Source organism: Phyllobates terribilis, unplaced genomic scaffold (assembly GCF_046119375.1).
Source record: "Phyllobates terribilis strain yellow unplaced genomic scaffold, ASM4611937v1 Scaffold_3__8_contigs__length_932513732, whole genome shotgun sequence".
NCBI classification, from domain to species: Eukaryota; Metazoa; Chordata; class Amphibia; order Anura; family Dendrobatidae; genus Phyllobates; species Phyllobates terribilis.
In genome coordinates, this window is record NW_027362763.1 from 590,980,636 (window position 1) to 591,052,724 (window position 72,089).

The window sequence follows — 72,089 nt, forward strand, 5'->3', positions numbered from 1 at the left end:
CACACTCAAACTGCTTTTTTTTTAGATACCAAAGGCCCAAAACTGGATAGTACAGCGATATGACCCATGGAACTGTGAAACCACACTGGGATGTCGGGCCTGCACAAGACTATTTTCAACAGATATATTTTTGTGTCACAACAGTCAGGAGACACTACTGTTTTTCTTTACGGAAAAAACTATCAAAAGCTGAATAATAGAGATTTTTTACCATGGGATGGCAAAACCACAGTTATTGTTTACTGGGGTATACCACACTTTTTTAAATAGAGATATTTGAGGCTGAACAGTAAGCAACACACTCAAACTGCTTTTTTTTTAGATACCAAAGGCCCAAAACTGGATAGTACAGCGATTTGACTCGTGGAACTGCGAAACCACACTGGGATGTCGGGCCTACACAAGACTATTTTCAACAGATATATTTTTGTGTCACAACAGTCAGGAGACACTACTGTTTTTCTTTACGGAAAATATACCAAAACCTGAATAATAGAGATTTTTTACCGTGGGATGGCAAAACCACAGTTATTGTTTACTGGGGTATACCACACTTTTTGAAATAGAGATATTTGCGGCTGAACAGTGAGCGACACACTCAAACTGCTTTTTTTTTAGATACCAAAGGCCCAAAACTGGATAGTACAGCGATTTGACCCATGGAACTGCGAAACCACACTGGGATGTCGGGCCTACACAAGACTATTTTCAACAGATATATTTTTGTGTCACAACAGTCAGGAGACACTACTGTTTTTCTTTACGGAAAAAACTACCAAAAGCTGAATAATAGAGATTTTTTACTGTGGGATGGCAAAACCTCAGTTGTTGTTTACTGGGGTATACCACACTTTTTTAAATAGAGATATTTGAGGCTGAACAGTGAGAAACACACTCAAACTGTTTTTTCTTTAGATACCAAAGGCCCAAAACTGGATAGTACAGCGATTTGAGCCGTGGAACTGCGAAACCACACTGGGATGTCGGGCCTACACAAGACTATTTTCAACAGATATATTTTTGTGTCACAACAGTCAGGAGACACTACTGTTTTTCTTTACGGAAAAAAATACCAAAAGCTGAATAATAGAGATTTTTTATAGTGGGATGGCAAAACCACAGTTAATGTTTACTGGGGTATACCACACTTTTTCAAATAGAGATATTTATGGCTGTACAGTGAGCGACACACTCAAACTGCTTTTTTTTTAGATACCAAAGGCCCAAAACAGGATAGTGCAGCGATTTGACCCGTTGAGCTGCGAAACCACACTAGGATGTCGGGCCTAAACAAGACTATTTTCAACAGATATATTTTTGTGTCACAACAGTCAGGAGACACTACTGTTTTTCTTTATGGAAAATATACCAAAACCTGAATAATAGAGATTTTTTACCGAGGGATGGCAAAACCACAGTTATTGTTTACTGGGGTATACCACAGTTTTTTAAATAGAGATATTTGCGGCTGAACAGTGAGCGACACACTCAAACTGCTTTTTTTTTAGATACCAAAGGCCCAAAACTGGATAGTACAGCGATTTGACCCGTGGAACTGTGAAACCACACTGGGATGTCGGGCCTACACAAGACTTTTTTCAACAGATATTTTTTTGTGTCACAACAGTCAGGAGACACTACTGTTTTTCTTTAAGGAAAAAACTACCAAAAGCTGAATAATAGAGATTTTTTACAGTGGGATGGCAAAACCACAGTTATTGTTTACTGGGGTATACCACACTTTTTTAAATAGAGATATTTGAGGCTGAACAGTAAGCAACACACTCAAACTGCTTTTTTTTTAGATACCAAAGGCCCAAAACTGGATAGTACAGCGATTTGACCCATGGAACTGTGAAACCACACTGGGATGTCGGGCCTACACAAGACTATTTTCAACAGATATAGTTTTGTGTCACAACAGTCAGGAGACACTACTGTTTTTCTTTACGGAAAAAACTACCAAAAGCTGAATAATAGAGATTTTTTACCATGGGATGGCAAAACCACAGTTATTGTTTACTGGGGTATACCACACTTTTTTAAATAGAGATATTTGAGGCTGAACAGTAAGCAACACACTCAAACTGCTTTTTTTTTAGATACCAAAGGCCCAAAACTGGATAGTTCAGCGATTTGACTCGTGGAACTGCGAAACCACACTGGGATGTCGGGCCTACACAAGACTATTTTCAACAGATATATTTTTGTGTCACAACAGTCAGGAGACACTACTGTTTTTCTTTACGGAAAATATACCAAAACCTGAATAATAGAGATTTTTTACCGTGGGATGGCAAAACCCCAGTTATTGTTTACTGGGGTATACCACACTTTTTTAAATAGAGATAGTTGCGGCTGAACAGTGAGCGACACACTCAAACTGCTTTTTTTTTAGATACCAAAGGCCCAACACTGGATAGTACAGCGATTTGACCCGTGGAACTGCGAAACCACAGTGGAATGTCGGGCCTACACAAGACTATTTTCAACAGATATATTTTTGTGTCACAACAGTCAGGAGACACTACTGTTTTTCTTTACGGAAAATATACCAAAACCTGAATAAAAGAGATTTTTTACCGTGGGATGGCAAAACCACAGTTATTGTTTACTGGGGTATACCACACTTTTTTAAATAGAGATATTTGCGGCTGAACAGTGAGCGACACACTCAAACTGCTTTTTTTTTAGATACCAAAGGCCCAAAACTGGATAGTACAGCGATTTGACCCATGGAACTGCGAAACCACACTGGGATGTCGGGCCTACACAAGACTATTTTCAACAGATATATTTTTGTGTCACAACAGTCAGGAGACACTACTGTTTTTCTTTATGGAAAAAACTACCAAAAGCTGAATAATAGAGATTTTTTACCGTGGGATGGCAAAACCACAGTTATTGTTTACTGGGGTATACCACACTTTTTTAAATAGAGATATTTGAGGCTGAACAGTAAGCAACACACTCAAACTGCTTTTTTTTTAGATACCAAAGGCCCAAAACTGGATAGTACAGCGATATGACCCATGGAACTGTGAAACCACACTGGGATGTCGGGCCTACACAAGACTATTTTCAACTGATATATTTTTGTGTCACAACAGTCAGGAGACACTACTGTTTTTCTTTACGGAAAATATACCAAAACCTGAATAATAGAGATTTTTTACCGTGGGATGGAAAAACCTCAGTTATTGTTTACTGGGGTATACCACACTTTTTTAAATAGAGATATTTGCAGCTGAACAGTGAGCGACACACTTAAACTGCTTTTTTTTTAGATACCAAAGGCCCAAAACTGGATAGTACAGCGATTTGACCCATGGAACTGCGAAACCACACTGGGATGTCGGGCCTACACAAGACTATTTTCAACAGATATATTTTTGTGTCACAACAGTCAGGAGACACTACTGTTTTTCTTTACGGAAAAAACTACCAAAAGCTGAATAATAGAGATTTTTTACTGTGGGATGGCAAAACCTCAGTTGTTGTTTACTGGGGTATACCACACTTTTTTAAATAGAGATATTTGAGGCTGAACAGTGAGAAACACACTCAAACTCTTTTTTCTTTAGATACCAAAGGCCCAAAACTGGATAGTACAGCGATTTGACCCATGGAACTGCGAAACCAAACTGGGATGTCGGGCCTACACAAGACTATTTTCAACAGATATATTTTTGTGTCACAACAGTCAGGAGACACTACTGTTTTTCTTTACGGAAAATATACCAAAACCTGAATAATAGAGATTTTTTACCGTGGGATGGCAAAACCACAGTTATTGTTTACTGGGGTATACCACAGTTTTTTAAATAGAGATATTTGCGGCTGAACAGTGAGCGACACACTCAAACTGCTTTTTTTTTAGATACCAAAGGCCCAAAACTGGATAGTACAGCGATTTGACCCGTGAAACTGTGAAACCACACTGGGATGTCGGGCCTACACAAGACTATTTTCAACAGATATATTTTTGTGTCACAACAGTCAGGAGACACTACTGTTTTTCTTTAAGGAAAAAACTACCAAAAGCTGAATAATAGAGATTTTTTACAGTGGGATGGCAAAACCACAGTTATTGTTTACTGGGGTATACCACACTTTTTTAAATAGAGATATTTGAGGCTGAACAGTAAGCAACACACTCAAACTGCATTTTTTTTAGATAACAAAGGCCCAAAACTGGATAGTACAGCGATTTGACCCATGGAACTGTGAAACCACACTGGGATGTTGGGCCTACACAAGACTATTTTCAACAGATATATTTTTGTGTCACAACAGTCAGGAGACACTACTGTTTTTCTTTACGGAAAAAACTACCAAAAGCTGAATAATAGAGATTTTTTACCATGGGATGGCAAAACCACAGTTATTGTTTACTGGGGTATACCACACTTTTTTAAATAGAGATATTTGAGGCTGAACAGTAAGCAACACACTCAAACTGCTTTTTTTTTAGATACCAAAGGCCCAAAACTGGATAGTTCAGCGATTTGACTCGTGGAACTGCGAAACCACACTGGGATGTCGGGCCTACACAAGACTATTTTCAACAGATATATTTTTGTGTCACAACAGTCAGGAGACACTACTGTTTTTATTTACGGAAAAAACTACCAAAAGATGAATAATAGAGATTTTTTACCGTGGGATGGCAAAACCACAGTTATTGTTTACTGGGGTATACCACACTTTTTTAAATAGAGATATTTGCGGCTGAACAGTGAGCGACACACTCAAACTGCTTTTTTTTTAGATACCAAAGGCCCAAAACTGGATAGTACAGTGATTTGACCCGTGGAACTGCGAAACCACACTGGGATGTCGGGCCTACACAAGACTATTTTCAACAGATATATTTTTGTCTCACAACAGTCAGGAGACACTACTGTTTTTCTTTACGGAAAAAACTACAAAAAGAAGAATAATAGAGATTTTTACCGTGGGATGGCAAAACCACATGTATTGTTTACTGGGGTATACCACACTTTTTTAAATAAAGATATTTGCGGCTGAACAGTGAGCGACACACTCAAACTGCTTTTTTTTTAGATACCAAAGGCCCAAAACTGGATAGTACAGCGATTTGACCCGTGGAACTGCGAAACCACACTGGGATGTCGGGCCTACACAAGACTATATTCAACAGATATATTTTTGTGTCACAACAGTCAGGAGACACTACTGTTTTTCTTTACGGAAAATATACCAAAACCTGAATAATAGAGATTTTTTACAGTGGGATGGCAAAACCACAGTTATTGTTCACTGGGGCATACCACACTTTTTTAAATAGATATATTTGCGGCTGAACAGTGAGCGACACACTCAAACCGCTTTTTTTTTAGATACCAAAGGCCCAAAACTGGATAGTACAGTGATTTGACCCATGGAACTGCGAAACCACACTGGGATGTTGGGCCTACACAAGACTATTTTCAACAGATATATTTTTGCGTCACAACAGTCAGGAGACACTTTTGTTTTTCTTTACGGAAAAAACTACCAAAAGCTGAATAATAGAGATTTTTTACCGTGGGATGGCAAAACTACAGTTATTGTTTACTGGGGTATACCACACTTTTTTAAATAGAGATATTTGCGGCTGAACAGTGAGCGGCACACTCAAACTCCTTTTTTTTTAGATATCAAAGGCCCAAAACTGGATAGTACAGCGATTTGACCCGTGGAACTGCGAAACCACACTAGGATGTCGGGCCTACACAAGACTATTTTCAACAGATATATTTTTGTGTCACAACAGTCAGGAGACACTACTGTTTTTCTTTACGGAAAAAAATACCAAAAGCTGAATAATAGAGATTTTTTACAGTGGGATGGCAAAACCACAGTTATTGTTTACTGGTGTATACCACACTTTTTTAAATAGAGATATTTGTGGCTGAACAGTGAGCGACACACTCAAACTGCTTTTTTTTTAGATACCAAATGCCCAAAACTGGATAGTACAGCGATTTGACCCATTGAGCTGCGAAACCACACTCGGATGTCGGGCCTAAACAAGACTATTTTCAACAGATATATTTTTGTGTCACAACAGTCAGGAGACACTACTGTTTTTCTTTACGGAAAATATACCAAAACCTGAATAATAGAGATTTTTTACCGTGGGATGGCAAAACCACAGTTATTGTTAATTGGGGTATACCACACTTTTTAAAATAGAGATATTTGCGGCTGAACAGTGAGCGAGACACTCAAACTGCTTTTTTTTAGATACCAAAGGCCCAAAACTGGATAGTACAGCGATTTGACCCGTGGAACTGCGAAACCACACTGGGATGTCGGGCATACACAAGACTATTTTCAACAGATATATTTTTGTGTCACAACAGTCAGGAGACACTACTGTTTTTCTTTAAGGAAAAAAATACCAAAAGCTGAATAATAGAGATTTTTTACAGTGGGATGGCAAAACCACAGTTATTGTTTACTGGGGTATACCACACTTTTTTAAATAGAGATATTTGACGCTGAACAGTAAGCAACACACTCAAACTGCTTTTTTTTTAGATACCAAAGGCCCAAAACTGGATAGTACAGCGATTTGACCCATGGAACTGTGAAACCACACTGGGATGTCGGGCCTACACAAGACTATTTTCAACAGATATATTTTTGTGTCACAACAGTCAGGAGACACTACTGTTTTTCTTTACGGAAAAAACTACCAAAAGCTGAATAATAGAGATTTTTTACCATGGGATGGCAAAACCACAGTTATTGTTTACTGGGGTATACCACACTTTTTTAAATAGAGATATTTGAGGCTGAACAGTAAGCAACACACTCAAACTGCTTTTTTTTTAGATACCAAAGCCCAAAACTGGATAGTACAGCGATTTGACCCGTGGAACTGCGAAACCACACTGGGATGTCGGGCCTACACAAGACTATTTTCAACAGATATATTTTTGTGTCACAACAGTCTGGAGACACTACTGTTTTTCTTTACGGAAAATATACCAGAACCTGAATAATAGAGATTTTTTACCGTGGGATGGCAAAACCACAGTTATTGTTTACTGGGGTATACCACACTTTTTTAAATAGAGATATTTGCGGCTGAACAGTGAGCGACACACTCAAACTGCTTTTTTTTTAGATACCAAAGGCCCAAAACTGGATAGTACAGCGATTTGACCAATGGAACTGCGAAACCACACTGGGATGTCGGGCCTACACAAGACTATTTTCAACTGATATATTTTTGTGTCACAACAGTCAGGAGACACTACTGTTTTTCTTTACGGAAAATATACCAAAACCTGAATAATAGAGATTTTTTACCGTGGGATGGAAAAACCACAGTTATTGTTTACTGGGGTATACCACACTTTTTTAAATAGAGATATTTGCAGCTGAACAGTGAGCGACACACTCAAACTGCTTTTTTTTTAGATACCAAAGGCCCAAAACTGGATAGTACAGCGATTTGACCCGTGGAACTGCAAAACCACACTGGGATGTCGGGCCTACACAAGACTATTTTCAACAGATATATTTTTGTGTCACAACAGTCAGGAGACACTACTGTTTTTCTTTACGGAAAAAAATACCAAAAGCTGAATAATAGAGATTTTTTACAGTGGGATGGCAAAACCACAGTTATTGTTTACTGGGGTATACCACACTTTTTCAAATAGAGATATTTATGGCTGAACAGTGAGCGACACACTCAAACTGCTTTTTTTTTAGATACCAAAGGCCCAAAACTGGATAGTGCAGCGATTTGACCCGTTGAGCTGCAAAACCACACTAGGATGTCGGGCCTAAACAAGACTATTTTCAACAGATATATTTTTGTGTCACAACAGTCAGGAGACACTACTGTTTTTCTTTACGGAAAATATACCAAAACCTGAATAATAGAGATTTTTTACCGTGGGATGGCAAAACCACAGTTATTGTTTACTGGGGTATACCACACTTTTTTAAATAGAGATATTTGCGGCTGAACAGTGAGCGACACACTCAAACTGCTTTTTTTTTAGATACCAAAGGCCCAAAACTGGATAGTACAGCGATTTGACCCGTGGAACTGCGAAACCACACTGGGATGTCGGGCCTACACAAGACTATTTTCAACAGATATATTTTTGTGTCACAACAGTCAGGAGACACTACTGTTTTTCTTTACGGAAAAAACTACCAAAAGCTGAATAATAGAGATTTTTTACCATGGGATGGCAAAACCACAGTTATTGTTTACTGGGGTATACCACACTTTTTTAAATAGAGATATTTGAGGCTGAACAGTAAGCAACACACTCAAACTGCTTTTTTTTTAGATACCAAGGGCCCAAAACTGGATAGTACAGCGATTTGACCCGTGGAACTGCGAAACCACACTGGGATGTCGGGCCTACACAAGACTATTTTCAACAGATATATTTTTGTGTCACAACAGTCAGGAGACACTACTGTTTTTCTTTACGGAAAATATACCAAAACCTGAATAATAGAGATTTTTTACCGTGGGATGGCAAAACCCCAGTTATTGTTTACTGGGGTATACCACACTTTTTTAAATAGAGATATTTGCGGCTGAACAGTGAGCGACACACTCAAACTGCTTTTTTTTTAGATACCAAAGGCCCAACACTGGATAGCACAGCGATTTGACCCGTGGAACTGCGAAACCACAGTGGGATGTCGGGCCTACACAAGACTATTTTCAACAGATATATTTTTGTGTCACAACAGTCAGGAGACACTACTGTTTTTCTTTACGGAAAATATACCAAAACCTGAATAAAAGAGATTTTTTACCGTGGGATGGCAAAACCACAGTTATTGTTTACTGGGGTATACCACACTTTTTTAAATAGAGATATTTGCAGCTGAACAGTGAGCGACACACTCAAACTGCTTTTTTTTTAGATACCAATGGCCCAAAACTGGATAGTACAGCGATTTGACCCATGGAACTGCGAAACCACACTGGGATGTCGGGCCTACACAAGACTATTTTCAACAGATATATTTTTGTGTCACAACAGTCAGGAGACACTACTGTTTTTCTTTATGGAAAAAACTACCAAAAGCTGAATAATAGAGATTTTTTACCGTGGGATGGCAAAACCACAGTTATTGTTTACTGGGGTATACCACACTTTTTTAAATAGAGATATTTGAGGCTGAACAGTAAGCAACACACTCAAACTGCTTTTTTTTTAGATACCAAAGGCCCAAAACTGGATAGTACAGCGATATGACCCATGGAACTGTGAAACCACACTGGGATGTCGGGCCTGCACAAGACTATTTTCAACAGATATATTTTTGTGTCACAACAGTCAGGAGACACTACTGTTTTTCTTTACGGAAAAAACTATCAAAAGCTGAATAATAGAGATTTTTTACCATGGGATGGCAAAACCACAGTTATTGTTTACTGGGGTATACCACACTTTTTTAAATAGAGATATTTGAGGCTGAACAGTAAGCAACACACTCAAACTGCTTTTTTTTTAGATACCAAAGGCCCAAAACTGGATAGTACAGCGATTTGACTCGTGGAACTGCGAAACCACACTGGGATGTCGGGCCTACACAAGACTATTTTCAACAGATATATTTTTGTGTCACAACAGTCAGGAGACACTACTGTTTTTCTTTACGGAAAATATACCAAAACCTGAATAATAGAGATTTTTTACCGTGGGATGGCAAAACCACAGTTATTGTTTACTGGGGTATACCACACTTTTTGAAATAGAGATATTTGCGGCTGAACAGTGAGCGACACACTCAAACTGCTTTTTTTTTAGATACCAAAGGCCCAAAACTGGATAGTACAGCGATTTGACCCATGGAACTGCGAAACCACACTGGGATGTCGGGCCTACACAAGACTATTTTCAACAGATATATTTTTGTGTCACAACAGTCAGGAGACACTACTGTTTTTCTTTACGGAAAAAAATACCAAAAGCTGAATAATAGAGATTTTTTATAGTGGGATCGCAAAACCACAGTTAATGTTTACTGGGGTATACCACACTTTTTCAAATAGAGATATTTATGGCTGTACAGTGAGCGACACACTCAAACTGCTTTTTTTTTAGATACCAAAGGCCCAAAACAGGATAGTGCAGCGATTTGACCCGTTGAGCTGCGAAACCACACTAGGATGTCGGGCCTAAACAAGACTATTTTCAACAGATATATTTTTGTGTCACAACAGTCAGGAGACACTACTGTTTTTCTTTACGGAAAATATACCAAAACCTGAATAATAGAGATTTTTTACCGAGGGATGGCAAAACCACAGTTATTGTTTACTGGGGTATACCACAGTTTTTTAAATAGAGATATTTGCGGCTGAACAGTGAGCGACACACTCAAACTGCTTTTTTTTTAGATACCAAAGGCCCAAAACTGGATAGTACAGCGATTTGACCCGTGGAACTGTGAAACCACACTGGGATGTCGGGCCTACACAAGACTATTTTCAACAGATATTTTTTTGTGTCACAACAGTCAGGAGACACTACTGTTTTTCTTTAAGGAAAAAACTACCAAAAGCTGAATAATAGAGATTTTTTACAGTGGGATGGCAAAAAGAAAGTTATTGTTTACTGGGGTATACCACACTTTTTTAAATAGAGATATTTGCGGCTGAACAGTAAGCAACACACTCAAACTGCTTTTTTTTTAGATACCAAAGGCCCAAAACTGGATAGTACAGCGATTTGACCCATGGAACTGTGAAACCACACTGGGATGTCGGGCCTACACAAGACTATTTTCAACAGATATAGTTTTGTGTCACAACAGTCAGGAGACACTACTGTTTTTCTTTACGGAAAAAACTACCAAAAGCTGAATAATAGAGATTTTTTACCATGGGATGGCAAAACCACAGTTATTGTTTACTGGGGTATACCACACTTTTTTAAATAGAGATATTTGAGGCTGAACAGTAAGCAACACACTCAAACTGCTTTTTTTTTAGATACCAAAGGCCCAAAACTGGATAGTTCAGCGATTTGACTCGTGGAACTGCGAAACCACACTGGGATGTCGGGCCTACACAAGACTATTTTCAACAGATATATTTTTGTGTCACAACAGTCAGGAGACACTACTGTTTTTCTTTACGGAAAATATACCAAAACCTGAATAATAGAGATTTTTTACCGTGGGATGGCAAAACCACAGTTATTGTTTACTGGGGTATACCACACTTTTTTAAATAGAGATATTTGAGGCTGAACAGTAAGCAACACACTCAAACTGCTTTTTTTTTAGATACCAAAGGCCCAAAACTGGATAGTACAGCGATTTGACCCGTGGAACTGCGAAACCACACTGGGATGTCGGGCCTACACAAGACTATTTTCAACAGATATATTTTTGTGTCACAACAGTCAGGAGACACTACTGTTTTTCTTTACGGAAAATATACCAAAACCTGAATAATAGAGATTTTTTACCGTGGGATGGCAAAACCCCAGTTATTGTTTACTGGGGTATACCACACTTTTTTAAATAGAGATATTTGCGGCTGAACAGTGAGCGACACACTCAAACTGCTTTTTTTTTAGATACCAAAGGCCCAACACTGGATAGTACAGCGATTTGACCCGTGGAACTGCGAAACCACAGTGGAATGTCGGGCCTACACAAGACTATTTTCAACAGATATATTTTTGTGTCACAACAGTCAGGAGACACTACTGTTTTTCTTTACGGAAAATATACCAAAACCTGAATAAAAGAGATTTTTTACCGTGGGATGGCAAAACCACAGTTATTGTTTACTGGGGTATACCACACTTTTTTAAATAGAGATATTTGCGGCTGAACAGTGAGCGACACACTCAAACTGCTTTTTTTTTAGATACCAAAGGCCCAAAACTGGATAGTACAGCGATTTGACCCATGGAACTGCGAAACCACACTGGGATGTCGGGCCTACACAAGACTATTTTCAACAGATATATTTTTGTGTCACAACAGGCAGGAGACACTACTGTTTTTCTTTATGGAAAAAACTACCAAAAGCTGAATAATAGAGATTTTTTACCGTGGGATGGCAAAACCACAGTTATTGTTTACTGGGGTATACCACACTTTTTTAAATAGAGATATTTGAGGCTGAACAGTAAGCAACACACTCAAACTGCTTTTTTTTTAGATACCAAAGGCCCAAAACTGGATAGTACAGCGATATGACCCATGGAACTGTGAAACCACACTGGGATGTCGGGCCTACACAAGACTATTTTCAACAGATATATTTTTGTGTCACAACAGTCAGGAGACACTACTGTTTTTCTTTACGGAAAAAACTACCAAAAGCTGAATAATAGAGATTTTTTACTGTGGGATGGCAAAACCTCAGTTGTTGTTTACTGGGGTATACCACACTTTTTTAAATAGAGATATGTGAGGCTGAACAGTGAGAAACACACTCAAAATCTTTTTTCTTTAGATACCAAAGGCCCAAAACTGGATAGTACAGCGATTTGACCCATGGAACTGCGAAACCACACTGGGATGTCGGGCCTACACAAGACTATTTTCAACAGATATATTTTTGTGTCACAACAGTCAGGAGACACTACTGTTTTTCTTTACGGAAAATATACCAAAACCTGAATAATAGAGATTTTTTACCGTGGGATGGCAAAACCACAGTTATTGTTTACTGGGGTATACCACAGTTTTTTAAATAGAGATATTTGCGGCTGAACAGTGAGCGACACACTCAAACTGCTTTTTTTTTAGATACCAAAGGCCCAAAACTGGATAGTACAGCGATTTGACCCGTGAAACTGTGAAACCACACTGGGATGTCGGGCCTACACAAGACTATTTTCAACAGATATATTTTTGTTTCACAACAGTCAGGAGACACTACTGTTTTTCTTTAAGGAAAAAACTACCAAAAGCTGAATAATAGAGATTTTTTACAGTGGGGTGGCAAAACCACAGTTATTGTTTACTGGGGTATACCACACTTTTTTAAATAGAGATATTTGAGGCTGAACAGTAAGCAACACACTCAAACTGCATTTTTTTTAGATAACAAAGGCCCAAAACTGGATAGTACAGCGATTTGACCCATGGAACTGTGAAACCACACTGGGATGTTGGGCCTACACAAGACTATTTTCAACAGATATATTTTTGTGTCACAACAGTCAGGAGACACTACTGTTTTTCTTTACGGAAAATATACCAAAACCTGAATAATAGAGATTTTTTACCGTGGGATGGCAAAACCCCAGTTATTGTTTACTGGGGTATACCACACTTTTTTAAATAGAGATATTTGCGGCTGAACAGTGAGCGACACACTCAAACTGCTTTTTTTTTAGATACCAAAGGCCCAACACTGGATAGTACAGCGATTTGACCCGTGGAACTGCGAAACCACAGTGGAATGTCGGGCCTACACAAGACTATTTTCAACAGATATATTTTTGTGTCACAACAGTCAGGAGACACTACTGTTTTTCTTTACGGAAAATATACCAAAACCTGAATAAAAGAGATTTTTTACCGTGGGATGGCAAAACCACAGTTATTGTTTACTGGGGTATACCACACTTTTTTAAATAGAGATATTTGCGGCTGAACAGTGAGCGACACACTCAAACTGCTTTTTTTTTAGATACCAAAGGCCCAAAACTGGATAGTACAGCGATTTGACCCATGGAACTGCGAAACCACACTGGGATGTCGGGCCTACACAAGACTATTTTCAACAGATATATTTTTGTGTCACAACAGTCAGGAGACACTACTGTTTTTCTTTATGGAAAAAACTACCAAAAGCTGAATAATAGAGATTTTTTACCGTGGGATGGCAAAACCACAGTTATTGTTTACTGGGGTATACCACACTTTTTTAAATAGAGATATTTGAGGCTGAACAGTAAGCAACACACTCAAACTGCTTTTTTTTTAGATACCAAAGGCCCAAAACTGGATAGTACAGCGATATGACCCATGGAACTGTGAAACCACACTGGGATGTCGGGCCTACACAAGACTATTTTCAACTGATATATTTTTGTGTCACAACAGTCAGGAGACACTACTGTTTTTCTTTACGGAAAATATACCAAAACCTGAATAATAGAGATTTTTTACCGTGGGATGGAAAAACCTCAGTTATTGTTTACTGGGGTATACCACACTTTTTTAAATAGAGATATTTGCAGCTGAACAGTGAGCGACACACTTAAACTGCTTTTTTTTTAGATACCAAAGGCCCAAAACTGGATAGTACAGCGATTTGACCCATGGAACTGCGAAACCACACTGGGATGTCGGGCCTACACAAGACTATTTTCAACAGATATATTTTTGTGTCACAACAGTCAGGAGACACTACTGTTTTTCTTTACGGAAAAAACTACCAAAAGCTGAATAATAGAGATTTTTTACTGTGGGATGGCAAAACCTCAGTTGTTGTTTACTGGGGTATACCACACTTTTTTAAATAGAGATATTTGAGGCTGAACAGTGAGAAACACACTCAAACTCTTTTTTCTTTAGATACCAAAGGCCCAAAACTGGATAGTACAGCGATTTGACCCATGGAACTGCGAAACCACACTGGGATGTCGGGCCTACACAAGACTATTTTCAACAGATATATTTTTGTGTCACAACAGTCAGGAGACACTACTGTTTTTCTTTACGGAAAATATACCAAAACCTGAATAATAGAGATTTTTTACCGTGGGATGGCAAAACCACAGTTATTGTTTACTGGGGTATACCACAGTTTTTTAAATAGAGATATTTGCGGCTGAACAGTGAGCGACACACTCAAACTGCTTTTTTTTTAGATACCAAAGGCCCAAAACTGGATAGTACAGCGATTTGACCCGTGAAACTGTGAAACCACACTGGGATGTCGGGCCTACACAAGACTATTTTCAACAGATATATTTTTGTTTCACAACAGTCAGGAGACACTACTGTTTTTCTTTAAGGAAAAAACTACCAAAAGCTGAATAATAGAGATTTTTTACAGTGGGATGGCAAAACCACAGTTATTGTTTACTGGGGTATACCACACTTTTTTAAATAGAGATATTTGAGGCTGAACAGTAAGCAACACACTCAAACTGCATTTTTTTTAGATAACAAAGGCCCAAAACTGGATAGTACAGCGATTTGACCCATGGAACTGTGAAACCACACTGGGATGTTGGGCCTACACAAGACTATTTTCAACAGATATATTTTTGTGTCACAACAGTCAGGAGACACTACTGTTTTTCTTTACGGAAAAAACTACCAAAAGCTGAATAATAGAGATTTTTTACCATGGGATGGCAAAACCACAGTTATTGTTTACTGGGGTATACCACACTTTTTTAAATAGAGATATTTGAGGCTGAACAGTAAGCAACACACTCAAACTGCTTTTTTTTTAGATACCAAAGGCCCAAAACTGGATAGTTCAGCGATTTGACTCGTGGAACTGCGAAACCACACTGGGATGTCGGGCCTACACAAGACTATTTTCAACAGATATATTTTTGTGTCACAACAGTCAGGAGACACTACTGTTTTTCTTTACGGAAAATATACCAAAACCTGAATAATAGAGATTTTTTACCGTGGGATGGCAAAACCACAGTTGTTGTTTACTGGGGTTTACCACACTTTTTTAAATAGAGATATTTGCGGCTGAACAGTGAGCGACACACTCAAACTGCTTTTTTTTTAGATACCAAAGGCCCAAAACTGGATAGTACAGCGATTTGACACATGGATCTGCGAAACCACACTGGGATGTCGGGCCTACACAAGACTATTTTCAACTGATATATTTTTATGTCACAACAGTCAGGAGACACTACTGTTTTTCTTTACGGAAAATATACCAAAACCTGAATAACAGAGATTTTTTACCGTGGGATGGAAAAACCTCAGTTATTGTTTACTGGGGTATACCACGCTTTTTTAAATAGAGATATTTGCAGCTGAACAGTGAGCGACACACTCAAACTGCTTTTTTTTTAGATACCAAAGGCCCAAAACTGGATAGTACAGCGATTTGACCCATGGAACTGCAAAACCACACTGGGATGTCGGGCCTACACAAGACTATTTTCAACAGATATATTTTTGTGTCACAACAGTCAGGAGACACTACTGTTTTTCTTTACGGAAAAAACTACCAAAAGCTGAATAATAGAGACTTTTTACTGTGGGATGGCAAAACCTCAGTTTTTGTTTACTGGGGTATACCACACTTTTTTAAATAGAGATATTTGAGGCTGAACAGTGAGCAACACACTCAAACTGTTTTTTTTTTAGATACCAAAGGCCCAAAACTGGATAGTACAGCGATTTGACCCGTGGAACTGCGAAACCACACTGGGATGTCGGGCCTACACAAGACTATTTTCAACAGATATATTTTTGTGTCACAACAGTCAGGAGACACTACTGTTTTTCTTTACGGAAAATATACCAAAACCTGAATAATAGAGATTTTTTACCGTGGGATGGCAAAACCACAGTTATTGTTTACTGGGGTATACCACACTTTTTTAAATAGAGATATTTGCGGCTGAACAGTGAGCGACACACTCAAACTGCTTTTTTTTAGATACCAAAGGCCCAAAACTGGATAGTACAGCGATTTGACCCGTGGAACTGCGAAACCACACTGGGATGTCGGGCCTACACAAGACTATTTTCAACAGATATATTTTTGTGTTACAACAGTCAGGAGACACTACTGTTTTTCTTTACGGAAAAAAATACCAAAAGCTGAATAATAGAGATTTTTTACAGTGGGATGGAAAAACCACAGTTATTGTTTACTGGGGTATACCACACTTTTTCAAATAGAGATATTCATGGCTGTACAGTGTGTGACAAACTCAAACTGCTTTTTTTTTAGATACCAAAGGCCCAAAACTGGATAGTGCAGCGATTTGACCCGTTGAGCTGCGAAACCACACTAGGATGTCGGGCCTAAACAAGACTATTTTCAACAGATATATTTTTGTGTCACAACAGTCAGGAGACACTACTGTTTTTCTTTACGGAAAATATACCAAAACCTGAATAATAGAGATTTTTTACCGTGGGATGGCAAAACCACAGTTATTGTTTACTGGGGTATACCACCCTTTTTTAAATAGAGATATTTGCGGCTGAACAGTGAGCGACACACTCAAACTGCTTTTTTTTTAGATACCAAAGGCCCAAAACTGGATAGTACAGCGATTTGACCCGTGGAACTGCGAAACCACACTGGGATGTCGGGCCTACAGAAGACTATTTTCAACAGATATATTTTTGTGTCACAACAGTCAGGAGACACTACTGTTTTTCTTTAAGGAAAAAACTACCAAAAGCTGAATAATAGAGATTTTTTACAGTGGGATGGGAAAACCACAGTTATTGTTTACTGGGGTATACCACACTTTTTTAAATAGAGATATTTGAGGCTGAACAGTAAGCAACACACTCAAACTGCTTTTTTTTAGATACCAAATCCCAAAACTGAATAGTACAGCGATTTGACCCGTGGAACTGTGAAACCACACTGGGATGTCGGGCCTACACAAGACTATTTTCAACAGATATATTTTTGTGTCACAACAGTCAGGAGACACTACTGTTTTTCTTTACGGAAAATATACCAAAACCTGAATAATAGAGATTTTTTACCGTGGGATGGCAAAACCACAGTTATTGTTTACTGGGGTATACCACACTTTTTTAAATAGAGATATTTGCGGCTGAACAGTGAGCGACACACTCAAACTGCTTTTTTTTAGATAACAAAGGCCCAAAACTGGATAGTACAGCGATTTGACCCATGGAACTGCGAAACCACACTGGGATGTCGGGCCTACACAAGACTATTTTCAACTGATATATTTTTGTGTCACAACAGTCAGGAGACACTACTGTTTTTCTTTACGGAAAATATACCAAAACTTGAATAATAGAGATTTTTTACCGTGGGATGGAAAAATCACAGTTATTGTTTACTGGGGTATACCACACTTTTTTAAATAGAGATATTTGCGGCTGAACAGTGAGCGACACACTCAAACTGCTTTTTTTTTAGATACCAAAGGCCCAAAACTGGATAGTACAGCGATTTGACCCATGGAACTGCGAAACCACACTGGGATGTCGGGCCTACACAAGACTATTTTCAACAGATATATTTTTGTGTCACAACAGTCAGGAGACACTACTGTTTTTCTTTATGGAAAAAACTACCAAAAGCTGAATAATAGAGATTTTTTACCGTGGGATGGCAAAACCACAGTTATTGTTTACTGGGGTATACCACACTTTTTTAAAGAGAGATATTTGAAGCTGAACAGTAAGCAACACACTCAAACTGCTTTTTTTTTAGATACCAAAGGCCCAAAACTGGATAGTACAGCGATTTGACCCATGGAACTGCGAAACCACACTGGGATGTCGGGCCTACACAAGACTATTTTCAACAGATATATTTTTGTGTCACAATAGTCAGGAGACACTACTGTTTTTCTTTACGGAAAAAACTACCAAAAGCTGAATAATAGAGATTTTTTACCATGGGATGGCAAAACCACAGTTATTGTTTACTGGGGTATACCACACTTTTTTAAATAGAGATATTTGAGGCTGAACAGTAAGCAGCACACTCATACTGCTTTTTTTTAGATACCAAAGGCCCAAAACTGGATAGTACAGCGATTTGACCCGTGGAACTGCGAAACCACACTGGGATGTCGGGCCTACACAAGACTATTTTCAACAGATATATTTTTGTGTCACAACAGTCAGGAGACACTACTGTTTTTCTTTACGGAAAATATACCAAAACCTGAATAATAGAGATTTTTTACCGTGGGATGGCAAAACCACAGTTATTGTTTACTGGGGTATACCACACTTTTTGAAATAGAGATATTTGCGGCTGAACAGTGAGCGACACACTCAAACTGCTTTTTTTTTAGATACCAAAGGCCCAAAACTGGATAGTACAGCGATTTGACCCATTGAACTGCGAAACCACACTGGGATGTCGGGCCTACACAAGACTATTTTCAACAGATATATTTTGTGTCACAACAGTCAGGAGACACTACTGTTTTTCTTTACGAAAAAAACTACCAAAAGCTTAATAATAGAGATTTTTACCGTGGGATGGCAAAACCACAGTTATTGTTTACTGGGGTATACCACACTTTTTTAAATAGAGATATTTGCGGCTGAACAGTGAGCGACACACTCAAACTGCTTTTTTTTAGATACCAAAGGCCCAAAACTGGATAGTACAGCAATTTGACCCGTGGAAATGCGAAACCACACTGGGATGTCGGGCCTACACAAGACTATTTTCAACAGATATATTTTTGTGTCACAACAGTCAGGAGACACTACTGTTTTTCTTTACGGAAAATATACCAAAACCTGAATAATAGAGATTTTTTACCGTGGGATGGCAAAACCACAGTTTTTGTTTACTGGGGTATACCACACTTTTTTGAATAGAGATATTTGCGGCTGAACAGTGAGTGACACACTCAAACTGCTTTTTTTTAGATACCAAAGGCCCAAAACTGGATAGTACAGCGATTTGACCCATGGAACTGCGAAACCACACTGGGATGTCGGGCCTACACAAGACTATTTTCAACTGATATATTTTTGTGTCACAACAGTCAGGAGACACTACTGTTTTTCTTTACGGAAAAAACTACCAAAAGCTGAATAATAGAGATTTTTTACCGTGGGATGGCAAAACCACAATTATTGTTTACTGGGGTATACCACACTTTTTTGAATAGAGCTATTTGCGGCTGAACAGTGAGCGACACACTCAAACTGCTTTTTTTTTAGATACCAAAGGCCCAAAACTGGATAGTACAGCGATTTGACCCATGGAACTGCAAAACCACACTGGGATGTCGGGCCTACACAAGCCTATTTTCAACTGATATATTTTTGTGTCTCAACAGTCAGGAGACACTACTGTTTTTCTTTACGGAAAAAACTACCAAAAGCTGAATAATAGAGATTTTTTACCGTGGGATGGCAAAACCACAGTTATTGTTTACTGGGGTATACCACACTTATTTGAATAGAGCTATTTGCGGCTGAACAGTGAGCGACACACTCAAACTGCTTTTTTTTTAGATAACAAAGGCCCAAAACTGGATAGTACAGCAATTTGACCCGTGGAACTGCGAAACCACACTGGGATGTCGGGCCTACACAAGACTATTTTCAACAGATATATTTTTGTGTCACAACAGACAGGAGACACTACTGTTTTTCTTTACGGAAAATATACCAAAACCTGAATAATAGAGATTTTTTACCGTGGGATGGCAAAACCACAGTTATTGTTTACTGGGGTATACCACACTTTTTTAAATAGAGATATATGCGACTGAACAGTGAGTGACACACTCAAACTGCTTTTTTTTTAGATACCAAAGGCCCAAAACTGGATAGTACAGCGATTTGACCCATGGAACTGCGAAACCACACTGGGATGTCGGGCCTACACAAGACTATTTTCAACAGATATATTTTTGTGTCACAACAGTCAGGAGACACTACTGTTTTTCTTTATGGAAAAAACTACCAAAAGCTGAATAATAGAGATTTTTTACCGTGGGATGGCAAAACCACAGTTATTGTTTACTGGGGTATACCACACTTTTTTAAATAGAGATATTTGAGGCTGAACAGTAAGCAACACACTCAAACTGCTTTTTTTTTAGATACCAAAGGCCCAAAACTGGATAGTACAACGATTTGACCCATGGAACTGCGAAACCACACTGGGATGTCGGGCCTACACAAGACTATTTTCAACAGATATATTTTTGTGTCACAACAGGCAGGAGACACTACTGTTTTTCTTTATGGAAAAAACTACCAAAAGCTGAATAATAGAGATTTTTTACCGTGGGATGGCAAAACCACAGTTATTGTTTATTGGGGTATACCACACTTTTTTAAATAGAGATATTTGAGGCTGAACAGTAAGCAACACACTCAAACTGCTTTTTTTTTAGATACCAAAGGCCCAAAACTGGATAGTACAGCGATATGACCCATGGAACTGTGAAACCACACTGGGATGTCTGGCCTACACAAGACTATTTTCAACAGATATATTTTTGTGTCACAACAGTCAGGAGACACTACTGTTTTTCTTTACGGAAAAAACTACCAAAAGCTGAATAATAGAGATTTTTTACCATGGGATGGCAAAACCACAGTTATTGTTTACTGGGGTATACCACACTTTTTTAAATAGAGATATTTGAGGCTGAACAGTAAGCAACACACTCAAACTGCTTTTTTTTTAGATACCAAAGGCCCAAAACTGGATAGTACAGCGATTTGACCCGTGGAACTGCGAAACCACACTGGGATGTCGGGCCTACACAAGACTATTTTCAACAGATATATTTTTGTGTCACAACAGTCAGGAGACACTACTGTTTTTCTTTACGGAAAATATACCAAAACCTGAATAATAGAGATTTTTTACCGTGGAATGGCAAAACCACAGTTATTGTTTACTGGGGTATACCACACTTTTTTAAATAGAGATATTTGCGGCTGAACAGTGAGCGACACACTCAAACTGCTTTTTTTTTAGATACCAAAGGCCCAAAACTGGATAGTACAGCGATTTGACCCGTGGAACTGCGAAACCACACTGGGATGTCGGGCCTACACAAGACTATTTTCAACAGATATATTTTTGTGTCACAACAGTCAGGAGACACTACTGTTTTTCTTTACGGAAAATATACCAAAACCTGAATAATAGAGATTTTTTACCGTGGGATGGCAAAACCACAGTTATTGTTTACTGGGGTATACCACACTTTTTTAAATAGAGATATTTGCGGCTGAACAGTGAGCGACACACTCAAACTGCTTTTTTTTTAGATACCAAAGGCCCAAAACTGGATAGTACAGCGATTTGACCCGTGGAACTGCGAAAGCACACTGGGATGTCGGGCCTACACAAGACTACTTTCAACAGATATATTTTTGTGTCACAACAGTCAGGAGACACTACTGTTTTTCTTTGCGGAAAATATACCAAAACCTGAATAATAGAGATTTTTTACCGTGGGATGGCAAAACCACAGTTATTGTTTACTGGGGTATACCACACTTTTTTAAATAGAGCTATTTGCGGCTGAACAGTGAGCGACACACTCAAACTGTTTTTTTTTAGATACCAAATGCCCAAAACTGGATAGTACAGCGATTTGACCCGTGGAACTGCGAAACCACACTGGGATGTCGGGCCTACACAAGACTATTTTCAACAGATATATTTTTGTGTCACAACAGTCAGGAGACACTACTGTTTTTCTTTACGGAAAATATACCAAAACCTGAATAATAGAGATTTTTTACCGTGGGATGGCAAAACCACAGTTATTGTTTACTGGGGTATACCACACTTTTTTAAATAGAGCTATTTGCGGCTGAACAGTGAGCGACACACTCAAACTGCTTTTTTTTTAGATACCAAAGGCCCAAAACTGGATAGTACAGCGATTTGACCCATGGAACTGCGAAACCACACTGGGATGTCGGGCCTACACAAGACTATTTTCAACAGATATATTTTTGTGTCACAACAGTCAGGAGACACTACTGTTTTTCTTTACGGAAAAAACTACCAAAAGCTGAATAATAGAGATTTTTTACCATGGGATGGCAAAACCACAGTTATTGTTTACTGGGGTATACCACACTTTTTTAAATAGAGATATTTGAGGCTGAACAGTAAGCAACACACTCAAACTGCTTTTTTTTTAGATACCAAAGGCCCAAAACTGGATAGTACAGCGATATGACCCATGGAACTGTGAAACCACACTGGGATGTCGGGCCTACACAAGGCTATTTTCAACAGATATATTTTTGTGTCACAACAGTCAGGAGACACTACTGTTTTTCTTTACGGAAAAAACTACCAAAAGCTGAATAATAGAGATTTTTTACCATGGGATGGCAAAACCACAGTTATTGTTTACTGGGGTATACCACACTTTTTTAAATAGAGATATTTGAGGCTGAACAGTAAGCAACACACTCAAACTGCTTTTTTTTTAGATACCAAAGGCCCAAAACTGGATAGTACAGCGATTTGACCCGTGGAACTGCGAAACCACACTGGGATGTCGGGCCTACACAAGACTATTTTCAACAGATATATTTTTGTGTCACAACAGTCAGGAGACACTACTGTTTTTCTTTACGGAAAATATACCAAAACCTGAATAATAGAGATTTTTTACCGTGGGATGGCAAAACCACAGTTATTGTTTACTGGGGTATACCACACTTTTTTAAATAGAGATATTTGCGGCTGAACAGTGAGCGACACACTCAAACTGCTTTTTTTTTAGATACCAAAGGCCCAAAACTGGATAGTACAGCGATTTGACCCATGGAACTGCGAAACCACACTGGGATGTCGGGCCTACACAAGACTATTTTCAACAGATATATTTTTGTGTCACAATAGTCCGGAGACACTACTGTTTTTCTTTACGGAAAATATACCAAAACCTGAATAATAGAGATTTTTTACCGTGGGATGGCAAAACCACAGTTATTGTTTACTGGGGTATACCACACGTTTTTAAATAGAGATATTTGCGGCTGAACAGTGAGCGACACACTCAAACTGCTTTTTTTTTAGATACCAAAGGCCCAAAACTGGATAGTACAGCGATTTGACCCGTGGAACTGCGAAACCACACTGGGATGTCGGGCCTACACAAGACTATTTTCAACAGATATATTTTTGTGTCACAACAGTCAGGAGACACTACTGTTTTTCTTTACGGAAAATATACCAAAACTTGAATAATAGAGATTTTTTACCGTGGGATGGCAAAACCACAGTTATTGTTTACTGGGGTATACCACACTTTTTTAAATAGAGATATTTGCGGCTGAACAGTGAGCGACACACTCAAACTGCTTTTTTTTTAGATACCAAAGGCCCAAAACTGGATAGTACAGCGATTTGACCCGTGGAACTGCGAAAGCACACTGGGATGTCGGGCCTACACAAGATTACTTTCAACAGATATATTTTTGTGTCACAACAGTCAGGAGACACTACTGTTTTTCTTTACGGAAAATATACCAAAACCTGAATAATAGAGATTTTTTACCGTGGGATGGCAAAACCACAGTTATTGTTTACTGGGGTATACCACACTTTTTTAAATAGAGATATTTGCGGCTGAACAGTGAGCGACACACTCAAACTGCTTTTTTTTAGATAACAAAGGCCCAAAACTGGATAGTACAGCGATTTGACCCATGGAACTGCGAAACCACACTGGGATGTCGGGCCTACACAAGACTATTTTCAACTGATATATTTTTGTGTCACAACAGTCAGGAGACACTACTGTTTTTCTTTACGGAAAATATACCAAAACCTGAATAATAGAGATTTTTTACCGTGGGATGGCAAAACCACAGTTATTGTTTACTGGGGTATACCACACTTTTTTAAAGAGAGATATTTGAAGCTGAACAGTAAGCAACACACTCAAACTGCTTTTTTTTTAGATACCAAAGGCCCAAAACTGGATAGTACAGCGATTTGACCCATGTAACTGCGAAACCACACTGGGATGTCGGGCCTACACAAGACTATTTTCAACAGATATATTTTTGTGTCACAACAGTCAGGAGACACTACTGTTTTTCTTTACGGAAAAAACTACCAAAAGCTGAATAATAGAGATTTTTTACCATGGGATGGCAAAACCACAGTTATTGTTTACTGGGGTATACCACACTTTTTTAAATAGAGATATTTGAGGCTGAACAGTAAGCAGCACACTCAAACTGCTTTTTTTTAGATACCAAAGGCCCAAAACTGGATAGTACAGCGATTTGACCCGTGGAACTGCGAAACCACACTGGGATGTCGGGCCTACACAAGACTATTTTCAACAGATATATTTTTGTGTCACAACAGTCAGGAGACACTACTGTTTTTCTTTACGGAAAATATACCAAAACCTGAATAATAGAGATTTTTTACCGTGGGATGGCAAAACCACAGTTATTGTTTACTGGGGTATACCACACTTTTTGAAATAGAGATATTTGCGGCTGAACAGTGAGCGACACACTCAAACTGCTTTTTTTTTAGATACCAAAGGCCCAAAACTGGATAGTACAGCGATTTGACCCATTGAACTGCGAAACCACACTGGGATGTCGGCCTACACAAGACTATTTTCAACAGATATATTTTGTGTCACAACAGTCAGGAGACACTACTGTTTTTCTTTACGAAAAAAACTACCAAAAGCTTAATAATAGAGATTTTTACCGTGGGATGGCAAAACCACAGTTATTGTTTACTGGGGTATACCACACTTTTTTAAATAGAGATATTTGCGGCTGAACAGTGAGCGACACACTCAAACTGCTTTTTTTTTAGATACCAAAGGCCCAAAACTGGATAGTACAGCAATTTGACCCGTGGAAATGCGAAACCACACTGGGATGTCGGGCCTACACAAGACTATTTTCAACAGATATATTTTTGTGTCACAACAGTCAGGAGACACTACTGTTTTTCTTTACGGAAAATATACCAAAACCTGAATAATAGAGATTTTTTACCGTGGGATGGCAAAACCACAGTTATTGTTTACTGGGGTATACCCCACTTTTTTGAATAGAGATATTTGCGGCTGAACAGTGAGTGACACACTCAAACTGCTTTTTTTTTAGATACCAAAGGCCCAAAACTGGATAGTACAGCGATTTGACCCATGGAACTGCGAAACCACACTGGGATGTCGGGCCTACACAAGACTATTTTCAACTGATATATTTTTGTGTCACAACAGTCAGGAGACACTACTGTTTTTCTTTACGGAAAAAACTACCAAAAGCTGAATAATAGAGATTTTTTACCGTGGGATGGCAAAACCACAATTATTGTTTACTGGGGTATACCACACTTTTTTGAATAGAGCTATTTGCGGCTGAACAGTGAGCGACACACTCAAACTGCTTTTTTTTTAGATACCAAAGGCCCAAAACTGGATAGTACAGCGATTTGACCCATGGAACTGCAAAACCACACTGGGATGTCGGGCCTACACAAGCCTATTTTCAACTGATATATTTTTGTGTCTCAACAGTCAGGAGACACTACTGTTTTTCTTTACGGAAAAAACTACCAAAAGCTGAATAATAGAGATTTTTTACCGTGGGATGGCAAAACCACAGTTATTGTTTACTGGGGTATACCACACTTATTTGAATAGAGCTATTTGCGGCTGAACAGTGAGCGACACACTCAAACTGCTTTTTTTTTAGATACCAAAGGCCCAAAACTGGATAGTACAGCAATTTGACCAGTGGAACTGCGAAACCACACTGGGATGTCGGGCCTACACAAGACTATTTTCAACAGATATATTTTTGTGTCACAACAGACAGGAGACACTACTGTTTTTCTTTACGGAAAATATACCAAAACCTGAATAATAGAGATTTTTTACCGTGGGATGGCAAAACCACAGTTATTGTTTACTGGGGTATACCACACTTTTTTAAATAGAGATATTTGCGACTGAACAGTGAGTGACACACTCAAACTGCTTTTTTTTTAGATACCAAAGGCCCAAAACTGGATAGTACAGCGATTTGACCCATGGAACTGCGAAACCACACTGGGATGTCGGGCCTACACAAGACTATTTTCAACAGATATATTTTTGTGTCACAACAGGCAGGAGACACTACTGTTTTTCTTTATGGAAAAAACTACCAAAAGCTGAATAATAGAGATTTTTTACCGTGGGATGGCAAAACCACAGTTATTGTTTACTGGGGTATACCACACTTTTTTAAATAGAGATATTTGAGGCTGAACAGTAAGCAACACACTCAAACTGCTTTTTTTTTAGATACCAAAGGCCCAAAACTGGATAGTACAACGATTTGACCCATGGAACTGCGAAACCACACTGGGATGTCGGGCCTACACAAGGCTATTTTCAACAGATATATTTTTGTGTCACAACAGTCAGGAGACACTACTGTTTTTCTTTACGGAAAAAACTACCAAAAGCTGAACAATAGAGATTTTTTACCATGGGATGGCAAAACCACAGTTATTGTTTACTGGGGTATACAACACTTTTTTAAATAGAGATATTTGAGGCTGAACAGTAAGCAACACACTCAAACTGCTTTTTTTTTAGATACCAAAGGCCCAAAACTGGATAGTACAGCGATATGACCCATGGAACTGTGAAACCACACTGGGATGTCGGGCCTACACAAGGCTATTTTCAACAGATATATTTTTGTGTCACAACAGTCAGGAGACACTACTGTTTTTCTTTACGGAAAAAACTACCAAAAGCTGAATAATAGAGATTTTTTACCATGGGATGGCAAAACCACAGTTATTGTTTACTGGGGTATACCACACTTTTTTAAATAGAGATATTTGAGGCTGAACAGTAAGCAACACACTCAAACTGCTTTTTTTTTAGATACCAAAGGCCCAAAACTGGATAGTACAGCGATTTGACCCGTGGAACTGCGAAACCACACTGGGATGTCGGGCCTACACAAGACTATTTTCAACAGATATATTTTTGTGTCACAACAGTCAGGAGACACTACTGTTTTTCTTTACGGAAAATATACCAAAACCTGAATAATAGAGATTTTTTACCGTGGGATGGCAAAACCACAGTTATTGTTTACTGGGGTATACCACACTTTTTTAAATAGAGATATTTGCGGCTGAACAGTGAGCGACACACTCAAACTGCTTTTTTTTTAGATACCAAAGGCCCAAAACTGGATAGTACAGCGATTTGACCCATGGAACTGCGAAACCACACTGGGATGTCGGGCCTACACAAGACTATTTTCAACAGATATATTTTTGTGTCACAATAGTCCGGAGACACTACTGTTTTTCTTTACGGAAAATATACCAAAACCTGAATAATAGAGATTTTTTACCGTGGGATGGCAAAACCACAGTTATTGTTTACTGGGGTATACCACACGTTTTTAAATAGAGATATTTGCGGCTGAACAGTGAGCGACACACTCAAACTGCTTTTTTTTTAGATACCAAAGGCCCAAAACTGGATAGTACAGCGATTTGACCCGTGGAACTGCGAAACCACACTGGGATGTCGGGCCTACACAAGACTATTTTCAACAGATATATTTTTGTGTCACAACAGTCAGGAGACACTACTGTTTTTCTTTACGGAAAATATACCAAAACTTGAATAATAGAGATTTTTTACCGTGGGATGGCAAAACCACAGTTATTGTTTACTGGGGTATACCACACTTTTTTAAATAGAGATATTTGCGGCTGAACAGTGAGCGACACACTCAAACTGCTTTTTTTTTAGATACCAAAGGCCCAAAACTGGATAGTACAGCGATTTGACCCGTGGAACTGCGAAAGCACACTGGGATGTCGGGCCTACACAAGATTACTTTCAACAGATATATTTTTGTGTCACAACAGTCAGGAGACACTACTGTTTTTCTTTACGGAAAATATACCAAAACCTGAATAATAGAGATTTTTTACCGTGGGATGGCAAAACCACAGTTATTGTTTACTGGGGTATACCACACTTTTTTAAATAGAGATATTTGCGGCTGAACAGTGAGCGACACACTCAAACTGCTTTTTTTTAGATAACAAAGGCCCAAAACTGGATAGTACAGCGATTTGACCCATGGAACTGCGAAACCACACTGGGATGTCGGGCCTACACAAGACTATTTTCAACTGATATATTTTTGTGTCACAACAGTCAGGAGACACTACTGTTTTTCTTTACGGAAAATATACCAAAACCTGAATAATAGAGATTTTTTACCGTGGGATGGCAAAACCACAGTTATTGTTTACTGGGGTATACCACACTTTTTTAAAGAGAGATATTTGAAGCTGAACAGTAAGCAACACACTCAAACTGCTTTTTTTTTAGATACCAAAGGCCCAAAACTGGATAGTACAGCGATTTGACCCATGTAACTGCGAAACCACACTGGGATGTCGGGCCTACACAAGACTATTTTCAACAGATATATTTTTGTGTCACAACAGTCAGGAGACACTACTGTTTTTCTTTACGGAAAAAACTACCAAAAGCTGAATAATAGAGATTTTTTACCATGGGATGGCAAAACCACAGTTATTGTTTACTGGGGTATACCACACTTTTTTAAATAGAGATATTTGAGGCTGAACAGTAAGCAGCACACTCAAACTGCTTTTTTTTAGATACCAAAGGCCCAAAACTGGATAGTACAGCGATTTGACCCGTGGAACTGCGAAACCACACTGGGATGTCGGGCCTACACAAGACTATTTTCAACAGATATATTTTTGTGTCACAACAGTCAGGAGACACTACTGTTTTTTTTACGGAAAATATACCAAAACCTGAATAATAGAGATTTTTTACCGTGGGATGGCAAAACCACAGTTATTGTTTACTGGGGTATACCACACTTTTTGAAATAGAGATATTTGCGGCTGAACAGTGAGCGACACACTCAAACTGCTTTTTTTTTAGATACCAAAGGCCCAAAACTGGATAGTACAGCGATTTGACCCATTGAACTGCGAAACCACACTGGGATGTCGGCCTACACAAGACTATTTTCAACAGATATATTTTGTGTCACAACAGTCAGGAGACACTACTGTTTTTCTTTACGAAAAAAACTACCAAAAGCTTAATAATAGAGATTTTTACCGTGGGATGGCAAAACCACAGTTATTGTTTACTGGGGTATACCACACTTTTTTAAATAGAGATATTTGCGGCTGAACAGTGAGCGACACACTCAAACTGCTTTTTTTTTAGATACCAAAGGCCCAAATCTGGATAGTACAGCAATTTGACCCGTGGAAATGCGAAACCACACTGGGATGTCGGGCCTACACAAGACTATTTTCAACAGATATATTTTTGTGTCACAACAGTCAGGAGACACTACTGTTTTTCTTTACGGAAAATATACCAAAACCTGAATAATAGAGATTTTTTACCGTGGGATGGCAAAACCACAGTTATTGTTTACTGGGGTATACCCCACTTTTTTGAATAGAGATATTTGCGGCTGAACAGTGAGTGACACACTCAAACTGCTTTTTTTTTAGATACCAAAGGCCCAAAACTGGATAGTACAGCGATTTGACCCATGGAACTGCGAAACCACACTGGGATGTCGGGCCTACACAAGACTATTTTCAACTGATATATTTTTGTGTCACAACAGTCAGGAGACACTACTGTTTTTCTTTACGGAAAAAACTACCAAAAGCTGAATAATAGAGATTTTTTACCGTGGGATGGCAAAACCACAATTATTGTTTACTGGGGTATACCACACTTTTTTGAATAGAGCTATTTGCGGCTGAACAGTGAGCGACACACTCAAACTGCTTTTTTTTTAGATACCAAAGGCCCAAAACTGGATAGTACAGCGATTTGACCCATGGAACTGCAAAACCACACTGGGATGTCGGGCCTACACAAGCCTATTTTCAACTGATATATTTTTGTGTCTCAACAGTCAGGAGACACTACTGTTTTTCTTTACGGAAAAAACTACCAAAAGCTGAATAATAGAGATTTTTTACCGTGGGATGGCAAAACCACAGTTATTGTTTACTGGGGTATACCACACTTATTTGAATAGAGCTATTTGCGGCTGAACAGTGAGCGACACACTCAAACTGCTTTTTTTTTAGATACCAAAGGCCCAAAACTGGATAGTACAGCAATTTGACCAGTGGAACTGCGAAACCACACTGGGATGTCGGGCCTACACAAGACTATTTTCAACAGATATATTTTTGTGTCACAACAGACAGGAGACACTACTGTTTTTCTTTACGGAAAATATACCAAAACCTGAATAATAGAGATTTTTTACCGTGGGATGGCAAAACCACAGTTATTGTTTACTGGGGTATACCACACTTTTTTAAATAGAGATATTTGCGACTGAACAGTGAGTGACACACTCAAACTGCTTTTTTTTTAGATACCAAAGGCCCAAAACTGGATAGTACAGCGATTTGACCCATGGAACTGCGAAACCACACTGGGATGTCGGGCCTACACAAGACTATTTTCAACAGATATATTTTTGTGTCACAACAGGCAGGAGACACTACTGTTTTTCTTTATGGAAAAAACTACCAAAAGCTGAATAATAGAGATTTTTTACCGTGGGATGGCAAAACCACAGTTATTGTTTACTGGGGTATACCACACTTTTTTAAATAGAGATATTTGAGGCTGAACAGTAAGCAACACACTCAAACTGCTTTTTTTTTAGATACCAAAGGCCCAAAACTGGATAGTACAACGATTTGACCCATGGAACTGCGAAACCACACTGGGATGTCGGGCCTACACAAGACTATTTTCAACAGATATATTTTTGTGTCACAACAGGCAGGAGACACTACTGTTTTTCTTTATGGAAAAAACTACCAAAAGCTGAATAATAGAGATTTTTTACCGTGGGATGGCAAAACCACAGTTATTGTTTACTGGGGTATACCACACTTTTTTAAATAGAGATAATTGAGGCTGAACAGTAAGCAACACACTCAAACTGCTTTTTTTTTAGATACCAAAGGCCCAAAACTGGATAGTACAGCGATATGACCCATGGAACTGTGAAACCACACTGGGATGTCGGGCCTACACAAGACTATTTTCAACAGATATATTTTTCTGTCACAACAGTCAGGAGACACTACTGTTTTTCTTTACGGAAAAAACTACCAAAAGCTGAATAATAGAGATTTTTTACCATGGGATGGCAAAACCACAGTTATTGTTTACTGGGGTATACCACACTTTTTTAAATAGAGATATTTGAGGCTGAACAGTAAGCAACACACTCAAACTGCTTTTTTTTTAGATACCAAAGGCCCAAAACTGGATAGTACAGCGATTTGACCCGTGGAACTGCGAAACCACACTGGGATGTCGGGCCTACACAAGACTATTTTCAACAGATATATTTTTGTGTCACAACAGTCAGGAGACACTACTGTTTTTCTTTACGGAAAATATACCAAAACCTGAATAATAGAGATTTTTTACCGTGGGATGGCAAAACCACAGTTATTGTTTACTGGGGTATACCACACTTTTTTAAATAGAGATATTTGCGGCTGAACAGTGAGTGACACACTCAAACTGCTTTTTTTTTAGATACCAAAGGCCCAAAACTGGATAGTACAGCGATTTGACCCGTGGAACTGCGAAACCACACTGGGATGTCGGGCCTACACAAGACTATTTTCAACAGATATATTTTTGTGTCACAACAGTCAGGAGACACTACTGTTTTTCTTTACGGAAAATATACCAAAACCTGAATAATAGAGATTTTTTACCGTGGGATGGCAAAACCACAGTTATTGTTTACTGGGGTATACCACACTTTTTTAAATAGAGATATTTGCGGCTGAACAGTGAGTGACACACTCAAACTGCTTTTTTTTTAGATACCAAAGGCCCAAAACTGGATAGTACAGCGATTTGACCCATGGAACTGCGAAACCACACTGGGATGTCGGGCCTACACAAGACTATTTTCAACAGATATATTTTTGTGTCACAACAGTCAGGAGACACTACTGTTTTTCTTTACGAAAAAAACTACCAAAAGCTGAATAATAGAGATTTTTACCGTGGGATGGCAAAACCACAGTTATTGTTTACTGGGGTATACCACACTTTTTTAAATAGAGATATTTGCGGCTGAACAGTGAGCGACACACTCAAACTGCCTTTTTTTACATACCAAAGGCCCAAAACTGGATAGTACAGCGATTTGTCCCGTGGAAATGCGAAACCACACTGGGATGTTGGGCCTACACAAGACTATTTTCAACAGATATATTTTTGTGTCACAACAGTCAGGAGACACTACTGTTTTTCTTTACGAAAAAAACTACCAAAAGCTGAATAATAAAGATTTTTACCGTGGGATGGCAAAACCACAGTTATTGTTTACTGGGGTATACCACACTTTTTTAAATAGAGATATTTGCGGCTGAACAGTGAGCGACACACTCAAACTGCTTTTTTTTAGATACCAAAGGCCCAAAACTGGATAGTACAGCGATTTGACCCGTGGAAATGCGAAACCACACTGGGATGTCGGGCCTACACAAGACTATTTTCAACAGATATATTTTTGTGTCACAACAGTCACGAGACACTACTGTTTTTCTTTACGAAAAAAACTACCAAAAGCTGAATAATAAAGATTTTTACCGTGGGATGGCAAAACCACAGTTATTGTTTACTGGGGTATACCACACTTTTTTAAATAGAGATATTTGCGGCTGAACAGTGAGCGACACACTCAAACTGCTTTTTTTTTAGATACCAAAGGCCCAAAACTGGATAGTACAGCGATTTGACCCATGGAACTGTGAAAACACACTGGGATGTCGGGCCTACTCAAGACTATTTTCAACTGATATATTTTTGTGTCACAACAGTCAGGAGACACTACTGTTTTTCTTTACGGAAAAAACTACCAAAAGCTGAATAATAGAGATTTTTTACCGTGGGATGGCAAAACCACAATTATTGTTTCCTGGGGTATACCACACTTTTTTGAATAGAGCTATTTGCGGCTGAACAGTGAGCGACACACTGAAACTGCTTTTTTTTTAGATACCAAAGGCCCAAAACTGGATAGTACAGTGATTTGACCCATGGAACTGCAAAACCACACTGGGATGTCGGGCCTACACAAGACTATTTTCAACTGATATATTTTTGTGTCTCAACAGTCAGGAGACACTACTGTTTTTCTTTACGGAAAAAACTACCAAAAGCTGAAAAATAGAGATTTTTTACCGTGGGATGGCAAAACCACGGTTATTGTTTACTGGGGTATACCACACTTTTTTGAATAGAGCTATTTGAGGCTGAACAGTGAGCGACACACTCAAACTGCTTTTTTTTTAGATACCAAAGGCCCAAAACTGGATAGTACAGCAATTTGACCCGTGGAACTGCGAAACCACACTGGGATGTCGGGCCTACACAAGACTATTTTCAACAGATATATTTTTGTGTCACAACAGTCAGGAGACACTACTGTTTTTCTTTATGGAAAAAACTACCAAAAGCTGAATAATAGAGATTTTTTACCGTGGGATGGCAAAACCACAGTTATTGTTTACTGGGGTATACCACACTTTTTTAAATAGAGATATTTGAGGCTGAACAGTAAGCAACACACTCAAACTGCTTTTTTTTTAGATACCAAAGGCCCAAAACTGGATAGTACAGCGATATGACCCATGGAACTGTGAAACCACACTGGGATATCGGGCCTACACAAGACTATTTTCAACAGATATATTTTTGTGTCACAACAGTCAGGAGACACTACTGTTTTTCTTTACGGAAAAAACTACCAAAAGCTGAATAATAGAGATTTTTTACCATGGGATGGCAAAACCACAGTTATTGTTTACTGGGGTATACCACACTTTTTTAAATAGAGATATTTGAGGCTGAACAGTAAGCAACACACTCAAACTGCTTTTTTTTTAGATACCAAAGGCCCAAAACTGGATAGTACAGCGATTTGACCCGTGGAACTGCGAAATCACACTGGGATGTCGGGCCTACACAAGACTATTTTCAACAGATATATTTTTGTGTCACAACAGTCAGGAGACACTACTGTTTTTCTTTACGGAACATATACCAAAACCTGAATAATAGAGATTTTTTACCATGGGATGGCAAAACCACAGTTATTGTTTACTGGGGTATACCACACTTTTTTAAATAGAGATATTTGCGGCTGAACAGTGAGCAACACACTCAAACTGCTTTTTTTTTAGATACCAAAGGCCCAAAACTGGATAGTACAGCGATTTGACCCATGGAACTGCGAAACCACACTGGGATGTCGGGCCTACACAAGACTATTTTCAACTGATATATTTTTGTGTCACAACAGTCAGGAGACACTACTGTTTTTCTTTACGGAAAATATACCAAAACCTGAATAATAGAGATTTTTTACCGTGGGATGGAAAAACCACAGTTATTGTTTACTGGGGTATACCACACTTTTTTAAATAGAGATATTTGCAGCTGAACAGTGAGCGACACACTCAAACTGCTTTTTTTTTAGATACCAAAGGCCCAAAACTGGATAGTACAGCGATTTGACCCATGGAACTGCGAAACCACACTTTGATGTCGGGCCTACACAAGACTATTTTCAACAGATATATTTTTGTGTCACAACAGTCAGGAGACACTAATGTTTTTCTTTACGGAAAAAACTACCAAAAGCTGAATAATAGAGATTTTTTACTGTGGGATGGCAAAACCACAGTTGTTGTTTACTGGGGTATACCACACTTTTTTAAATAGAGATATTTGAAGCTGAACAGTAAGCAACAAACTCAAACTGCTTTTTTTTACATACCAAAGGCCCAAAACTGGATAGTACAGCGATTTGTCCCGTGGAAATGCGCAACCACACTGGGATGTCGGGCCTACACAAGACTATTTTCAACAGATATATTTTTGTGTCACAACAGTCAGGAGACACTACTGTTTTTCTTTACGAAAAAAACTACCAAAAGCTGAATAATAGAGATTTTTACCGTGGGATGGCAAAACCACAGTTATTGTTTACTGGGGTATACCACACTTTTTTAAATAGAGATATTTGCGGCTGAACAGTGAGCGACACACTCAAACTGCTTTTTTTTAGATACCAAAGGCCCAAAACTGGATAGTACAGCGATTTGACCCGTGGAAATGCGAAACCACACTGGGATGTCGGGCCTACACAAGACTATTTTCAACAGATATATTTTTGTGTCACAACAGTCACGAGACACTACTGTTTTTCTTTACGGAAAATATACCAAAACCTGAATAATAGAGATTTTTTACCGTGGGATGGCAAAACCACAGTTATTGTTTACTTGGGTATACCACACTTTTTTGAATAGAGATACAGTGAGCGACACACTCAAACTGCTTTTTTTTTAGATACCAAAGGCAAAAACTGGATAGTACAGCGATTTGACCCATGGAACTGCGAAACCACACTGGGATGTCGGGCCTACACAAGACTATTTTCAACTGATATATTTTTGTGTCACAACAGTCAGGAGACACTACTGTTTTTCTTTACGGAAAAAACTACCAAAAGCTGAATAATAGAGATTTTTTACCGTGGGATGGCAAAACCACAATTATTGTTTACTGGGGTATACCACACTTTTTTGAATAGAGCTATTTGCGGCTGAACAGTGAGCGACACACTCAAACTGCTTTTTTTTTAGATACCAAAGGCCCAAAACTGGATAGTACAGCGATTTGACCCATGGAACTGCAAAACCACACTGGGATGTCGGGCCTACACAAGACTATTTTCAACTGATATATTTTTGTGTCTCAACAGTCAGGAGACACTACTGTTTTTCTTTACGGAAAAAACTACCAAAAGCTGAATAATAGAGATTTTTTACCGTGGGATGGCAAAACCACAGTTATTGTTTACTGGGGTATACCACACTTTTTTAAATAGAGATATTTGCGGCTGAACAGTGAGCGACACACTCAAACTGCTTTTTTTTTTAGATACCAAAGGCCCAAAACTGGATAGTACAGCGATTTGACCCATGGAACTGCGAAACCACACTGGGATGTCGGGCCTACACAAGACTATTTTCAACAGATATATTTTTGTGTCACAACAGTCAGGACACACTACTGTTTTTCTTTATGGAAAAAACTACTAAAAGCTGAATAATAGAGATTTTTTACCGTGGGATGGCAAAACCACAGTTATTGTTTACTGGGGTATACCACACTTTTTTAAATAGAGATATTTGAGGCTGAACAGTAAGCAACACACTCAAACTGCTTTTTTTTTAGATACCAAAGGCCCAAAACTGGATAGTACAGCGATATGACCCATGGAACTGTGAAACCACACTGGGATGTCGGGCCTACACAAGACTATTTTCAACAGATATATTTTTGTGTCACAACAGTCAGGAGACACTACTGTTTTTCTTTACGGAACATATACCAAAAGCTGAATAATAGAGATTTTTTACCATGGGATGGCAAAACCACAGTTATTGTTTACTGGGGTATACCACACTTTTTTAAATAGAGATATTTGAAGCTGAACAGTAAGCAACACACTCAAACTGCTTTTTTTTTAGATACCAAAGGCCCAAAACTGGATAGTACAGCGATTTGACGCATGGAACTGCGAAACCACACTGGGATGTCGGGCCTACACAAGACTATTTTCAAGAGATATATTTTCGTGTCACAACAGTCAGGAGACACTACTGTTTTTCTTTACGGAAAAAACTACCAAAAGCTGAATAATAGAGATTTTTTACCGTGGGATGGCAAAACCACAGTTATTGTTTACTGGGGTATACCACACTTTTTAAATAGAGATATTTGCGGCTGAACAGTGAGCGACACACTCAAACTGCTTTTTTTTTAGATACCAAAGGCCCAAAACTGGATAGTACAGCGATTTGACCCATGGAACTGCGAAACCACACTGGGATGTCGGGCCTACAGAAGACTATTTTCAACAGATATATTTTTGTGTCACAACAGTCAGGAGACACTACTGTTTTTCTTTACGGAAAAAACTACCAAAAGCTGAATAATAGAGATTTTTACCATGGGATGGCAAAACCACAGTTATTGTTTACTGGGGTATACCACACTTTTTTAAATAGAGATATTTGAGGCTGAACAGTAAGCAACACACTCAAACTGCTTTTTTTTTAGATACCAAAGGCCCAAAACTGGATAGTACAGCGATTTGACCCGTGGAACTGCAAAATCACACTGTTATGTCGGGCCTACACAAGACTATTTTCAACAGATATATTTTTGTGTCACAACAGTCAGGAGACACTACTGTTTTTCTTTACGGAACATATACCAAAACCTGAATAATAGAGATTTTTTACTATGGGATGGCAAAACCACAGTTATTGTTTACTGGGGTATACCACACTTTTTTAAATAGAGATATTTGCGGCTGAACAGTGAGCGACACACTCAAACTGCTTTTTTTTTAGATACCAAAGGCCCAAAACTGGATAGTACAGCGATTTGACCCATGGAACTGCGAAACCACACTGGGATGTCGGGCCTACACAAGACTATTTTCAACAGATATATTTTTGTGTCACAACAGTCAGGAGACACTACTGTTTTTCTTTACGGAAAAAACTACCAAAAGCTGAATAATAGAGATTTTTTACTGTGGGATGGCAAAACCTCAGTTGTTGTTTACTGGGGTATACCACACTTTTTTAAATAGAGATATTTGAGGCTGAACAGTGAGCAACACACTCAAACTGGTTTTTTTTTAGATACCAAAGGCCCAAAACTGGATAGTACAGCGATTTGACCCGTGGAACTGCGAAACCACACTGGGATGTCGGGCCTACACAAGACTATTTTCAACAGATATATTTTTGTGTCACAACAGTCAGGAGACACTACTGTTTTTCTTTATGGAAAAAACTACCAAAAGCTGAATAATAGAGATTTTTTACCGTGGGATGGCAAAACCACAGTTATTGTTTACTGGGGTATACCACACTTTTTTAAATAGAGATATTTGAAGCTGAACAGTAAGCACCAAACTCAAACTGCTTTTTTTTACATACCAAAGGCCCAAAACTGGATAGTACAGCGATTTGTCCCGTGGAAATGCGAAACCACACTGGGATGTCGGGCCTACACAAGATTATTTTCAACAGATATATTTTTGTGTCACAACAGTCAGGAGACACTACTGTTTTTCTTTACGAAAAAAACTACCAAAAGCTGAATAATAGAGATTTTTACCGTGGGATGGCAAAACCACAGTTATTGTTTACTGGGGTATACCACACTTTTTTAAATAGAGATATTTGCGGCTGAACAGTGAGCGACACACTCAAACTGCTTTTTTTTAGATACCAAAGGCCCAAAACTGGATAGTACAGCGATTTGACCCGTGGAAATGCGAAACCACACTGGGATGTCGGGCCTACACAAGACTATTTTCAACAGATATATTTTTGTGTCACAACAGTCACGAGACACTACTGTTTTTCTTTACGGAAAATATACCAAAACCTGAATAATAGAGATTTTTTACCGTGGGATGGCAAAACCACAATTATTGTTTACTGGGGTATACCACACTTTTTTGAATAGAGCTATTTGCGGCTGAACAGTGAGCGACACACTCAAACTGCTTTTTTTTTAGATACCAAAGGCCCAAAACTGGATAGTACAGCGATTTGACCCATGGAACTGCAAAACCACACTGGGATATCGGGCCTACACAAGACTATTTTTAACTGATATATTTTTGTGTCTCAACAGTCAGGAGACACTACTGTTTTTCTTTACGGAAAAAACTACCAAAAGCTGAATAATAGAGATTTTTTACCGTGGGATGGCAAAACCACAGTTATTGTTTACTGGGGTATACCACACTTTTTTAAATAGAGATATTTGCGGCTGAACAGTGAGCGACACACTCAAACTACTTTTTTTTTTAGATACCAAAGGCCCAAAACTGGATAGTACAGCGATTTGACCCATGGAACTGCGAAACCACACTGGGATGTCGGGCCTACACAAGACTATTTTCAACAGATATATTTTTGTGTCACAACAGTCAGGACACACTACTGTTTTTCTTTATGGAAAAAACTACCAAAAGCTGAATAATAGAGATTTTTTACCGTGGGATGGCAAAACCACAGTTATTGTTTACTGGGGTATACCACACTTTTTTAAATAGAGTTATTTGAGGCTGAACAGTAAGCAACACACTCAAACTGCTTTTTTTTTAGATACCAAAGGCCCAAAACTGGATAGTACAGCGATATGACCCATGGAACTGTGAAACCACACTGGGATGTCGGGCCTACATAAGACTATTTTCAACAGATATATTTTTGTGTCACAACAGTCAGGAGACACTACTGTTTTTCTTTACGGAAAAAACTACCAAAAGCTGAATAATAGAGATTTTTTACCATGGGATGGCAAAACCACAGTTATTGTTTACTGGGGTATACCACACTTTTTTAAATAGAGATATTTGAGGCTGAACAGTAAGCAACACACTCAAACTGCTTTTTTTTTAGATACCAAAGGCCCAAAACTGGATAGTACAGCGATTTGACCCGTGGAACTGCGAAACCACACTGGGATGTCGGGCCTACACAAGACTATTTTCAACAGATATATTTTTGTGTCACAACAGTCAGGAGACACTACTGTTTTTCTTTACGGAACATATACCAAAAGCTGAATAATAGAGATTTTTTACCATGGGATGGCAAAACCACAGTTATTGTTTACTGGGGTATACCACACTTTTTTAAATAGAGATATTTGAAGCTGAACAGTAAGAAACACACTCAAACTGCTTTTTTTTTAGATACCAAAGGCCCAAAACTGGATAGTACAGCGATTTGACGCATCGAACTGCGAAACCACACTGGGATGTCGGGCCTACACAAGACTATTTTCAACAGATATATTTTCGTGTCACAACAGTCAGGAGACACTACTGTTTTTCTTTACGGAAAAAACTACCAAAAGCTGAATAATAGAGATTTTTTACTGTGGGATGGCAAAACCTCAGTTGTTTACTGGGGTATACCACACTTTTTTAAATAGAGATATTTGAGGCTGAACAGTGAGCAACACACTCAAACTGTTTTTTTTTTAGATACCAAAGGCCCAAAACTGGATAGTACAGCGATTTGACCAGTGGAACTGCGAAACCACACTGGGATGTGGGGCCTACACAAGACTATTTTCAACAGATATATTTTTGTGTCACAACAGTCAGGAGACACTACTGTTTTTCTTTACGGAAAATATACCAAAACCTGAATAATAGAGATTTTTTACCGTGGGATGGCAAAACCACAGTTATTGTTTACTGGGGTATACCACACTTTTTTAAATAGAGATATTTGCGGCTGAACAGTGAGCGACACACTCAAACTGCTTTTTTTTTAGATACCAAAGGCCCAAAACTGGATAGTACAGCGATTTGACCCATGGAACTGCGAAACCACACTGGGATGTCGGGCCTACACAAGACTATTTTCAACAGATATATTTTCGTGTCACAACAGTCAGGAGACACTACTGTTTTTCTTTCCGGAAAAAACTACCAAAAGCTGAATAATAGAGATTTTTTACCATGGGATGGCAAAACCACAGTTATTGTTTACTCGGGTATACCACACTTTTTTAAATAGAGATATTTGAGGCTGAACAGTAAGCAACACACTCAAACTGCTTTTTTTTTAGATACCAAAGGCCCAAAACTGGATAGTACAGCGATTTGACCCGTGGAACTGCGAAACCACACTGGGATGTCGGGCCTACACAAGACTATTTTCAACAGATATATTTTTGTGTCACAACAGTCAGGAGACACTACTGTTTTTCTTTACGGAAAATATACCGAAACCTGAATAATAGAGATTTTTTACCGTGGGATGGCAAAACCACAGTTATTGTTTACTGGGGTATACCACACTTTTTTAAATAGAGATATTTGCGGCTGAACAGTGAGCGACACACTCAAACTGCTTTTTTTTTAGATACCAAAGGCCCAAAACTGGATAGTACAGCGATTTGACCCATGGAACTGCGAAACCACACTGGGATGTTGGGCCTACACAAGACTATTTTCTACTGATATATTTTTGTGTCACAACAGTCAGGAGACACTATTGTTTTTCTTTACGGAAAATATACCAAAACCTGAATAATAGAGATTTTTTACCGTGGGATGGCAAAACCACAGTTATTCTTTACTGGGGTATACCACACTTTTTTAAATAGAGATATTTGCGGCTGAACAGTAAGCATCACACTCAAACTGCTTTTTTTTTAGATACCAAAGGCCCAAAACTGGATAGTACAGCGATTTGACCCATGGAACTGCGAAACCACACTGGGATGTCGGGCCTACACAAGACTATTTTCAACAGATATATTTTTGTGTCACAACAGTCAGGAGACACTACTGTTTTTCTTTACGGAAAATATACCAAAACCTGAATAATAGAGATTTTTTACCGTGGGATGGCAAAACCACAGTTATTGTTTACTGGGGTATACCACACTTTTTTAAATAGAGATATTTGCGGCTGAACAGTGAGCGACACACTCAAACTGCTTTTTTTTTAGATACCAAAGGCCCAAAACTGGATAGTACAGCGATTTGACCCGTGGAACTGCGAAACCACACTGGGATGTCGGGCCTACACAAGACTATTTTCAACAGATATATTTTTGTGTCACAACAGTCAGGAGACACTACTGTTTTTCTTTACGGAAAATATACCAAAACCTGAATAATAAAGATTTTTTACCGTGGGATGGCAAAACCACAGTTATTGTTTACTGGGGTATAACACACTTTTTTAAATAGAGATATTTGCGGCTGAACAGTGAGCGACACACTCAAACTGCTTTTTTTTTAGATACCAAAGGCCCAAAACTGGATAGTACAGCGATTTGACCCGTGAAACTGCGAAACCACACTGGGATGTCGGGCCTACACAAGACTATTTTCAACAGATATATTTTTGTGTCACAACAGTCAGGAGACACTACTGTTTTTCTTTACGGAAAATATACCAAAACCTGAATAATAGAGATTTTTTACCGTGGGATGGCAAAACCACAGTTATTGTTTACTGGGGTATACCACACTTTTTTAAATAGAGATATTTGCGGCTGAACAGTGAGCGACACACTCAAACTGCTTTTTTTTTAGATACCAAAGGCCCAAAACTGGATAGTACAGCGATTTGACCCATGGAACTGCGAAACCACACTGGGATGCCGGGCCTACACAAGACTATTTTCAACAGATATATTTTTGTGTCACAACAGTCAGGAGACACTACTGTTTTTCTTTATGGAAAAAACTACCAAAAGCTGAATAATAGAGATTTTTTACCGTGGGATGGCAAAACCACAGTTATTGTTTACTGGGGTATACCACACTTTTTTAAATAGAGATATTTGAAGCTGAACAGTAAGCAACACACTCAAACTGCTTTTTTTTAGATACCAAAGGCCCAAAACTGGATAGTACAGCGATTTGACCCATGGAACTGCGAAACCACACTGGGATGTCGGGCCTACACAAGACTATTTTCAACAGATATATTTTCGTGTCACAACAGTCAGGAGACACTACTGTTTTTCTTTACGGAAAAAACTACCAAAAGCTGAATAATAGAGATTTTTTACCATGGGATGGCAAAACCACAGTTATTGTTTACTGGGGTATACCACACTTTTTTAAATAGAGATATTTGAGGCTGAACAGTAAGCTACACACTCAAACTGCTTTTTTTTTAGATACCAAAGGCCCAAAACTGGATAGTACAGCGATTTGACCCGTGGAACTGCGAAACCACACTGGGATGTCGGGCCTACACAAGACTATTTTCAACAGATATATTTTTGTGTCACAACACTCAGGAGACACTACTGTTTTTCTTTACGGAAAATATACCAAAACCTGAATAATAGAGATTTTTTACCGTGGGATGGCAAAACCACAGTTATTGTTTACTGGGGTATACCACACTTTTTTAAATAGAGATATTTGCGGCTGAACAGTGAGCGACACACTCAAACTGCTTTTTTTTTAGTTACCAAAGGCCCAAAACTGGATAGTACAGCGATTTGACCCGTGGAACTGCGAAACCACACTGGGATGTCGGGCCTACACAAGACTATTTTCAACAGATATATTTTTGTGTCACAACAGTCAGGAGACACTACTGTTTTTCTTTACGGAAAATATACCAAAACCTGAATAATAGAGATTTTTTACCGTGGGATGGCAAAACCACAGTTATTGTTTACTTGGGTATACCACACTTTTTTAAATAGAGATATTTGCGGCTGAACAGTGAGCGACACACTCAAACTGCTTTTTTTTTAGATACCAAAGGCCCAAAACTGGATAGTACAGCGATTTGACCCATGGAACTGCGAAACCACACTGGGATGTCGGGCCTACACAAGACTATTTTCAACAGATATATTTTTGTGTCACAACAGTCAGGAGACACTACTGTTTTTCTTTACGAAAAAAACTACCAAAAGCTGAAAAATAGAGATTTTTACCGTGGGATGGCAAAACCACAGTTATTGTTTACTGGGGTATACCACACTTTTTTAAATAGAGATATTTGCGGCTGAACAGTGAGCGACACACTCAAACTGATTTTTTTTAGATACCAAATGCCCAAAACTGGATAGTACAGCGATTTGACCCATGGAAATGCGAAACCACACTGGGATGTCGGGCCTACACAAGACTATTTTCAACAGATATATTTTTGTGTCACAACAGTCAGGAGACACTACTGTTTTTCTTTACGGAAAATATACCAAAACCTGAATAATGGAGATTTTTTACCGTGGGATGGCAAAACCACAGTTATTGTTTACTGGGGTATACCACACTTTTTTGAATAGAGATATTTGCGGCTGAACAGTGAGCGACACACTCAAACTGCTTTTTTTTTAGATACCAAAGGCCCAAAACTGGATAGTACACCGATTTGACCCATGGAACTGCGAAACCACACTGGGATGTCGGGCCTACACAAGACTATTTTCAACAGATATATTTTTGTGTCACAACAGTCAGGAGACACTACTGTTTTTCTTTACGGAAAAAACTACCAAAAGCTGAATAATAGAGATTTTTTACCGTGGGATGGCAAAACCACAGTTATTGTTTACTGGGGTATACCACAATTTTTTAAATAGAGATATTTGAGGCTGAACAGTGAGCAACACACTCAAACTGCTTTTTTTTAGATACCAAAGGCCCAAAACTGGATAGTACAGCGATTTGACCCGTGGAAATGCGAAACCACACTGGGATGTCGGGCCTACACAAGACTATTTTCAACAGATATATTTTTGTGTCACAACAGTCAGGAGACACTACTGTTTTTCTTTACGGAAAATATACCAAAACCTGAATAATAGAGATTTTTTACCGTGGGATGGAAAAACCACAGTTATTGATTACTGGGGTATACCACACTTTTTTAAATAGAGATATTTGCAGCTGAACAGTGAGCGACACACTCAAACTGCTTTTTTTTTAGATACCAAAGGCCCAAAACTGGATAGTACAGCGATTTGACCCATGGAACTGCGAAACCACACTGCGATGTCGGGCCTACACAAGACTATTTTCAACAGATATATTTTTGTGTCACAACAGTCAGGAGACACTACTGTTTTTCTTTACGGAAAAAACTACCAAAAGCTGAATAATAGAGATTTTTTACTGTGGGATGGCAAAACCTCAGTTGTTGTTTACTGGGGTAAACCACACTTTTTTAAATAGAGATATTTGAGGCTGAACAGTGAGCAACACACTCAAACTGTTTTTTTTTTAGATACCAAAGGCCCAAAACTGGATAGTACAGCGATTTGACCCGTTGAACTGCGAAACCACACTGGGATGTCGGGCCTACACAAGACTATTTTCAACAGATATATTTTTGTGTCACAACAGTCAGGAGACACTACTGTTTTTCTTTACGGAAAATATACCAAAACCTGAATAATAGAGATTTTTTACCGTGGGATGGCAAAACCACAGTTATTGTTTACTTGGGTATACCTCACTTTTTTAAATAGAGATATTTGCGGCTGAACAGTGAGCGACACACTCAAACTGCTTTTTTTTTAGATACCAAAGGCCCAAAACTGGATAGTACAGCGATTTGACCCATGGAACTGCGAAACCACACTGGGATGTCGGGCCTACACAAGACTATTTTCAACAGATATATTTTTGTGTCACAACAGTCAGGAGACACTACTGTTTTTCTTTACGAAAAAAACTACCAAAAGCTGAAAAATAGAGATTTTTACCGTGGGATGGCAAAACCACAGTTATTGTTTACTGGGGTATACCACACTTTTTTAAATAGAGATATTTGCGGCTGAACAGTGAGCGACACACTCAAACTGATTTTTTTTAGATACCAAATGCCCAAAACTGGATAGTACAGCGATTTGACCCATGGAAATGCGAAACCACACTGGGATGTCGGGCCTACACAAGACTATTTTCAACAGATATATTTTTGTGTCACAACAGTCAGGAGACACTACTGTTTTTCTTTACGGAAAATATACCAAAACCTGAATAATGGAGATTTTTTACCGTGGGATGGAAAAACCACAGTTATTGTTTACTGGGGTATACCACACTTTTTTGAATAGAGATATTTGCGGCTGAACAGTGAGCGACACACTCAAACTGCTTTTTTTTTAGATACCAAAGGCCCAAAACTGGATAGTACAGTGATTTGACCCATGGAACTGCGAAACCACACTGGGATGTCGGGCCTACACAAGACTATTTTCAACAGATATATTTTTGTGTCACAACAGTCAGGAGACACTACTGTTTTTCTTTACAGAAAAAACTACCAAAAGCTGAATAATAGAGATTTTTTTACCATGGGATGGCAAAACCACAGTTATTGTTTACTGGGGTATACCACACTTTTTTAAATAGAGATATTTGAGGCTGAACAGTAAGCAACACACTCAAACTGCTTTTTTTTTAGATACCAAAGGCCCAAAACTGGATAGTACAGCGATTTGACCCGTGGAACTGCGAAACCACACTGGGATGTCGGGCCTACACAAGACTATTTTCAACAGATATATTTTTGTGCCACAACAGTCAGGAGACACTACTGTTTTTCTTTACGGAAAATATACCAAAACCTGAATAATAGAGATTTTTTACCGTGGGATGGCAAAACCACAGTTATTGTTTACTGGGGTATACCACACTTTTTTAAATAGAGATATTTGTGGCTGAACAGTGAGCGACACACTCAAACTGCTTTTTTTTAGATACCAAAGGCCCAAAACTGGATAGTACAGCGATTTGACCCATGGAACTGCGAAACCACACTGGGATGTCGGGCCTACACAAGACTATTTTCAACAGATATATTTTTGTGTCACAACAGTCAGGAGACACTACTGTTTTTCTTTACGGAAAATATACCAAAACCTGAATAATAGAGATTTTTTACCGTGGGATGGCAAAACCACAGTTATTGTTTACTGGGGTATACCACACTTTTTTAAATAGAGATATTTGCGGCTGAACAGTGAGCGACACACTCAAACTGCTTTTTTTTTAGATACCAAAGGCCCAAAACTGGATAGTACAGCGATTTGACCCATGGAACTGCGAAACCACACTGGGATGTCGGGCCTACACAAGACTATTTTCAACAGATATATTTTTGTGTCTCAACAGTCAGGAGACACTACTGTTTTTCTTTATGAAAAAAACTACCAAAAGCTGAATAATAGAGATTTTTACCGTGGGATGGCAAAACCACAGTTATTGTTTACTTGGGTATACCACACTTTTTTAAATAGAGATATTTGCGGCTGAACAGTGAGCGACACACTCAAACTGCTTTTTTTTAGATACCAAAGGCCCAAAACTGGATAGTACAGTGATTTGACCCGTGGAAATGCGAAACCACACTGGGATGTCGGGCCTACACAAGACTATTTTCAACAGATATATTTTTGTGTCACAACAGTCAGGAGACACTACTGTTTTTCTTTACGAAAAAAACTACCAAAAGCTGAATAATAGAGATTTTTACCGTGTGATGGCAAAACCACAGTTATTGTTTACTGGGGTATACCACACTTTTTTAAAAAGAGATATTTGCGGCTGAACAGTGAGCGACACACTCAAACTGCTTTTTTTTAGATACCAAAGGCCCAAAACTGGATAGTACAGCGATTTGACCCGTGGAAATGCGAAACCACACTTGGATGTCGGGCCTACACAAGACTATTTTCAACAGATATATTTTTGTGTCACAACAGTCAGGAGACACTACTGTTTTTCTTTACGGAAAAAACTGCCAAAAGCTGAATAATAGAGATTTTTTACCGTGGGATGGCAAAACCACAGTTATTGTTTACTGGGGTATACCATACTTTTTTAAATAGAGATATTTGAGGCTGAACAGTAAGCAACACACTCAAACTGCTTTTTTTTTAGATACCAAAGGCCCAAAACTGGATAGTACAGCGATTTGACCCGTGGAACTGCGAAACCACACTGGGATGTCGGGCCTACACAAGACTATTTTCAACATATATATTTTTGTGTCACAACAGTCAGGAGACACTACTGTTTTTCTTTACGGAACATATACCAAAACCTGAATAATAGAGATTTTTTACCGTGGGATGGCAAAACCACAGTTATTGTTTACTGGGGTATACCACACATTTTTAAATAGAGATATTTGCGGCTGAACAGTGAGCGACACACTCAAACTGCTTTTTTTTTAGATACCAAAGGCCCAAAACTGGATAGTACAGCGATTTGACCCATGGAACTGCGAAACCACACTGGGATTTCGGGAATACACAAGACTATTTTCAACTGATATATTTTTGTGTCTGAACAGTCAGGAGACACTACTGTTTTTCTTTACGGAAAAAACTACCAAAAGCTGAATAATAGAGATTTTTTACCGTGGGATGGCAAAACCACAGTTATTGTTTACTGGGGTATACCACACTTTTTTGAATAGAGCTATTTGCGGCTGAACAGTGAGCGACACACTCAAACTGCTTTTTTTTTAGATACCAAAGGCCCAAAACTGGATAGTACAGCAATTTGACCCGTGGAACTGCGAAACCACACTGGGATGTCGGGCCTACACAAGACTATTTTCAACAGATATATTTTTGTGTCACAACAGTCAGGAGACACTACTGTTTTTCTTTACGGAAAAAACTACCAAAAGCTGAATAATAGAGATTTTTTACTGTGGGATGGCAAAACCTCAGTTGTTGTTTACTGGGGTAAACCACACTTTTTTAAATAGAGATATTTGAGGCTGAACAGTGAGCAACACACTCAAACTGTTTTTTTTTTAGATACCAAAGGCCCAAAACTGGATAGTACAGCGATTTGACCCGTTGAACTGCGAAACCACACTGGGATGTCGGGCCTACACAAGACTATTTTCAACAGATATATTTTTGTGTCACAACAGTCAGGAGACACTACTGTTTTTCTTTACGGAAAATATACCAAAACCTGAATAATAGAGATTTTTTACCGTGGGATGGCAAAACCACAGTTATTGTTTACTTGGGTATACCTCACTTTTTTAAATAGAGATATTTGCGGCTGAACAGTGAGCGACACACTCAAACTGCTTTTTTTTTAGATACCAAAGGCCCAAAACTGGATAGTACAGCGATTTGACCCATGGAACTGCGAAACCACACTGGGATGTCGGGCCTACACAAGACTATTTTCAACAGATATATTTTTGTGTCACAACAGTCAGGAGACACTACTGTTTTTCTTTACGAAAAAAACTACCAAAAGCTGAAAAATAGAGATTTTTACCGTGGGATGGCAAAACCACAGTTATTGTTTACTGGGGTATACCACACTTTTTTAAATAGAGATATTTGCGGCTGAACAGTGAGCGACACACTCAAACTGATTTTTTTTAGATACCAAATGCCCAAAACTGGATAGTACAGCGATTTGACCCATGGAAATGCGAAACCACACTGGGATGTCGGGCCTACACAAGACTATTTTCAACAGATATATTTTTGTGTCACAACAGTCAGGAGACACTACTGTTTTTCTTTACGGAAAATATACCAAAACCTGAATAATGGAGATTTTTTACCGTGGGATGGAAAAACCACAGTTATTGTTTACTGGGGTATACCACACTTTTTTGAATAGAGATATTTGCGGCTGAACAGTGAGCGACACACTCAAACTGCTTTTTTTTTAGATACCAAAGGCCCAAAACTGGATAGTACAGTGATTTGACCCATGGAACTGCGAAACCACACTGGGATGTCGGGCCTACACAAGACTATTTTCAACAGATATATTTTTGTGTCACAACAGTCAGGAGACACTACTGTTTTTCTTTACAGAAAAAACTACCAAAAGCTGAATAATAGAGATTTTTTTACCATGGGATGGCAAAACCACAGTTATTGTTTACTGGGGTATACCACACTTTTTTAAATAGAGATATTTGAGGCTGAACAGTAAGCAACACACTCAAACTGCTTTTTTTTTAGATACCAAAGGCCCAAAACTGGATAGTACAGCGATTTGACCCGTGGAACTGCGAAACCACACTGGGATGTCGGGCCTACACAAGACTATTTTCAACAGATATATTTTTGTGCCACAACAGTCAGGAGACACTACTGTTTTTCTTTACGGAAAATATACCAAAACCTGAATAATAGAGATTTTTTACCGTGGGATGGCAAAACCACAGTTATTGTTTACTGGGGTATACCACACTTTTTTAAATAGAGATATTTGTGGCTGAACAGTGAGCGACACACTCAAACTGCTTTTTTTTAGATACCAAAGGCCCAAAACTGGATAGTACAGCGATTTGACCCATGGAACTGCGAAACCACACTGGGATGTCGGGCCTACACAAGACTATTTTCAACAGATATATTTTTGTGTCACAACAGTCAGGAGACACTACTGTTTTTCTTTACGGAAAATATACCAAAACCTGAATAATAGAGATTTTTTACCGTGGGATGGCAAAACCACAGTTATTGTTTACTGGGGTATACCACACTTTTTTAAATAGAGATATTTGCGGCTGAACAGTGAGCGACACACTCAAACTGCTTTTTTTTTAGATACCAAAGGCCCAAAACTGGATAGTACAGCGATTTGACCCATGGAACTGCGAAACCACACTGGGATGTCGGGCCTACACAAGACTATTTTCAACAGATATATTTTTGTGTCTCAACAGTCAGGAGACACTACTGTTTTTCTTTATGAAAAAAACTACCAAAAGCTGAATAATAGAGATTTTTACCGTGGGATGGCAAAACCACAGTTATTGTTTACTTGGGTATACCACACTTTTTTAAATAGAGATATTTGCGGCTGAACAGTGAGCGACACACTCAAACTGCTTTTTTTTAGATACCAAAGGCCCAAAACTGGATAGTACAGTGATTTGACCCGTGGAAATGCGAAACCACACTGGGATGTCGGGCCTACACAAGACTATTTTCAACAGATATATTTTTGTGTCACAACAGTCAGGAGACACTACTGTTTTTCTTTACGAAAAAAACTACCAAAAGCTGAATAATAGAGATTTTTACCGTGTGATGGCAAAACCACAGTTATTGTTTACTGGGGTATACCACACTTTTTTAAAAAGAGATATTTGCGGCTGAACAGTGAGCGACACACTCAAACTGCTTTTTTTTAGATACCAAAGGCCCAAAACTGGATAGTACAGCGATTTGACCCGTGGAAATGCGAAACCACACTTGGATGTCGGGCCTACACAAGACTATTTTCAACAGATATATTTTTGTGTCACAACAGTCAGGAGACACTACTGTTTTTCTTTACGGAAAAAACTGCCAAAAGCTGAATAATAGAGATTTTTTACCGTGGGATGGCAAAACCACAGTTATTGTTTACTGGGGTATACCATACTTTTTTAAATAGAGATATTTGAGGCTGAACAGTAAGCAACACACTCAAACTGCTTTTTTTTTAGATACCAAAGGCCCAAAACTGGATAGTACAGCGATTTGACCCGTGGAACTGCGAAACCACACTGGGATGTCGGGCCTACACAAGACTATTTTCAACATATATATTTTTGTGTCACAACAGTCAGGAGACACTACTGTTTTTCTTTACGGAACATATACCAAAACCTGAATAATAGAGATTTTTTACCGTGGGATGGCAAAACCACAGTTATTGTTTACTGGGGTATACCACACATTTTTAAATAGAGATATTTGCGGCTGAACAGTGAGCGACACACTCAAACTGCTTTTTTTTTAGATACCAAAGGCCCAAAACTGGATAGTACAGCGATTTGACCCGTGGAACTGCGAAACCACACTGGGATGTCGGGCCTACACAAGACTATTTTCAACTGATATATTTTTGTGTCACAACAGTCAGGAGACACTACTGTTTTTCTTTACGGAAAATATACCAAAACCTGAATAATAGAGATTTTTTACCGTGGGATGGAAAAACCACAGTTATTGTTTACTGGGGTATACCACACTTTTTTAAATACAGATATTTGCAGCTGAACAGTGAGCGACACACTCAAACTGCTTTTTTTTTAGATACCAAAGGCCCAAAACTGGATAGTACAGCGATTTGACCCATGGAACTGCGAAACCACACTGGGATGTCGGGCCTACACAAGACTATTTTCAACAGATATATTTTTGTGTCACAACAGTCAGGAGACACTACTGTTTTTCTTTACGGAAAAAACTACCAAAAGCTGAATAATAGAGATTTTTTACTGTGGGATGGCAAAACCTCAGTTGTTGTTTACTGGGGTATACCACACTTTTTTAAATAGAGATATTTGAGGCTGAACAGTGAGCAACACACTCAAACTGTTTTTTTTTTAGATACCAAAGGCCCAAAACTGGATAGTACAGCGATTTGACCCATGGAACTGCGAAACCACACTGGGATGTCGGGCCTACACAAGACTATTTTCAACAGATATATTTTTGTGTCACAACAGTCAGGAGACACTACTGTTTTTCTTTACGGAAAATATACCAAAACCTGAATAATAGAGATTTTTTACCATGGGATGGCAAAACCACAGTTATTGTTTACTGGGGTATACCACACCTTTTTGAATAGAGATATTTGCGGCTGAACAGTGAGCGACACACTCAAACTGCTTTTTTTTTAGATACCAAAGGCCCAAAACTGGATAGTACAGCGATTTGACCCATGGAACTGCGAAACCACACTGGGATTTCGGGAATACACAAGACTATTTTCAACTGATATATTTTTGTGTCTGAACAGTCAGGAGACACTACTGTTTTTCTTTACGGAAAAAACTACCAAAAGCTGAATAATAGAGATTTTTTACCGTGGGATGGCAAAACCACAGTTATTGTTTACTGGGGTATACCACACTTTTTTGAATAGAGCTATTTGCGGCTGAACAGTGAGCGACACACTCAAACTGCTTTTTTTTTAGATACCAAAGGCCCAAAACTGGATAGTACAGCAATTTGACCCGTGGAACTGCGAAACCACACTGGGATGTCGGGCCTACACAAGACTATTTTCAACAGATATATTTTTGTGTCACAACAGTCAGGAGACACTACTGTTTTTCTTTACGGAAAAAACTACCAAAAGCTGAATAATAGAGATTTTTTACCGTGGGATTGCAAAACCACAGTTATTGTTTACTGGGGTATACCACACTTTTTTAAATAGAGATATTTGAGGCTGAACATTAAGCAACACACTCAAACTGCTTTTTTTTTAGATACCAAAGGCCCAAAACTGGATAGTACAGCGATATGACCCATGGAACTGTGAAACCACACTGGGATGTCGGGCCTACACAAGACTATTTTCAACAGATATATTTTTGTGTCACAACAGTCAGGAGACACTACTGTTTTTCTTTACGGAAAAAACTACCAAAAGCTGAATAATAGAGATTTTTTACCATGGGATGGCAAATTCACAGTTATTGTTTACTGGGGTATACCATACTTTTTTAAATAGAGATATTTGAGGCTGAACAGTAAGCAACACACTCAAACTGCTTTTTTTTTAGATACCAAAGGCCCAAAACTGGATAGTACAGCGATTTGACCCGTGGAACTGCGAAACCACACTGGGATGTCGGGCCTACACAAGACTATTTTCAACAGATATATTTTTGTGTCACAACAGTCAGGAGACACTACTGTTTTTCTTTACGGAACATATACCAAAACCTGAATAATAGAGATTTTTTACCGTGGGATGGCAAAACCACAGTTATTGTTTACTGGGGTATACCACACTTTTTTAAATAGAGATATTTGCGGCTGAACAGTGAGCGACACACTCAAACTGCTTTTTTTTTAGATTCCAAAGGCCCAAAACTGGATAGTACAGCGATTTGACCCATGGAACTGCGAAACCACACTGGGATGTCGGGCCTACACAAGACTATTTTCAACTGATATATTTTTGTGTCACAACAGTCAGGAGACACTACTGTTTTTCTTTACGGAAAATATACCAAAACCTGAATAATAGAGATTTTTTACTGTGGTATGGCAAAACCTCAGTTGTTGTTTACTGGGGTATACCACACTTTTTTTAATAGAGATATTTGAGGCTGAACAGTGAGCAACACACTCAAACTGTTTTTTTTTTAGATACCAAAGGCCCAAAACTGGATAATACAGCGATTTGACCCATGGAACTGCGAAACCACACTGGGATGTCGGGCCTACACAAGACTATTTTCAACAGATATATTTTTGTGTCACAACAGTCAGGAGACACTACTGTTTTTCTTTACGGAAAAAACTACCAAAAGCTGAATAATAGAGATTTTTTACTGTGGGATGGCAAAACCTCAGTTGTTGTTTACTGGGGTATACCACACTTTTTTAAATAGAGATATTTGAGGCTGAACAGTGAGCAACACACTCAAACTGTTTTTTTTTTAGATACCAAAGGCCCAAAACTGGATAGTACAGCGATTTGACCCATGGAACTGCGAAACCACACTGGGATGTCGGGCCTACACAAGACTATTTTCAACAGATATATTTTTGTGTCACAACAGTCAGGAGACACTACTGTTTTCTTTATGGAAAAAGCTACCAAAAGCTGAATAATAGAGATTTTTTACCGTGGGATGGCAAAACCACAGTTATTGTTTACTGGGGTATACCACACTTTTTTAAATAGAGATATTTGCGGCTGAACAGTGAGCGACACACTCAAACTGCTTTTTTTTAGATACCAAAGGCCCAAAACTGGATAGTACAGCGATTTGACCCGTGGAAATGCGAAACCACACTGGGATGTCGGGCCTACACAAGACTATTTTCAACTGATATATTTTTGTGTCACAACAGTCAGGAGACACTACTGTTTTTCTTTACGGAAAATATACCAAAACCTGAATAATAGAGATTTTTTACTGTGGTATGGCAAAACCTCAGTTGTTGTTTACTGGGGTATACCACACTTTTTTTAATAGAGATATTTGAGGCTGAACAGTGAGCAACACACTCAAACTGTTTTTTTTTTTAGATACCAAAGGCCCAAAACTGGATAATACAGCGATTTGACCCATGGAACTGCGAAACCACACTGGGATTTCGGGCCTACACAAGACTATTTTCAACAGATATATTTTTGTGTCACAACAGTCAGGAGACACTACTGTTTTCTTTATGGAAAAAACTACCAAAAGCTGAATAATAGAGATTTTTTACCGTGGGATGGCAAAACCACAGTTATTGTTTACTGGGGTATACCACACTTTTTTAAATAGAGATATTTGAAGCTGAACAGTAAGCAACACACTCAAACTGCTTTTTTTTTAGATACCAAAGGCCCAAAACTGGATAGTACAGCGATTTGACCCGTGGAACTGCGAAACCACACTGGGATGTTGTACCTACACAAGACTATTTTCAACAGATATATTTTTGTGTCACAACAGTCAGGAGACACTACTGTTTTTCTTTACGGAAAATATACCAAAACCTGAATAATAGAGATTTTTTACCGTGGGATGGCAAAACCACAGTTATTGTTTACTGGGGTATACCACACTTTTTTTAATAGAGATATTTGAGGCTGAACAGTGAGCAACACACTCAAACTGTTTTTTTTTTAGATACCAAAGGCCCAAAACTGGATAATACAGCGATTTGACCCATGGAACTGCGAAACCACACTGGGATTTCGGGCCTACACAAGACTATTTTCAACAGATATATTTTTGTGTCACAACAGTCAGGAGACACTACTGTTTTCTTTATGGAAAAAACTACCAAAAGCTGAATAATAGAGATTTTTTACCGTGGGATGGCAAAACCACAGTTATTGTTTACTGGGGTATACCACACTTTTTTAAATAGAGATATTTGAAGCTGAACAGTAAGCAACACACTCAAACTGCTTTTTTTTTAGATACCAAAGGCCCAAAACTGGATAGTACAGCGATTTGACCCATGGAACTGCGAAACCACACTGGGATGTCGGGCCTACACAAGACTATTTTCAACAGATATATTTTTGTGTCACAACAGTCAGGAGACACTACTGTTTTTCTTTACGGAAAAAACTACCAAAAGCTGAATAATAGAGATTTTTTACCATGGGATGGCAAAACCACAGTTATTGTTTACTGGGGTATACCACACTTTTTTAAATAGAGATATTTGAGGCTGAACAGTAAGCAACACACTCAAACTGCTTTTTTTTTAGATACCAAAGGCCCAAAACTGGATAGTACAGCGATTTGACCCGTGGAACTGCGAAACCACACTGGGATGTCGTACCTACACAAGACTATTTTCAACAGATATATTTTTGTGTCACAACAGTCAGGAGACACTACTGTTTTTCTTTACGGAAAATATACCAAAACCTGAATAATAGAGATTTTTTACCGTGGGATGGCAAAACCACAGTTATTGTTTACTGGGGTATACCACACTTTTTTAAATAGAGATATCTGCGGCTGAACAGTGAGCGACACACTCAAACTGCTTTTTTTTTAGATACCAAAGACCCAAAACTGGATAGTACAGCGATTTGACCCGTGGAACTGCGAAACCACACTGGGATGTCGGGCCTACACAAGACTATTTTCAACAGATATATTTTTGTGTCACAACAGTCAGGAGACACTACTGTTTTTCTTTACGGAAAATATACCAAAACCTGAATAATAGAGATTTTTTACCGTGGGATGGAAAAACCACAGTTATTGTTTACTGGGGTATACCACACTTTTTTAAATAGAGATATTTGCGGCTGAACAGTGAGCGACACACTCAAACTGCTTTTTTTTAGATACCAAAGGCCCAAAACTGGATAGTACAGCGATTTGACCCGTGAAAATGCGAAACCACACTGGGATGTCGGGCCTACACAAGACTATTTTCAACAGATATATTTTTGTGTCACAACAGTCAGGAGACACTACTGTTTTTCTTTACGAAAAAAACTACCAAAAGCTGAATAATAGAGATTTTTACCGTGTGATGGCAAAACCACAGTTATTGTTTACTGGGGTATACCACATTTTTTTAAAAAGAGATATTTGCGGCTGAACAGTGAGCGACACACTCAAACTGCTTTTTTTTAGATACCAAAGGCCCAAAACTGGATAGTACAGCGATTTGACCCGTGGAAATGCGAAACCACACTGGGATGTCGGGCCTACACAAGACTATTTTCAACAGATATATTTTTGTGTCACAACAGTCAGGAGACACTACTGTTTTTCTTTACGGAAAATATACCAAAACCTGAATAATAGAGATTTTTTACCATGGGATGGCAAAACCACAGTTATTGTTTACTGGGGTATACCACACCTTTTTGAATAGAGATATTTGCGGCTGAACAGTGAGCGACACACTCAAACTGCTTTTTTTTTAGATACCAAAGGCCCAAAACTGGATAGTACAGCGATTTGACCCATGGAACTGCGAAACCACACTGGGATGTCGGGCCTACACAAGACTATTTTCAACTGATATATTTTTGTGTCACAACAGTCAGGAGACACTACTGTTTTTCTTTACGGAAAAAACTACCAAAAGCTGAATAATAGAGATTTTTTACCGTGGGATGGCAAAACCACAATTATTGTTTACTGGGGTATACCACACTTTTTTGAATAGAGCTATTTGCGGCTGAACAGTGAGCGACACACTCAAACTGCTTTTTTTTTAGATACCAAAGGCCCAAAACTGGATAGTACAGCGATTTGACCCATGGAACTGCAAAACCACACTGGGATGTCGGGAATACACAAGACTATTTTCAACTGATATATTTTTGTGTCTGAACAGTCAGGAGACACTACTGTTTTTCTTTACGGAAAAAACTACCAAAAGCTGAATAATAGAGATTTTTTACCGTGGGATGGCAAAACCACAGTTATTGTTTACTGGGGTATACCACACTTTTTTGAATAGAGCTATTTGCGGCTGAACAGTGAGCGACACACTCAAACTGCTTTTTTTTTAGATACCAAAGGCCCAAAACTGGATAGTACAGCAATTTGACCCGTGGAACTGCGAAACCACACTGGGATGTCGGGCCTACACAAGACTATTTTCAACAGATATATTTTTGTGTCACAACAGTCAGGAGACACTACTGTTTTTCTTTACGGAAAAAACTACCAAAAGCTGAATAATAGAGATTTTTTACCGTGGGATTGCAAAACCACAGTTATTGTTTACTGGGGTATACCACACTTTTTTAAATAGAGATATTTGAGGCTGAACATTAAGCAACACACTCAAACTGCTTTTTTTTTAGATACCAAAGGCCCAAAACTGGATAGTACAGCGATATGACCCATGGAACTGTGAAACCACACTGGGATGTCGGGCCTACACAAGACTATTTTCAACAGATATATTTTTGTGTCACAACAGTCAGGAGACACTACTGTTTTTCTTTACGGAAAAAACTACCAAAAGCTGAATAATAGAGATTTTTTACCATGGGATGGCAAATTCACAGTTATTGTTTACTGGGGTATACCATACTTTTTTAAATAGAGATATTTGAGGCTGAACAGTAAGCAACACACTCAAACTGCTTTTTTTTTAGATACCAAAGGCCCAAAACTGGATAGTACAGCGATTTGACCCGTGGAACTGCGAAACCACACTGGGATGTCGGGCCTACACAAGACTATTTTCAACAGATATATTTTTGTGTCACAACAGTCAGGAGACACTACTGTTTTTCTTTACGGAACATATACCAAAACCTGAATAATAGAGATTTTTTACCGTGGGATGGCAAAACCACAGTTATTGTTTACTGGGGTATACCACACTTTTTTAAATAGAGATATTTGCGGCTGAACAGTGAGCGACACACTCAAACTGCTTTTTTTTTAGATTCCAAAGGCCCAAAACTGGATAGTACAGCGATTTGACCCATGGAACTGCGAAACCACACTGGGATGTCGGGCCTACACAAGACTATTTTCAACTGATATATTTTTGTGTCACAACAGTCAGGAGACACTACTGTTTTTCTTTACGGAAAATATACCAAAACCTGAATAATAGAGATTTTTTACTGTGGTATGGCAAAACCTCAGTTGTTGTTTACTGGGGTATACCACACTTTTTTTAATACAGATATTTGCGGCTGAACAGTGAGCAACACACTCAAACTGTTTTTTTTTTAGATACCAAAGGCCCAAAACTGGATAATACAGCGATTTGACCCATGGAACTGCGAAACCACACTGGGATTTCGGGCCTACACAAGACTATTTTCAACAGATATATTTTTGTGTCACAACAGTCAGGAGACACTACTGTTTTCTTTATGGAAAAAACTACCAAAAGCTGAATAATAGAGATTTTTTACCGTGGGATGGCAAAACCACAGTTATTGTTTACTGGGGTATACCACACTTTTTTAAATAGAGATATTTGAAGCTGAACAGTAAGCAACACACTCAAACTGCTTTTTTTTTAGATACCAAAGGCCCAAAACTGGATAGTACAGCGATTTGACCCATGGAACTGCGAAACCACACTGGGATGTCGGGCCTACACAAGACTATTTTCAACAGATATATTTTTGTGTCACAACAGTCAGGAGACACTACTGTTTTTCTTTACGGAAAAAACTACCAAAAGCTGAATAATAGAGATTTTTTACCATGGGATGGCAAAACCACAGTTATTGTTTACTGGGGTATACCACACTTTTTTAAATAGAGATATTTGAGGCTGAACAGTAAGCAACACACTCAAACTGCTTTTTTTTTAGATACCAAAGGCCCAAAACTGGATAGTACAGCGATTTGACCCGTGGAACTGCGAAACCACACTGGGATGTCGTACCTACACAAGACTATTTTCAACAGATATATTTTTGTGTCACAACAGTCAGGAGACACTACTGTTTTTCTTTACGGAAAATATACCAAAACCTGAATAATAGAGATTTTTTACCGTGGGATGGCAAAACCACAGTTATTGTTTACTGGGGTATACCACACTTTTTTAAATAGAGATATTTGCGGCTGAACAGTGAGCGACACACTCAAACTGCTTTTTTTTTAGATACCAAAGGCCCAAAACTGGATAGTACAGCGATTTGACCCATGGAACTGCGAAACCACACTGGGATGTCGGGCCTACACAAGACTATTTTCAACTGATATATTTTTGTGTCACAACAGTCAGGAGACACTACTGTTTTTCTTTACGGAAAATATACCAAAACCTGAATAATAGAGATTTTTTACCGTGGGATGGCAAAACCACAGTTATTGTTTACTGGGGTATACCACACTTTTTTAAATAGAGATATTTGCGGCTGAACAGTGAGCGACACACTCAAACTGCTTTTTTTTTAGATACCAAAGACCCAAAACTGGATAGTACAGCGATTTGACCCGTGGAACTGCGAAACCACACTGGGATGTCGGGCCTACACAAGACTATTTTCAACAGATATATTTTTGTGTCACAACAGTCAGGAGACACTACTGTTTTTCTTTACGGAAAATATACCAAAACCTGAATAATAGAGATTTTTTACCGTGGGATGGAAAAACCACAGTTATTGTTTATTGGGGTATACCACACTTTTTTAAATAGAGATATTTGCAGCTGAACAGTGAGCGACACACTCAAACTGCTTTTTTTTTAGATACCAAAGGCCCAAAACTGGATAGTACAGCGATTTGACCCATGGAACTGCGAAACCACACTGGGATGTCGGGCCTACACAAGACTATTTTCAACAGATATATTTTTGTGTCACAACAGTCAGGAGACACTACTGTTTTTCTTTACGGAAAAAACTACCAAAAGCTGAATAATAGAGATTTTTTACCAAGGGATGGCAAAACCACAGTTATTGTTTACTGGGGTATACCACACTTTTTTAAATAGAGATATTTGAGGCTGAACAGTAAGCAACACACTCAAACTGCTTTTTTTTTAGATACCAAAGGCCCAAAACTGGATAGTACAGCGATTTGACCTGTGGAACTGCGAAACCACACTGGGATGTCGTACCTACACAAGACTATTTTCAACAGATATATTTTTGTGTCACAACAGTCAGGAGACACTACTGTTTTTCTTTACGGAAAATATACCAAAACCTGAATAATAGAGATTTTTTACCGTGGGATGGCAAAACCACAGTTATTTGTTTACTGGGGTATACCACACTTTTTTAAATAGAGATATTTGCGGCTGAACAGTGAGCGACACACTCAAACTGCTTTTTTTTTAGATACCAAAGGCCCAAAACTGGATAGTACAGCGATTTGACCCATGGAACTGCGAAACCACACTGGGATGTCGGGCCTACACAAGACTATTTTCAACTGATATATTTTTGTGTCACAACAGTCAAGAGACACTACTGTTTTTCTTTACGGAAAATATACCAAAACCTGAATAATAGAGATTTTTTACCGTGGGATGGCAAAACCACAGTTATTGTTTACTGGGGTATACCACACTTTTTTAAATAGAGATATTTGCGGCTGAACAGTGAGCGACACACTCAAACTGCTTTTTTTTTAGATACCAAAGACCCAAAACTGGATAGTACAGCGATTTGACCCGTGGAACTGCGAAACCACACTGGGATGTCGGGCCTACACAAGACTATTTTCAACAGATATATTTTTGTGTCACAACAGTCAGGAGACACTACTGTTTTTCTTTACGGAAAATATACCAAAACCTGAATAATAGAGATTTTTTACCGTGGGATGGAAAAACCACAGTTATTGTTTATTGGGGTATACCACACTTTTTTAAATAGAGATATTTGCAGCTGAACAGTGAGCGACACACTCAAACTGCTTTTTTTTTAGATACCAAAGGCCCAAAACTGGATAGTACAGCGATTTGACCCATGGAACTGCGAAACCACACTGGGATGTCGGGCCTACACAAGACTATTTTCAACAGATATATTTTTGTGTCACAACAGTCAGGAGACACTACTGTTTTTCTTTACGGAAAAAACTACCAAAAGCTGAATAATAGAGATTTTTTACTGTGGGATGGCAAAACCTCAGTTGTTGTTTACTGGGGTATACCACACTTTTTTAAATAGAGATATTTGAGGCTGAACAGTGAGCAACACACTCAAACTGTTTTTTTTTTAGATACCAAATGCCCAAAACTGGATAGTACAGCGATTTGACCCATGGAACTGCGAAACCACACTGGGATGTCGGGCCTACACAAGACTATTTTCAACAGATATATTTTTGTGTCACAACAGTCAGGAGACACTAATGTTTTCTTTATGGAAAAAAATACCAAAAGCTGAATAATAGAGATTTTTTACCGTGGGATGGCAAAACCACAGTTATTGTTTACTGGGGTATACCACACTTTTTTAAATAGAGATATTTGAAGCTGAACAGTAAGCAACACACTCAAACTGCTTTTTTTTTAGATACCAAAGGCCCAAAACTGGATAGTACAGCGATTTGACCCATGGAACTGCGAAACCACACTGGGATGTCGGGCCTACACAAGACTATTTTCAACAGATATATTTTTGTGTCACAACAGTCAGGAGACACTACTGTTTTTCTTTACGGAAAAAACTACCAAAAGCTGAATAATAGAGATTTTTTACCATGGGATGGCAAAACCACAGTTATTGTTTACTGGGGTATACCACACTTTTTTAAATAGAGATATTTGAGGCTGAACAGTAAGCGACACACTCAAAATGCTTTTTTTTTAGATACCAAAGGCCCAAAACTGGATAGTACAGCGATTTGACCCATGGAACTGCGAAACCACACTGGGATGTCGGGCCTACACAAGACTATTTTCAACTGATATATTTTTGTGTCACAACAGTCAGGAGACACTACTGTTTTTCTTTACGGAAAATATACCAAAACCTGAATAATAGAGATTTTTTACCGTGGGATGGCAAAACCACAGTTATTGTTTACTGGGGTATACCACACTTTTTTAAATAGAGATATTTGCGGCTGAACAGTGAGCGACACACTCAAACTGCTTTTTTTTTAGATACCAAAGGCCCAAAACTGGATAGTACAGCGATTTGACCCGTGGAACTGCGAAACCACACTGGGATGTCGGGCCTACACAAGACTATTTTCAACAGATATATTTTTGTGTCACAACAGTCAGGAGACACTACTGTTTTTCTTTACGGAAAATATACCAAAACCTGAATAATAGAGATTTTTTACCGTGGGATGGCAAAACTACAGTTATTGTTTACTGGGGAATACCACACTTTTTTAAATAGAGATATTTGCGGCTGAACAGTGAGCGACACACTCAAACTGCTTTTTTTTTAGATACCAAAGTCCCAAAACTGGATAGTACAGCGATTTGACCCATGGAACTGCAAAACCACACTGGGATGTCGGGCCTACACAAGACTATTTTCAACTGATATATTTTTGTGTCTGAACAGTCAGGAGACACTACTGTTTTTCTTTACGGAAAAAACTACCAAAAGCTGAATAATAGAGATTTTTTACCGTGGGATGGCAAAACCACAGTTATTGTTTACTGGGGTATACCACACTTTTTTGAATAGAGCTATTTGCGGCTGAACAGTGAGCGACACACTCAAACTGCTTTTTTTTTAGATACCAAAGGCCCAAAACTGGATAGTACAGCGATTTGACCCATGGAACTGCGAAACCACACTGGGATGTCGGGCCTACACAAGACTATTTTCAACAGATATATTTTTGTGTCACAACAGTCAGGAGACACTACTGTTTTTCTTTACGGAAAATATACCAAAACCTGAATAATAGAGATTTTTTACCGTGGGATGGCAAAACCACAGTTATTGTTTACTGGGATATATCACACTTTTTTAAATAGAGATATTTGCGGCTGAACAGTGAGCGACACACTCAAACTGCTTTTTTTTTAGATACCAAAGGCCCAAAACTGGATAGTACAGCGATTTGACCCATGGAATTGCGAAACCACACTGGGATGTCGGGCCTACACAAGACTATTTTCAACAGATATATTTTTGTGTCACAACAGTCTGGAGACACTACTGTTTTTCTTTACGAAAAAAACTACCAAAAGCTGAATAAAAGAGATTTTTACCGTGGGATGGCAAAACCACAGTTATTGTTTACAGGGGTATACCACACTTTTTTAAATAGAGATATTTACGGCTGAACAGTGAGCGACACACTCAAACTGCTTTTTTTTAGATACCAAAGGCCCAAAACTGGATAGTACAGCGATTTGACCCGTGGAAATGCGAAACCACACTGGGATGTCGGGCCTACACAAGACTATTTTCAACAGATATATTTTTGTGTCACAACAGTCAGGAGACACTACTGTTTTTCTTTACGGAAAATATACCAAAACCTGAATAATAGAGATTTTTTACCGTGGGATGGCAAAACCACATTTATTGTTTACTGGGGTATACCACACTTTTTTGAATAGAGATATTTGCGGCTGAACAATGAGTGACACACTCAAACTGCTTTTTTTTAGATACCAAAGGCCCAAAACTGGATAGTACAGCGATTTGACCCATGGAACTGCGAAACCACACTGGGATGTCGGGCCTACACAAGACTGTTTTCAACTGATATATTTTTGTGTCACAACAGTCAGGAGACACTACTGTTTTTCTTTACGGAAAAAACTACCAAAAGCTGAATAATAGAGATTTTTTACCGTGGGATGGCAAAACCACAATTATTGTTTACTGGGGTATACCACACTTTTTTGAATAGAGCTATTTGCGGCTGAACAGTGAGCGACACACTCAAACTGCTTTTTTTTTAGATACCAAAGGCCCAAAACTGGATAGTACAGCGATTTGACCCATGGAACTGCAAAACCACACTGGGATGTCGGGACTACACAAGACTATTTTCAACTGATATATTTTTGTGTCTCAACAGTCAGGAGAGACTACTGTTTTTCTCTACGGAAAAAACTACTAAAAGCTGAATAATAGAGATTTTTACCGTGGGATGGCAAAACCACAGTTATTGTTTACTGGGGTATACCACACTTTTTTAAAAAGAGATATTTGCGGCTGAACAGTTAGCGACACACTCAAACTGCTTTTTTTTAGATACCAAAGGCCCAAAACTGGATAGTACAGCGATTTGACCCGTGGAACTGCGAAACCACACTGGGATGTCGGGCCTACACAAGACTATTTTCAACAGATATATTTTTGTGTCAGAACAGTCAGGAGACACTACTGTTTTTCTTTACGGAAAATATACCAAAACCTGAATAATAGAGATTTTTTACCAGGGGATGGCAAAACCACAGTTATTGTTTACTAGGGTATACCACACTTTTTTGAATAGAGATATTTGCGGCTGAACAGTGAGCGACACACTCAAACTGCTTTTTTTTAGATACCAAAGGCCCAAAACTGGATAGTACAGCGATTTGACCAATGGAACTGCGAAACCACACTGGGATGTCGGGCCTACACAAGACTATTTTCAACTGATATATTTTTGTGTCACAACAGTCAGGAGACACTACTGTTTTTCTTTACGGAAAAAACTACCAAAAGCTGAATAATAGAGATTTTTTACCGTGGGATGGCAAAACCACAATTATTGTTTACTGGGGTATACCACACTTTTTTGAATAGAGCTATTTGCGGCTGAACAGTGAGCGACACACTCAAACTGCTTTTTTTTTAGATACCAAAGTCCCAAAACTGGATAGTACAGCGATTTGACCCATGGAACTGCAAAACCACACTGGGATGTCGGGCCTACACAAGACTATTTTCAACTGATATATTTTTGTGTCTGAACAGTCAGGAGACACTACTGTTTTTCTTTACGGAAAAAACTACCAAAAGCTGAATAATAGAGATTTTTTACCGTGGGATGGCAAAACCACAGTTATTGTTTACTGGGGTATACCACACTTTTTTGAATAGAGCTATTTGCGGCTGAACAGTGAGCGACACACTCAAACTGCTTTTTTTTTAGATACCAAAGGCCCAAAACTGGATAGTACAGCAATTTGACCCGTGGAACTGCGAAACCACACTGGGATGTCGGGCCTACACAAGACTATTTTCAACAGATATATTTTTGTGTCACAACAGTCAGGAGACACTACTGTTTTTCTTTACGGAAAAAACTACCAAAAGCTGAATAATAGAGATTTTTTACCATGGGATGGCAAAACCACAGCTATTGTTTACTGGGGTATACCATACTTTTTTAAATAGAGATATTTGAGGCTGAACAGTAAGCAACACACTCAAACTGCTTTTTTTTTAGATACCAAAGGCCCAAAACTGGATAGTACAGCGATTTGACCCGTGGAACTGCGAAACCACACTGGGATGTCGGGCCTACACAAGACTATTTTCAACAGATATATTTTTGTGTCACAACAGTCAGGAGACACTACTGTTTTTCTTTACGGAACATATACCAAAACCTGAATAATAGAGATTTTTTACCGTGGGATGGCAAAACCACAGTTATTGTTTACTGGGGTATACCACACTTTTTTAAATAGAAATATTTGCGGCTGAACAGTGAGCGACACACTCAAACTGCTTTTTTTTAGATACCAAAGGCCCAAAACTGGATAGTACAGCGATTTGACCCATGGAACTGCAAAACCACACTGGGATGTCGGGACTACACAAGACTATTTTCAACTGATATTTTTTTTTTGTGTCTCAACAGTCAGGAGACACTACTGTTTTTCTTTACGGAAAAAACTACTAAAAGCTGAATAATAGAGATTTTTTACCGTGGGATGGCAAAACCACAGTTATTGTTTACTGGGGTATACCACACTTTTTTAAAAAGAGATATTTGCGGCTGAACAGTGAGCGACACACTCAAACTGCTTTTTTTTAGATACCAAAGGCCCAAAACTGGATAGTACAGCGATTTGACCCGTGGAAATGCGAAACCACACTGGGATGTCGGGCCTACACAAGACTATTTTCAACAGATATATTTTTGTGTCAGAACAGTCAGGAGACACTACTGTTTTTCTTTACGGAAAATATACCAAAACCTGAATAATAGAGATTTTTTACCGTGGGATGGCAAAACCACAGTTATTGTTTACTAGGGTATACCACACTTTTTTGAATAGAGATATTTGCGGCTGAACAGTGAGCGACACACTCAAACTGCTTTTTTTTTAGATACCAAAAGCCCAAAACTGGATAGTACAGCGATTTGACCAATGGAACTGCGAAACCACACTGGGATGTCGGGCCTACACAAGACTATTTTCAACTGATATATTTTTGTGTCACAACAGTCAGGAGACACTACTGTTTTTCTTTACGGAAAAAACTACCAAAAGCTGAATAATAGAGATTTTTTACCGTGGGATGGCAAAACCACAGTTATTGTTTACTGGGGTATACCACACTTTTTTAAACAGAGATATTTGCAGCTGAACAGTGAGCAATACACTCAAACTGCTTTTTTTTTAGATACCAAAGGCCCAAAACTGGATAGTACAGCGATTTGACCCATGGAACTGCGAAACCACACTGGGATGTCGGGCCTACACAAGACTATTTTCAACAGATATATTTTTGTGTCACAACAGTCAGGAGACACTACTGTTTTTCTTTATGGAAAAAACTACCAAAAGCTGAATAATAGAGATTTTTTACCGTGGGATGGCAAAACCACAGTTATTGTTTACTGGGGTATACCACACTTTTTTAAATAGAGATATTTGAGGCTGAACATTAAGCAACACACTCAAACTGCTTTTTTTTTAGATACCAAAGGCCCAAAACTGGATAGTACAGCGATTTGACCCATGGAACTGCGAAACCACACTGGGATGTCGGGCCTACACAAGACTATTTTCAACTGATATATTTTGTGTCACAACAGTCAGGAGACACTACTGTTTTTCTTTATGGAAAATATACCAAAACCTGAATAATAGAGATTTTTTACCGTGGGATGGAAAAACCACAGTTATTGTTTACTGGGGTATACCACACTTTTTTAAATAGAGATATTTGCAGCTGAACAGTGAGCGACACACTCAAACTGCTTTTTTTTTAGATACCAAAGGCCCAAAACTGGATAGTACAGCGATTTGACCCATGGAACTGCGAAACCACACTGGGATGTCGGGCCTACACAAGACTATTTTCAACAGATATATTTTTGTGTCACAACAGTCAGGAGACACTACTGTTTTTCTTTACGGAAAATATACCAAAACCTGAATAATAGAGATTTTTTACCGTGGGATGGCAAAACCACAGTTATTGTTTACTGGGGTATACCACTCTTTTTGAAATAGAGATATTTGCGGCTGAACAGTGAGCGACACACTCAAACTGCTTTTTTTTTAGATACCAAAGGCCCAAAACTGGATAGTACAGCGATTTGACCCATGGAACTGCGAAACCACACTGGGATGTCGGGCCTACACAAGACTATTTTCAACTGATATATTTTTGTGTCACAACAGTCAGGAGACACTACTGTTTTTCTTTACGGAAAATATACCAAAACCTGAATAATAGAGATTTTTTACCGTGGGATGGAAAAACCACAGTTATTGTTTACTGGGGTATACCACACTTTTTTAAATAGAGATATTTGCGGCTGAACAGTGAGCGACACAGTCAAACTGCTTTTTTTTAGATACCAAAGGCCCAAAACTGGATAGTACAGCAATTTGACCCGTGGAACTGCGAAACCACACTGGGATGTCGGGCCTACACAAGACTATTTTCAACAGATATATTTTTGTGTCACAACAGTCAGGAGACACTACTGTTTTTCTTTACGGAAAAAACTACCAAAAGCTGAATAATAGAGATTTTTTACCGTGGGATGGCAAAACCACAGTTATTGTTTACTGGGGTATACCACACTTTTTTAAACAGAGATATTTGCAGCTGAGCAGTGAGCAATACACTCAAACTGCTTTTTTTTTAGATACCAAAGGCCCAAAACTGGATAGTACAGCGATTTGACCCATGGAACTGCGAAACCACACTGGGATGTCGGGCCTACACAAGACTATTTTCAACAGATATATTTTTGTGTCACAACAGTCAGGAGACACTACTGTTTTTCTTTATGGAAAAAACTACCAAAAGCTGAATAATAGAGATTTTTTACCGTGGGATGGCAAAACCACAGTTATTGTTTACTGGGGTATACCACACTTTTTTAAATAGAGATATTTGAGGCTGAACATTAAGCAACACACTCAAACTGCTTTTTTTTTAGATACCAAAGGCCCAAAACTGGATAGTACAGCGATTTGACCCATGGAACTGCGAAACCACACTGGGATGTCGGGCCTACACAAGACTATTTTCAACTGATATATTTTTGTGTCACAACAGTCAGGAGACACTACTGTTTTTCTTTACGGAAAAAACTACCAAAAGCTGAATAATAGAGATTTTTTACCATGGGATGGCAAAACCACAGTTATTGTTTACTGGGGTATACCACACTTTTTTAAATAGAGATATTTGAGGCTGAACAGTAAGCAACACACTCAAACTGCTTTTTTTTTAGATACCAAAGGCCCAAAACTGGATAGTACAGCGATTTGACCCGTGGAACTGCGAAACCACACTGGGATGTCGGGCCTACACAAGACTATTTTCAACAGATATATTTTTGTGTCACAACAGTCAGGAGACACTACTGTTTTTCTTTACGGAAAAAACTACCAAAAGCTGAATATTAGAGATTTTTTACCATGGGATGGCAAAACCACAGCTATTGTTTACTGGGGTATACCATACTTTTTTAAATAGAGATATTTGAGGCTGAACAGTAAGCAACACACTCAAACTGCTTTTTTTTTAGATACCAAAGGCCCAAAACTGGATAGTACAGCGATTTGACCCGTGGAACTGCGAAACCACACTGGGATGTCGGGCCTACACAAGACTATTTTCAACAGATATATTTTTGTGTCACAACAGTCAGGAGACACTACTGTTTTTCTTTACGGAACATATACCAAAACCTGAATAATAGAGATTTTTTACCGTGGGATGGCAAAACCACAGTTATTGTTTACTGGGGTATACCACACTTTTTTAAATAGAGATATTTGCGGCTGAACATTGAGCGACACACTCAAACTGCTTTTTTTTTTAGATACCAAAGGCCCAAAACTGGATAGTACAGCGATTTGACCCATGGAACTGCAAAACCACACTGGGATGTCGGGCCTACACAAGACTATTTTCAACTGATATATTTTTGTGTCACAACAGTCAGGAGACACTACTGTTTTTCTTTACGGAAAATATACCAAAACCTGAATAATAGAGATTTTTTACCGTGGGATGGAAAAACCACAGTTATTGTTTACTGGGGTATACCACACTTTTTTAAATAGAGATATTTGCAGCTGAACAGTGAGCGACACACTCAAACTGCATTTTTTTTAGATACCAAAGGCCCAAAACTGGATGGTACAGCAATTTGACCCGTGGAACTGCGAAACCACACTGGGATGTCGGGCCTACACAAGACTATTTTCAACAGATATATTTTTGTGTCACAACAGTCATTAGACACTACTGTTTTTCTTTACGAAAAAAACTACCAAAAGCTGAATAATAGAGATTTTTACCGTGGGATGGCAAAACCACAGTTATTGTTTACTGGGGTATACCACACTTTTTTAAAAAGAGATATTTGCGGCTGAACAGTGAGCGACACACTCAAACTGCTTTTTTTTAGATACCAAAGGCCCAAAACTGGATAGTACAGCGATTTGACCCGTGGAAATGCGAAACCACACTGGGATGTCGGGCCTACACAAGACTATTTTCAACAGATATATTTTTGTGTCAGAACAGTCAGGAGACACTACTGTTTTTCTTTACGGAAAATATACCAAAACCTGAATAATAGAGATTTTTTACCGTGGGATGGCAAAACCACAGTTATTGTTTACTAGGGTATACCACACTTTTTTGAATAGAGATATTTGCGGCTGAACAGTGAGCGACACACTCAAACTGCTTTTTTTTTAGATACCAAAGGCCCAAAACTGGATAGTACAGCGATTTGACCAATGGAACTGCGAAACCACACTGGGATGTCGGGCCTACACAAGACTATTTTCAACTGATATATTTTTGTGTCACAACAGTCAGGAGACACTACTGTTTTTCTTTACGGAAAAAACTACCAAAAGCTGAATAATAGAGATTTTTTACCGTGGGATGGCAAAACCACAATTATTGTTTACTGGGGTATACCACACTTTTTTGAATAGAGCTATTTGCGGCTGAACAGTGAGCGACACACTCAAACTGCTTTTTTTTTTAGATACCAAAGGCCCAAAACTGGATAGTACAGCGATTTGACCCATGGAACTGCAAAACCACACTGGGATGTCGGGCCTACACAAGACTATTTTCAACTGATATATTTTTGTGTCTGAACAGTCAGGAGACACTACTGTTTTTCTTTACGGAAAAAACTACCAAAAGCTGAATAATAGAGATTTTTTACCGTGGGATGGCAAAACCACAGTTATTGTTTACTGGGGTATACCACACTTTTTTAAATAGAGATATTTGCGGCTGAACAGTGAGCGACACACTCAAACTGCTTTTTTTTTAGATACCAAAGGCCCAAAACTGGATAGTACAGCGATTTGACCCATGGAACTGCGAAACCACACTGGGATGTCGGGCCTACACAAGAC